The sequence below is a fragment of the Bufo bufo genome, chromosome 3, assembly GCF_905171765.1.
Source record: "Bufo bufo chromosome 3, aBufBuf1.1, whole genome shotgun sequence".
NCBI classification, from domain to species: domain Eukaryota; kingdom Metazoa; phylum Chordata; class Amphibia; order Anura; family Bufonidae; genus Bufo; species Bufo bufo.
In genome coordinates, this window is record NC_053391.1 from 558,111,862 (window position 1) to 558,183,950 (window position 72,089).

Genomic DNA, 72,089 nt, shown 5'->3' on the forward strand with positions numbered 1-72,089 from the left:
CTTTGCAGTTCGGGTTCGCTCAACCCTACTGATGACCTATCCAAATAATAGGTCATCAGTAAAAAAGTCTCGGAAAACCCCTTTAAGTACACTGTGATTAATGTGTCCCTTACTCGTGTATTGACCAAAACACTATTAGTGTACTACCTACTCAGCCAATCCCTGGCTGGAGGCTGGTCAATGCTGCAGCCAGTGATTGGCTGAGCAAGATGTCCAAGCAATTTGCTATGGGTTGAGCCCAGGAGAAGAAAGTATGGAGCAGCAGGAACCTAAGCAGTGTCAGAAGAGCAGCAACTGGGGATCGGCGAGTAGAGTGATGAGTGTCTTGTTTTTTTTCATTTTCAATAAAATTATTCCTCTGGAAAAACCCTTTAAAAAGTTACCAACAAAGCTAGACAAAAGAAAAGAAACAACTCTGTGTCTTGCTTCCAGTGGTTTAATTCTTGTCTTTTTTAAACACATACAGCTTACATTCCAAAATGTACAAACAAAAAGAGTATAACCAGCTGAAACCATACGTTCCACTATACACCACACAGACCAGAGGTAAAAGAGTAGAGATAGAATATCGTCGAAAAAGTCTACGGCAACAGCATCAACTAAGTTATGAGGAGAAAGGAAACACGTGAAAAATAACCTGATAACAACCAAACAATATCAATAAATATCAAATCAAACATCACTGGAGAAAACAAAATGGTCCCTCATGTAGAAAGTGCACTACTACAACTCAGATTTATTGATCTCGATTCTTCCCAACACAGATATATAGTCAAAAGCAACTAAAATTTTTAACGGTAGTCTGCCACAAGGCAATGTTAAGCCAGGCACAATGGGGGAGATTTTATCAAACTGGTTGTTAAGTAGAACTGGCTTAGTTGCCCATAGCAACCAATAAGCTTTCACCATTCATTTTTCACAGCTCCTGAAATGAAAGGTGGATTATGATTAGTTGCTATGGGTAACTGAGCCAGTTCTACATTAAACCAGTTTGATAAATCTCCCCCAATGTCTTGTAGATGTATCCCAGCTGCATGTAATGATACCTTTCACCATTGTGGCAAAAAATCACTTTTAATCAACATGCTAATAGGCAGTTAAGTGCACCAAGGGCGGACCCAAGATACACGGTGCACTCTTGTTTCTCCTGCTCCCTCTGCCAGGCCTGCCCTCTCCTTCTTGATTGACAGGGCCAGGTTCATGCAAAGTCATCTTGCCTGGACTGTGAATCAAAGAGATGGAGGTGCTGGCAGAGGAAGTAGGAAGGGCAAGGGAGCACAGAGTGGCTAGGGCCTTCCTGAGGGCCCCGGACTGCTCATTTGCATATAGATTACAAGTACCTTTTCTTCAGAATGAAGAGACAGATCGCTAAGTGAAAGGTATCATTACATTCAGCAGAGCTAGCCCTGCAAGGCAGTGTGTGTGGTTAAGGCTCCATTCACACGTCCGCAAATGGGTCCGCATCCGTTCTGCAATTTTGCGGAATGGGTGCGGACCCATTCATTCTCTATGGGGCCGGAAGAGATGTGGCGAGCACACTATGTGCTCTCCGCATCCACATTTCCGGAGCGCGCCCCCGATCTTCCGGTCCGCAGCTCCGCTAGAAAATCGAGCATGTCCTATTCTTGTCCGCAATTGCAGACAAAAATAGGCATTTCTATGGGGGTGCCGGCCGGGAGTATTGTGGATCCGCAATGCACTACGGACGTGTGAATAGACGCTTAACAGTGAATTCCCTGGAAACAGATTCCCATTAAGTACCAGCAGCAACTTAGAGTAATTGATTCATCTTCAGATACCGTCAACAATGGTAGTACTCTTTAAATTCATCTGGATTTTCCTTTTTCATTGCAGCACTTAAAGGGGTTAGCCAGCTTCCTATATTGATGACTTATCCTCAGGATAGGTCATAAATATCAGATCAGCAGGGGTCCGACATCCGGCACCCCAAATGATCAGCTGTTTGAAGAGAACACTCCGTCTGCTCCGTCACATTGAAGTGAATGGGGAGGGAGGAGCTGCAGTTACACCTGCTGGCCACTGTGATGTCGACAGAGCGCTGCATTCTCTTCAAACAGCTGATTGGTGGGGGTGCTGGGAGCAGGACCACCGCCAATCTATTGATGACCTATCCCAGTGATGGCTAACCTCCGGCACTCCAGCTCTGGTGAAACTATGACTCCCAGCATGCTCCAGTCATTTCTATGGAGTTCTGAGAACAGCCAAGCAAGGGGGCAGCTTGGAAGTCGTAGTTTTACCACTGCTGGAGGTTAGCCATCACAGACCTATCCTAAGGATAGGTCAACAATATAGGAAACTGGCCAACCCCTTTAAGGGTTAAAGTAAACAGCACTAGTACAATAAAGCAAAACCTATACAACTACATCTCTTTAATTCAGCAATATGCTTTCTCTCCTTGATGATTCCACATATCTTTCAGGATCTGCTGTCTCATATTCAAACCACCAGGGTAGAGGGTATTTCACTATAGATAAATCACAGTAAATGACTTTATAATTTCATTTATAATGAAATCATACCTGTATATGTGGTAGATATGCTGAAATGTAGTCTTTGCCTTTATCTAAAGGACTGTAGAGCATTGTACTACCCATAACATCCACATTAAAGGCAATAGGACGGCAGCACAGGCCATTCCTTTTTACTGGTCATCTTTGGCTCTACAACAGGTCATGATTTTATTCATTTCAAAATGAAGAAATAACATAGAAATAAAAAGAAATATCCTTTTATACTGGAGGGTGTGGCTCTTTTACTCTTCTCGTGAAATAATTTCCTGGGGAGCTTGTCATCCTCATCCTGAATACTGAAGCATGGTGTTGTCCCGATCATCTTTGGGACATGCCAACAGCAACCAGTTATTGTCACTCTTTATAATGAAATTGTAAACATTGTACAATAGATAGGCACAACTCTATGGAGCGCTTGGTGGTCAATCCGACCAACTGGTGGGGCTGCTGCTCTTCAAAGCCTTGTGGTAGGTATAGGAAACCCTCCAGATCTACAGAAAACCTTGAAGAAATTAATCCAAAGAGCATAAAAACAACTTTTAGTGGTGCTGCTCTGGTGTCTCAAAACAAAAGGTCTGCCAGATACCAAGTTACGTCAAATTTTGATACCAAGTTACGTCACCTGTCATGGTATACCCAAACAAAATCAATATTATATGCATTTTATTACTGTTTATGGTTTTTTCTTCTAAGCCAATGGGAGGTCATCTCCCCTAGTCCACTTCTCTTTGTTTTACAGCTACCATTTGTACCTGATGAAGACTCAAAACCAGGGCCAAAATGTATTACACAGTGTGGATAATAAAGATATTCAGCACCTTCATCTGGGTATCTGAACACCGTCTAGAAGTTTTTATTTTTCTCTTAGGAATAAGATCTCTACCTAGAAATGGTTCTGACAGAAGTCCTACTAAGTTCACCACAGCACTATTAGGGGTTTTCCGAGTCTTTTATACTGATGACCTTATACTCTGGATAGGGCATCAGTATCTGATTGGTGGGGTCCGACACCCAGGACCCTCTCTGATTAGCTGTTTGAGAAGGCACCAGCACTCCTGTGAGCACCGCTGCCTTCTCACAGCTCACCAAGCACAGAGCCATACATTGTATAGCGGCTGTGCTTAGTATCACAGCTCAGCCCCATTCACTTCAATGGGGCTGAGCTGTGCTTATGCCATGGCCTAGGCAAAAGCTGTGTGAAGACTGCAGCACTGCTTCGAGCACCGAGCCTTCTCAAACAGCTGATTGGTGGGAGTCCCGGATGTCGGACCCCCCACCGATCAGATACTCGGAAAAAGGAAAACCCCTTACACTGAAGTTTGGTATCTGTGTTAAAGGATAACTGTCATATTTTCACTCAAAATTAAATTTTTATATATGTTGTTGCTGCTGTGGTGATAATCCATAATCACCAATTATTGTGTTCACATACCACTTGTTTAATAAGATTACGTCCATAGCAACCGCTCCTCACAAGACTTCTTTCTGACTCAAGATGGCTGCCGATGCCCTTACCCTGAGGCTAAGACCTCCCTCCCTAACTACCCAGAATTCATTCGGCTCATCTCGGGAACGCGCAGCCTCACCCCAACCAATCGGCTTTCTCCAGACTTAAACACGCCCTCTTCCTCCTGAGTAGTTGATTGCGAATTTTTATCGCGAATATCAGCACTATCCCGGTCTGACGGGAGTGCGCACGCAGTGTTCGGGACTGCCCACTACTACGTCCTCCGTCTTCTGTATATAGAAGATGGAGGACACCTAGCAACGCTCTTTTAGCCGCACCACTGGGGGAGGAAAGAACAAGCTGCAATTACTAGATAATTCAATACCTATACAAAAGTATTAACTAGGGAACTAAGGTAAACTTAGTCAGACCAATCCAATTACATAAAAAAAAAGGACAGTTACCCTTTAAATTAAATAATCAAGAGGCGTGTGTGATGGCCATAGTACAGTACTATTGGCTTTACAATTCATTAGCACTTTAGCAAAGAGGGTAATTTTACCAAAATTGACCACAATGTGACAGCTTCATGTTAATTTCCCCAAATCCTGCAGTAGCAGAAGTTCTCTCAGAGAAGACATGGGATAGGAACACATGAAATATTTTCCCCAAGAAAAAGAAAAGAACAGCAGCGAGGGAAGACAACAGTCTCCGAATTCCATCTCCCATGATGCTTTCCTGCCAAGGGCCAAAAGTGACCCATTCGGAGTCCACACAAACCCAATCTCTCTAAATCTCAAATTTCTGCAGGAACAGGAAAATAAAAAGATATCAGTAGTGATTTTGGTATCTGACACTCCTGTCATTTCCATCGTGGAGATTATTCCATCTGAAAACATTTTGCAGACAGAAAAAGGTCACTTGGAAAATCTGTTTTAAATCTATGACGTAAAGATGAATCACCTTAACACTAAATCCCTGTCATGCTGTTTGCTGCACACGTATTCAGCCTAAATCCAGGAGTGCTGCGGTCCGTTTTCTTTTATTTAGCAGAATTATCATGATAAAACATATTAAAACCACAGAGAAAATAAAATATTTAGCAACGACTAAAAGTTGTAGTAGAAGTTGTCAGTGTCGGTTATAGAAAAATCTACGTTTTATTGAAACCTCTCAATGCAAATACGAAGCTATTGGAATTTCATCAGCTGGCCGGCCTCCCAGTGATGTAACTGACAGCAGTAGTGTAGATGGCCACAATGACTTCACTGGGAGCTGCTCCAGTCATTAGAAATAAGGGTGGTGAGACGAGAGCACAATGTGCTCAAATAACCTCTTATTTCATTACAGCAGGTGTCTAGAAATTAAAAGCACAACCCACATGCACGGCTCATAGACGCTAAACTTTCCCACTGGCTTAATACAGTTGCAACGGAAATAATACTATGGCTTTTGTGGTCAGTTTTGACCACCGGAGGACACAGGAGTCATTTTTGCTAGCAACCATTGAATCTTCATTGCACAACACTTCAAACACAGTAAAGAACCAGCTCTTGTGTGTATCGGACATGAATGAAGCATAAGAGCGGAGGAGTCCGATTTCAGCAGCACCCCGTAAGCTCTATGCTGATATATACCACAGTATACGATACTGAATGAGATCCTTATTGAATACAGAATAAATACGACTTGAAATGTATATATGAAATGTTAATAAATAACAAAAGTAATACGAATCAATAATTTAAAAAGGACCCAAACATGGCGTACCCTTCCTCTGAAAAAAACTAAAAGTTCACTCGGTCGGTGTACTAATTTTTCTTGTATGAAGCACTGGAGACCACCTGCCTTAAAAACAAACACAAGAAGCCAAATACATCTCTCAATCTTCAGCAGAGGGAGCTTCCACAGAACATACAGACACAAAACAGCACAGCTCCCAAATCCTTTCTTTACCAACCCTGTCTACAGGGGGTAGATTGCTATGGCATATTCTGCCAAATCTCACAAGTCCTCCCCCACCCAAAATCTCCAAAAGGACAAATAAAGAGCAAGTAACAGCAGCTGGATGAGTCAGAAGAAACACGGCACCCGATAAAAACACCCCAAACCAAAACGGCAAAGTAAGCGAGTGTGGAGCCAGGAGAAGCAGGTGGGATAGGGTGGTCTGCGTCGGTCGCCAACCCCAACCTGCCCTGGCTAAAGAGGGAATTTTGGATGGAGGGGATGGGGAGGAAGAGTCAGGCGCACGCTGGGGAGGCTGAGGTAGGGCCAGGCATCGTTACTTCTTGTTCTTTAGTTGGTTGGCTAGCCAGTCCAGGCCCTCGTAGAGACCATCTCCACTGGTGGCACAGGTGGACTGGATGTACCAGTTGCGATGACGAAGAGAATGAAGGCCCAGTTTGTCTGTGATTTCTGCAGCGTTCATGGCGTTGGGGAGGTCCTGGAAAGAGATTATTTAGAAAGTGATTTAATTAGGGAAATAAAATGGACACGACAGACTCCACATAGAGAGAACTGCACATCAACCAACCTGTTTATTTGCAAAAACAAGCAGTACAGCATCCCGAAGCTCATCTTCTGCTAGCATCCTCATTAACTCTTCCCGTGCCTCATTAACTCGTTCTCTGTCATTACTGTCAACCACAAATATTAACCCTGAAAAAATAGAATGGAAACACATGAATCATGTTTAATTGTCCTAATATAAGTCAGACAATAATTCTTTAATAACCTGGAAATTTTCCATTATTTCTTTTTTACTCCCAGCTCTCCCAAAGCCATAACTTTTTTTTTTTTTTTTCATTCACATAGCTGTATGGGGCTTGTTTTTTGCGGGACAAGAAGCACTTTCTAATGGCCCCATATACGGTTGCATAAAATGTGGTGGGAAGCGGGGAAAAATTCCAAATGGGGTAGAATTATATTTTTTTTAAAAACACAACACCATTCCACCAGAGATTTATGGGGATTTTTTTTACACCATTTCCTATGTGGTAAAACTGACCTGTTACCTTTATTTTCCAGGTCAGTACGATTACAGCTATACCACATATGTATAGTTTTTCTTGCAGTTTAATACTGAAGAAAAAAATTAAAACTCTGAAAAAAAAAAACTAAAACTTTTTTTCTTCATCACCATATTCTGACCCCTGGAACTTTTTTGTAGTTATATGTACGGAGCTGTGTGAGGGCTCATTTTTTGCAGGACGAGCAGTATTTTTCAATGATATAATTTTGTGTATGACTTTCTGATGAAGCGACCAAAAGCAGCAAATTGGGCATCTTGACTGTTTTTCCGCTTTGGAATTTTTAAAAAATATTTTAATAGTATGGACGTTTTCACAGGTGGCGATGCCCATTATGTGTATTTTTTGTTGTTTACATATTTTTATTTACATTTTGGGGAAAGGGGGTAATTAGAATTTTTTTATTTGGGTTTTTTATCTGGGTTTTAGGGCATCCACATGCCGTGGTCACATTTGACCACGGCATCTGAAGGGTTAAAAGTCCATTAGTGCCGGGTGTCTGCTGTATGATCAAAAAGTCATACGTGCCCCAAAATGGTATCAATAAAAACTACAGATCTCTCCACATAAATAGAAATACACAAGAGTTATGGGCGTCAGAATATGGTGATGCACAGAATTTTTTTTGAAAAGCATTAAAACATAGATTTTTGAATTGCTGTAATTGCACTGACCCACAGAAAGAGCTATTGTGTCATTTTACCATGCAGTAAACGTCATATATACGAAACTCTTAAAACAATGGAAGGATAGCATTTTTTTTCCAATTTGAAAATTTTTTATTGGGTAAAAGAAAAGCCCTAATGCTACAGATTTTCTAAATTAAAGTCATTCCCCAACAATGATCATCGCTTACACCTCGTGAAGTCATGAAAAACTGTACACTCTATGTATACAGAATATAACAGCTCACCCTGAGTATTCTGGAAATAATGTCTCCACAGTGGCCGGATCTTGTCTTGGCCACCGACGTCCCACACCGTGAAGCTGATATTCTTGTATTCTACCGTTTCTACATTGAAGCCTGTGAAGAAGAAAATATTACAAGTGTTTGAGATTGATGGTGTAAAGGCAAGTATAAACATTAGAAAACATAAAAGAAATATCACATAAGCAAGAACATGTCTAACAGGTCACCACAGTCTAAGGTGCAGAATAAAGTTTAGCTCCTAAGAAACGGAACATCTAAATATACATCCTGCTTGGTTCTACCTGGAATGGTTGTGGACATGCGTGATACAGATCTACAATATGGCCCTATTACGGTTCATATTGTATCAGTGTTGCATCTGTTTTATGGATCTCTGATATGAATGGACTGGCTTCTAAGGAGAAACAGGAAACACAAAAGATGGGCCCCTTTCACATACGGGTGGGTGGCAGTATGCATGATATATGTAATTTAAACACCTTCCATACACTTCAATTGATGTTTTACATCTGCAAAACGGATAAGAATAGTACATGCTATGTATTTCAAATTGTATATGTTAGAAGTCCGTGTGAATAGTTCCATAGATTAACATTGCATTTTGTTCACATAAAAATTGTAATTAATAAAAAATAATACTGAAGTAAGCAATATTTAAAGGGTATGTACAGTTTTAGTCATAGTTTGACATGTTATTGAGGCACTAGGCATAGTTCTTGAGCTGGGATCGCCTCCTGATTGCTAAAATGAAGGAGCCTCTGCCTGCTCAGCTTAAAATTTCAGGTAGTGCTGTCAGCCTAACCCAAGTTGGTGCTTAGTAGAGCTCATCCTCTTGGATTAAAGGGGTTATCCGATATCTAAAATATCCCCTCCAATGCCCAGGCCCCTTGTATGGATTATACTTACCTGCTCCTCTGCACAGCCGCCACTGCATCTCCCCATCACTTGGATCAAAACATTCGGCGATGGGGGGGAGCAACCAATAGCAGGTGCAGCGGCAACCGTGAAGGAATCAGGAGCGAAGCGGGTGCCGGGGAGCAGGCAAGTATAATCCATACAAGGGGCCCGGGCATTGGGGGTATATTTTAGATATCGGATAACCCCTTTAAAGTCTAGAGACATTTTGGAGACTTTGTTATTGCATCTATTTTATGAAATAAAATATAATTGCAACTGGTTTTATTATTACAAAGTTTTGAACCGTTTGTCTTCTACAGCTTAGAATTGTTGCGATACCAAATTTTTGATTCGGTTTCGATACCATGAAAAAGTATTGCGATACTCGATACCATTCGATACCACGCAAAAAAAAATAAACCCAAAAAGTCACGTGCATTCCGCATTTAAAAAAATGGCGAATCGCGCAGTTTTTATTTATTTTTTCTGTTCCGACGTTCACCGCATAGATTTTTTTAATATTTTAATAGTTTGGACTTTTCTGACGTGGCGATATGTAATATGTTTATTACTTATACATTTTATATGTGAAATTGGGAAAGGGGGTGATTCATACCTAATATTTTGTTGTTTTTTTTTTTTACTTTTTTTTTACACTTTTTATTTAATAACTATTTCCCCCCTTAGGGGCTAGAACCTGGGATTTTTTTCATCCCTTGTCCAATTCACCCTGATAGAGCTCTATTAGGGTGAATAGGACCTCACACTGTCCCTGCTGCCCTGTGCACACAGCATCAGGGATGTTACCATGGCAGCCAGGACTTCAGTAGCGTCCTGGCTGCCATGGTAACCGATCGGAGCCCCAGGATTACACAGCTGGGGCTCCGATCGGAAGCTGCCACTGCACCACCAATGAGGGGGAGGGGAGGGACCCTGTGGCCACTGCCACCAATGATTTTAATACTGGGGGGGTTGAGAGGGGCGGGCGCACTGTGCCACCAATGATTTTAATGGGGTGGGGGGTTGAGGGGGCGCACTGCGCCACCAATGATAATTACCCCTTAATACAGGAGGTGGGTACTGGCAGATCAGCGGCAGTTAACCCCTCAGGTGCCGCACCTGAGGGGTTAACTGCCGCTGATCGCAGCTCCCTGTCAGGGGAAGGGTGCCGGCAATGTGATTCTGCTGCCGGCACCCGCCTCCTGTATTATGTGTTAAAGACTACTTTTCCTGGGTCCAGACTTTAAGTATTAGGCTACACAGAGCGGCGCCCAGCGATGTCCCAGCACTTACTATTAGTCCTGGGCGCTGCTCCGTTCGCCGCAGTGCCCCATTACTGTCTCCTCTCCTGCTCCATATGCTAATTACTATCGGAGCAATGGGGAGGAGACATCAGCTTCTCTAGTGGGCGTTCCTTCTCCCTGGCTGTAGCGCTGTCCAATCGCAGCGCAGGGAGAAGGAACGCCCACTAGAGAAGCTGATGTCTCCTCCCCATTGCTCTGATAATAATTAGCATATGGAGCAGGAGAGGAGACAGTAATGGGGCACAGCGGGTGAACAGAGCGGCGCCTAGTAATAATGGTAAGTGCTGGGACATCGCTGGGCGCGCGCTCTGTGTAGGAAAAGTCATATCATTGGTGGCCCAGTGCACCCGCCCCTCCTCCGCCCCTCCCTCCGTTCATTGGTGGCAGCGGCAGCAGCAGCACAGGGGGGAGGGAGACACTGCTTTCTTCTCCCCTGTGCTGCTGAGAGAACATGAGCGCGCTGACAGCAGCGCGCTAAAGTTCAGAGATACTAGACTGCGCAGCAGCGCAGCCCAGTATCGAAAAAATTGAAATCCCGGTATTGTATCGATACCGGGACAAAAGTATCGATTGGGTATCGAAATTTCGATACCCGCAACAACCCTACTACAGCTTGCATGTTCTTTAATACAATACAAGCTGCTGGATTTGCTCTCTGGCTGTCTTTTCTGTAGCTCTTCTATGTGGTCTCCTGAATGCTCATAAAGCAGACATACGTTTGGATTTAAAGAAGTTCTCCGGGATATACATGCTGATGGCCTAACAGGATAGGTAATCAATATGAGATTGGCAGGGGTCCGACTGCACTGTACGAAGAGGCCGCGGCACTCTGTGAGCCTCTTCCTAGGCCATGTGAAATCACGTTCATCAGTCAAATGGCCAAGGCGCAGCTCAGCTCAGTGAAGTGAAGTGAAAGGGGCTGAGCTGCAATACCAAGCACGAACAAGAGGTCGCAGAGCTCATGGGAGCTCCTGAGGATAGGTCATGAATATGTAAATCCTGGAGAATCCCTTTAAGTTTACGTTATTTAACTGCAAAGAGGTCAGCTTAGATTTGTGTTCAGGAGACCAGAGGGGCTACAGAGTGAGCCGTGAAAGAGCCTAACAGAGAAAATGAGCACTGAATGGCATCCAGCAGCTTGCATATTTAAAACATGCAAGCTGCAGAACACAAACGGTCCAAAATGTTTGCTTAAAGCCAACTGCAAATAGGTTTTCTTTTACGTACAATTAATAAATGTCTGCAAGCGTGTCTGTTTCCTTTACTGTAATTATCTGTTATACAATAACATACATATTATAGTTACATAGTAATTACATAGTTGTTAAGGTTGTCAAAAGACAAAGTCCATCAAGTCCAACCTGTAATCCTGCCATCTTGATCCACAGAACAAATCCCTGGATCAATGTCCATAATATACAGGGTGGGCCATTTATATGGATACACCTTAATAAAATGGGAATGGTTGGTGATATTAACTTTCTGTTTGTGGCACATTAGTATATGTGAGGGGGGAAACTTTTCAAGATGGGTGGTGACCATGGCGGCCATTTTGAAGTCGGCCATTTTGAATCCAACTTTTGTTTTTTCAATAGGAAGAGGGTCATGTGACACATCAAACTTATTGGGAATTTCACAAGAAAAACAATGGTGTGCTTGGTTTTAACGTAACTTTATTCTTTCATGAGTTATTTACAAGTTTCTGACCACTTACAAAATGTGTTCAATGTAGAGTTGTTGCGATACCAAATTTTTGATTCGGTTTCGATACCATGAAAAAGTATTGCGATACTCGATACCATTCGATACCACGCGAAAAAAATAAACAAAAAAAGCCACATGCATTCCTCATTTTTAAAAATGGCGAATCGCGCAGTTTTTATTTTATTTTTTCTGTTCCGGCATTCACCACCTAGATTTTTTTTTTATATTTTAATAGTTTGGACTTTTCTGACGTGGCGATGTAATATGTTTATTTATATATTTTATATGTGAAATTGGGAAAAGGGGGGTGATTTATACTTCATATTTTAGTGTTTTTTTTTTTTTCACTTTTTATTTAATAACTATTTCCCCCCTTAGGGGCTAGAACCTGGGATCTTTCATCCCTTTTCCTATTCACCCTGATAGATCTCTATCAGGGTGAATAGGACTCCACACTGTCCCTGCTGCTCTGTGCTTTGTGCACACAGCATCAGGGATGTTACCATGGCAACCAGGGCTTCTGTAGCGTCCTGGCTGCCATGGTAACCGATCGGAGCCCCAGGCTTACACAGCTGGGGCTCCGATCAGAAGCTGCCACTGCACCACCAATGAGGGGGAGTGGAGAGGTCCCTGTGGCCACTGCCACCAATGATTTTAATACTGGAGGGTTGAGAGGGGCCGGCGCACTGTGCCACCAATGATTTTAATGGGATGGGGGGATTGAGGGGGGGGGCACACTGCACCACCAATGATTTTACCCCTTTATACAGGAGGCGGGTACTAGCAGATCAGCGGCAGTTAACTGCCGCTGATCGCAGCTCCCTGTCAGGGGCAGGGTGCCGGCAATGCGATTCTGCTGCCGGCACCCGCCTCCTGTATGTGTTAAAGACTGACTACTGTATATGAGTCCAGACTTTCACTATTAGGCCACACAGAGCGGCGCCCAGCGATGTCTCAGCACTCACCATTTAGTCCTGGGCGCCGCTCCGTTCGCCCGCAGTGCCCCATTACTGTCTCCTCTCCTGCTCCACATGCTGCTGATTACTATCGGAGCGATGGGAGGAGACATCAGCTTCACTAGTGGGCGTTCCTTCTCCCTGGCTGTAGCGCTGTCCAATCGCAGCGCAGGGAAAAGGAACGCCCACTAGTGAAGCTGATGTCTCCTCCCATCGCTCCGATAGTAATCCTATCATTGGGGGCGCAGTGCGCCCGCCCCTCCTCCGCCCCTCTCTTCTCATTGCCGCCCCTCCTCCACCCCCTCTCTTCTCATTGCCGCCCCTCCTCCGCCCCTCTCTTCTCATTGCCGCCCCTCCTCCGCCCCTCTCTTCTCATTGCCGCCCCTCCTCCGCCCCTCTCTTCTCATTGGTGGCAGCGGCAGCAGCACAGGGGGAGGGAGGACAGCTTCCTTCTCCCCGTGCTGCTGAGAGAGAACATGAGCGCGCCGACAGCAGCGCGCTCATGTTCAGAGATACTAGACTGCGCAGAAGCGCAGCCCAGTATCGAAAAAACGGAAATCCCGGTATCGTATCGATACCGGGACAAAAGTATCGATTGGGTATCGAAATTTCGATACCCGCAACAACCCTAGTTCAATGTGCTGCCCATTGTGTTGGATTGTCAATGCAACCCTTTTATCCCACTCTTCACACACTGATAGCAACACCGCAGGAGAAATGCTAGCACAGGCTTCCAGTATCCGTAGTTTCAGGTGCTGCACATCTCGTATCATCTGAAGGCAATCGCCTATGCTGTGAAGATACGAGATGTGCAGCACCTGAAACTAAGGACACTGGAAGCCTGTGCTAGCATTTCTTCTGCGGTGTTGCTATCAGTGTGTGAAGAGTGGGAGAAGAGGGTTGCATTGACAATCCAACACAATGGGCAGCACATTGAACACATTTTGTAAGTGGTCAGAAACTTGTAAATAACTCATGAAAGAATAAAGTTACGTTAAAACCAAGCACACCATTGTTTTTCATGTGAAATTCCCAATAAGTTTGATGTGTCAAATGACCCTCTTCCTATTGAAAAAACAAAAGTTGGATTCAAAATGGCCGACTTCAAAATGGCCGCCATGGTCACCACCCATCTTGAAAAGTTTCCCCCCTCACATATACTAATGTGCCACAAACAGGAAGTTAATATCACCAACCATTCCCATTTTATTAAGGTGTATCCATATAAATGGCCCACCCTGTAGAATATTATTATATATCAATATTAGAATATATTCTAAATGGTGTATTCAATTGAGGCCAACGTTAGCCCACCGTGCAGCCGGAAGTCTGCTCCGGCCCCATTTACTATAATGGGGTGGGCTGGAGGTCCGGCCGCAGCACGGCAAACATGCCAAGAGTCGGCCGGAATAAAACTACAGGATGCTGCGGTTTTTGTCCAGCAGCCTATCAGCTTGTTTGCCGAGCTGCGGCCGGACTTCTGGCCCACCTCTATTATAGTAAATGGGGCAGGAGCAGACTGCCGGTGGCATGGTGGGCTAGCGTTAGCACGGATCCGGCAGGTGTGAAAGTAGCCTGAATTAGTCTTTTAAGTCTGGAGTTGTAGCGATGGCTTTGACATGGTAATTTGATGGGGCAATCGACTGTCAGCTTATAGAACTAGCTAAAAATATATATATATATATATATATATATATATACACACATACTGTATATATTTTTTTTGGGGGGGTAAATGTATTATTTGTCATGTAGAAAAGTTGAAAATGTTGGCACAAGTCCTGTTTTACATAAAAATTTGCAACTTTTCTCCCGTTTTAATGACTTCCACAAAAAGTGAGAGGATTAGGCCTCATGCACACGACCGTTGTGTGCATCTGCGGCCGTTGTTCCGTTTTCCGTTTTTTTTTCGCGGACCCATTGACTTTCAATGGGTCCGTGGAAAAATCGGAGAATGCACCGTTTGGCTTCCGCGTCCGTGATCCGTTTTTCCAGTCCGTGAAAAAAATAGGACCTGTCCTATTTTTTTCACGGACAACGGTTCACGGACCCATTCAAGTCAATGGGTCCGTGAAAAATCACGGATGCACACAAGATAGTCATCCGCGTCCGTGATCTGTTTTTCCTATCATTTTCAACTTGACTTTTTTTTTCACTTTTCATGTCCGTGGATCCTCCAAAAATCAAGGAAGACCCACAGAAGAAAAAACGGTCACGGAACAACGGAAATCCGTTTTGCGGACCGGAAAAAAAAACGGTCGTGTGCATGAGGCCTTATGGGAAACCTGCATGTGGGAACTCGGAAGCCTGGCATATTCAACAATACACACACCACAAAACTGATGTACATTACACCTGAAAACCACACCAGCTACTTGCTGGTATAGATTTCACTTCCTGGCGCACAAACCTCCTGAGGATGCACCACAGTTACTAAGAGGCATGCCTCTTAATCATTTCGGCACATCATACACCAGTGAGATTTCATATTTTCGGTTCAGTTTTTCCGTATGGCATATACAGTATACAGTAATTACATAAAACAAATTGGGCTGGGCATAACATTTTCAATAGATGGTTTCGCAAAAAACGGAACGGATACGGAAGACATACGGATGTATTTCCGTATGCATTCCTTTTTTTTTGCGGACCCATTGACTTTAATGGAGCCACGGAACGTGATTTGCGGCCAAATATAGGACATGTTCTATCTTTCAACTGAACGGAAAAACGGAAATACAGAAACGGAATGCATACGGAGTACATTCTGTTTTTTTTTTTTGCGGACCTATTGAAATGAATGGTTCCGTATATGGCCCGCAAAACGGAACGAAAAAAAAAACGGTAGTGTGAAAGAGGCCTAAGACTATCAAAAACACTAGCCCTAATAAACCCCCCCCCCCACCCATGTTTTTTAAATTAGTAGAAGCCCTTCATGATCTTTGTGATCAGCCAATTTTATTAGGAAGCACACAAGAAAGTCAGGATCAGTATCGTTATATGAAGACAAAAAGCTTTTCATAGCGCAGAATGGATTTATTACCTCATACTGATTTGTGCAAAACCAAATAAATATTATGTTGACCTTCAGGACCCTGCCATTTTTCACCTTAAGGACCAGGCCATTTTTTGCAAATCTGACATGTGTCACTTTATGTGGTGATAACCTTAACCCCTTAAGGACTTAGGACGTACCGGTACGGCATGGTTCCCGAATCCTTAAGGACCCATGACGTACCGGTACGTCATGGCTTTAATTTGCTATTCCGGCGCCGCGGGGGTTAATCGGAACGGGATTTCGGCTGAAATCATTCAGCCGGCATCCCGTAACAATGCAGGGGGGGGTCATTTGACCCCCCCATATCGACGATCGCAGAAAACCGCAGGTCAATTCAGACCTGCGGTTTTCTGCGTTTCCGGTCCATTCGGGTGTCCTGTGACCCGATGAACCGGAAAAAGACTGCGATCGGTGGCGTAATTATACACCACCTATCGCAGTCCGAGGATTTGGAGAGGCGGCACTGGCCCTGGTGCTGAACGCTGCTGTCCAGGGTGCTGATTGGTGCAGGGGAGAGAGGCGCGAGATTCAAACTTCCTGCGCTCCTCTCTCGCCTCCTCTTCCTGTCCAGCACCCTGACCGTGCAGCACCGTCCAGCGTCCAGCTCCTGAGTCCCCCTAATCGTAGTCCATCACCCTCCTGCACCCATCGCCACCCAGGTAGGTTAGGGTCAGTGAGGGAGAGGCACCGTTAGGAAGGGAAAGAAGGGAAAAGTTAGGAAAAAAAAAAAAACTTTTACTAAACTTTCTTTTCTTTCTTTCTGATCCATCTATCAGACCCCAGACCCCCCCCTGCCACTTGCCCCCCCCACCAGCCCCCCACCACCACCAGCCCCCCCACCCCCCACCCTTCCCCCCACCAGCCCCCACCTCACCACCCCGGATTTTGCTGGCAATCCTGGAATCCAGATTCCCACAGTGGGGTTTACTGAAATTGACTATTTTAGTTTTTTTTTCAGTAACCCACTGGTGAATCTGATGGTGGAGCAGACGAATCTGTATGCCCAACAGTTCGTCGCTCAAAACCCAGGCTCATTTTTGGCTAGACCCGGTGGCTGGACGCCGGTCAGTGCAGCCGAGATGAGGACATTTTGGGGCCTCGTGCTGCATATGGGTCTAGTCCAAAAACCCAGTGTCAGACAATACTGGAGTGGGGACGTCCTATACCAGACCCCACTGTACAGTATGGTTATGACACGTCCCCGGTTTGAGGCCATCCGGAAATGTCTGCATTATTCCGATAATGCAGCATGTCCACCCCGAGGTGATCCTGCCTATGACCGGCTGTATAAGATACGGCCGGTCATCGATCACTTTGGGGCCACATTTCAGCAGGCCTACGTACCTGGAAGGGAGGTCGCGGTTGATGAGTCTCTCGTTGCGTTCAAGGGGAGACTCAGTTTCCGCCAATATATTCCCACAAAGCGGGCGAGGTATGGCGTGAAGCTTTACAAAATTTGTGAGAGTACCTCAGGGTACACTTACAAATTTCGTGTGTACGAGGGGCGAGATTCCCGGATTCAACCCCCAGAATGTCCCCCCACTCTGGGTGTTACCGGGAAACTCGTGTGGGACCTTATGTACCCACTGCTGGATAACGGTTACCACTTGTACGTGGACAACTTTTATACCAGCATTCCCTTGTTCAGGTCCCTTGCCGCCAGATCCACGTTCGCTTGTGGGACCGTGCGGAAAAATCAACGCGGCCTCCCTGCCCACCCCCTCCAGGTACCTATCCCCAGGGGTGAGACCCGTGCACTTACCAGTGGAAACCTGTTGCTGGTCAGATATAAGGACAAGAGGGATGTCCTTATGCTGTCCACAATCCACGGTAACAGCACCACCCCAGTCCCTGTGCGAGGTACCGCGGCAACGGTCCTCAAGCCCGATTGTATCGTCGACTACAATCGGTATATGGGAGGAGTTGATCTCTCTGATCAAGTCCTCAAGCCATATAATGCCATGCGCAAAACCCGGGCATGGTACAAAAAAGTTGCGGTCTACTTGGTACAGGTTGCCATGTACAACTCTTTTGTACTATCCCGAAGCGCTGGCAGCACAGGGACATTCCTCCAATTCTATGAGGCAGTCCTCAAAGACCTGATCTTTTCGGACCGGGAAAGAGCAGGCCGGAGTACCTCGGGAATTGGAGGCGCCCGGATCGTCCCTGGCCAACCTTTTCCAGGTGTGGTCCCCCATACTGGAAAGAAGGGACGAACCCAAAAAAGATGCAGAGTGTGTCACAAGAGGGGGATACGGAAGGACACCACTACTCAATGTGACACGTGCCCCGATCATCCGGGCCTCTGCATTATCAATTGCTTCAGGGAGTATCACACTTCCATGGAGTACTACATTTTTATAATCCCCAAAAGTCCACTACAGAACATAAAAAACTATGGCTCTCAGACTTTGGAGACAGGGAAACAATTTTTTTTTCCCCAAAAAAATATTAGTTTTAGAGCAGGCATCCTCAAACTGCGGCTCTCCAGATGTTGTAAAACTATAACTCCCAGCATGCCCAGACAACCTACAGCCATCAGCAGGGCATGGTGGGAATTGTAGTTTTACAACATCTGGAGGGCCGCAGTTTTTAGGATGCCTGCTTAGTGTCTCCAAAGTCTGAGAGCCATACATATTGGGCATCGTCGCGTGCGTAAAAGTCGTCGCTATAAAAATAACTTTTGACCAAACGCCTCGGATGAACGGTGTTAAAAATATAAAATAAAAACGGTGCCAAAACACCCATTTTTGGGCAAAATTTCCATTTGAATCCTTTTTGCCGGTAATAAAGCAAGGGTTAACAGCCAAACAAAACTCAATATTTATGGCCCTGATTCTGTAGTTTGCAGAAACACCCCATATGTGGTCGTAAATGGCTATATAGCCGCACGGCAGGGCATAAAACGAAGGGAACTCCAAACGGTTTCTGGAAGGCAGATTTTGATGGACAGTTTTTTTTTTGACACCATGTTCCATTAGAAGCCCCCCCTGATGTAGCCTAGACTAGAAACTCCAAAAAAGTGACCCCATCTAAGAAACTACACCCCTCAAGGTATTCAAAAGTTACTTTACAAACTATGTTAACCCTTTAGGTGTTCCACAAAACTAAATAGCGAATGTAGAAACAATTTTTAATTTTTTTTTTTGTTACATTGCCTCAAAAAAGAGTAATGAAGAGCAACTAAAAATCATATTTACCCCTAAAATAGTCCCAAAACAACAACCACCTGATCCCGTAGTTTCCTAGATGGGGTCACTTTTATGGAGTTTCTACTCTAGGGGTGCATCAGGGGGCTTGAAAGGGTTCATGATGTAAATAAACCAGTCCAGCAAAATCTGCCTTCCAAAAACCATATGACGTTCCCCTTCTTCTATGTCCTGCCGTTTAGCCAAATAGTAGTTTACGACCACATATGGGGTGTTTCTGCAAACTACAGAATCAGGGCAACCCATTTTAAGTTTTGTTTGGCAGTTAACCCTTGTTTTACTCCTGGAATAAATTGATTATATTGGAAAATTTTCCAAAAAATAGAAATTTCTAAATTGTTTCTTCATCTGTCAATAACTCTTGTGGAACACCTAAAGGGTTAACAAAGTTTGTAAACCCAGTTTTGAATACCTTGAGGGGTGTACTTTCTTAGATGGAGTCACTTTTTTGAAATTTCTATTCTAGGGGTGCAACAGGGGGCTTCAAATGGGACATGGTAAAAACAAAACCAGTCCTGCAAAATCTGCCTTCCAAAACCCATATGGTGTTCCCCTCCTTCTATGTGCTCCCGTTTGGCCAAACAGTAGTTTACGACCACATATGGGGTGTTTTTGCAAACTACAGAATCAGGGCAACCCATTTTGAGTTTTGTTTGGCAGTTAACCCCTGTTTTACTCCTGGAAAAAATTGATTATATTGGAAAATTTTCCAAAAAATTGAAATTTCTAAATTGTTTCTCCATCTGCCAATAACTCTTGTGGAGCACCTAAAGGGTTAACAAAGTTTGTAAACCCAGTTTTGAATACCTTGAGGGGTGTACTTTCTTAGATGGAGTCACTTTTTTGAAATTTCTATTCTAGGGGTGCAACAGGGGGCTTCAAATGGGACATGGTATAAACAAAACCAGTCCTGCAAAATCTGCCTTCCAAAACCCATATGGTGTTCCCCTCCTTCTATGTGCTCCCGTTTGGCCAAACAGTAGTTTACGACCACATATGGGGTGTTTTTGCAAACTACAGAATCAGGACAACCCATTTTGAGTTTTGTTTGGCAGTTAACCCCTGTTTTACTCCTGGAAAAAATTGATTATATTAGAAAATTTTCCAAAAAATTGGAATTTCTAAATTGTTTCTCCATCTGCCAATAACTCTTGTGGAGCACCTAAAGGGTTAACAAAGTTTGTAAACCCAGTTTTGAATACCTTGAGGGGTGTACTTTCTTAGATGGAGTCACTTTTTTGAAATTTCTATTCTAGGGGTGCAACAGGGGGCTTCAAATGGGACATGGTATAAACAAAACCAGTCCTGCAAAATCTGCCTTCCAAAACCCATATGGTGTTCCCCTCCATCTATGTGCTCCCGTTTGGCCAAACAGTAGTTTACGACCACATATGGGGTGTTTTTGCAAACTACAGAATCAGGGCAACCCATTTTGAGTTTTGTTTGGCAGTTAACCCCTGTTTTACTCCTGGAAAAAATTGATTATATTGGAAAATTTTCCAAAAAATTGAAATTTCTAAATTGTTTCTCCATCTGCCAATAACTCTTGTGGAGCACCTAAAGGGTTAACAAAGTTTGTAAACCCAGTTTTGAATACCTTGAGGGGTGTACTTTCTTAGATGGAGTCACTTTTTTGAAATTTCTATTCTAGGGGTGCAACAGGGGGCTTCAAATGGGACATGGTATAAACAAAACCAGTCCTGCAAAATCTGCCTTCCAAAACCCATATGGTGTTCCCCTTCTTCTATGTGCTCCCGTTCGGCCAAACAGTAGTTTACGACCACATATGGGGTGTTTCTGCAAACTACAGAATCGGGGCAACCCATTTTGAGTTTTGTTTGGCAGTTAACCCTTGTTTTACTCCTGGAAAAAATTGATTATATTGGAAAATTTTCCAAAAAATTTAAATTTCAAAATTGTTTCTCCATCTGCCATTAACTCTTGTGGAAGACCTAAAGGGTTAATAAAGTTTGAAAAAACAGTTTTGAATACCTTGAGGGGTGTAGTTTCTAGAATGGGGTCATTTTTGGGAGGTTTCTATTATCTAAGCCTCACAATATGACTTCAAACCTGAACTGGTCCATAAAAAGTGGGATTTTGAAGATTTCTGAAAATTTCAAAATTTGCTTCTAAACTTCTAAGCCTTGTAACATCCCCAAAAAATAAAATATCATTCCCAAAATGCTGCAAACATGAAGTAGACATATGGGGAATGTAAAGTCATCACAATTTTTGGGGGTATTACTATGTATTACAGAGGTAGAGAAACTGAAACTTTGAAATTTGCTAATTTTTCAAAATTTTCGGTAAAAATTTTATTTTTTTATGCAAAAAAATTAACTTTTTTGACCCAATTTTAGCAGTGTCATGAAGTACAATATGTGACGAAAAAACAATCTCAGAACGGCCTGGGTAAGTCAAAGCGTTTTAAAGTTATGAGCACTTAAAGTGACACTGGTCAGATTTGCAAAAAATGGCCAAGTCCTTAAGGTGAAATAGGGCCGAGTCCTTAAGGGGTTAAATCGCTTTTACTTATCCAAGCCATTCTGAGATTGTTTTCTCGCCACATATTATACTTCATGACAGTGGTAAATTTGAGTCAAAATATTTCATTTTTATTTATAAAAAAAAAAAAAATACCAAATTTACCAAAAAATTGGAAAAATTCGCAATTTTCTAAATTTTTATTTCTCTGCTCTTAAAACAGATAGTGATACCTCCTAAAATAGTTACTGTATTACTTTACATTTTCCATATGTCTACTTCATGTTTGGATCATTTGTAAATTACATTTTCTTTTCTTGGGACGTTAGAAGGCTTAGAAGTTTAGAAGCAAATCTTAAAATTTTTAAGAAAATTTCCAAAACCCAATTTTTAAAGACCAGTTCAGATCTAAAGTCACTTTGTGAGACTTGCATAATAGAAACCACCCATAAATGGCCTTATTTTAGAAACTACACCCCTCAAGGTATTCAAAACTGATTTTACTAACTTTGTTAACCCTTTAGGTGTTCCACAAGAATTAAAGTAAAATGGAGATTAAATTTCAGAATTTCACTTTTTGGCAGATTTTCCATTTTAATCCATTTTTTCCAGTAACAAAGCAAGGGTTAACAGCCAAACAAAACTCAATATTTATTACCCTGATTCTGTAGTTTACAGAAACACCCCATATGTGGTTGTAAACTGCTGTACGGGCACACAGCAAAGCGCAGAAGGAAAGGAACGCCATATGGTTTTTGGAAGGCAGATTTCACTGGGATAGTTTTAAGTTGCCATGTCACATTTGAAGAACCCCTGATGCACCCCTAGAGTAGAAACTCCCCCAAAAAATGACCCTATTTTGGAAACTACGGGATAAGGTGGCAGTTTTGTTGGTACTATTTTAGGGTACATATGATTTTTGATTGCTCTATATTTTTTGTGAGGCAAGGTAACAAAAAATAGCTGTTTTGGCACCGTTTTTATTTTGTTACTTACAATGTTCATCTGACAGGTTGATACTGACGTGACAATACCAAATATGACCTTTTTTTGGTTGTTTGTTTCAGTTTCACATAATAAAGCATTTAAGGTGACAAAAAATTGCTTTTTTTTTTTTTACGGTGTTCACCTGAGGGGTTAGTTCATGTGATATTTTTATACAGCAGGTTCTTACAGATGTGGCGATACCTAATATGTATACTTTTTTTCATTTATTTAAGTTTTACACAATAACAGCATTTTTTAAACAAAAAAAATCATGTTTTAGTGTCTTCATATTCTGAGAGCCATAGTTTTTTTTTTTTTTGCCCGATTGTTTTATGTAGGGGGTGATGGTTTTATTGGTACTATTTTGGGGGGCATACGCCTTTTTGTTCGCTTGGTGTTGCACTTTTTGTGATGTAAGGTGACAAAAAAAAATATTGTTTTAGCACAGTTTTTATTTTATTTTTTCTACGGCATTCAGGTGAGGGGGTGGATCATGTGATATTTTTGTAGAGCTGGTTGTTACGGACGCCGCAATACCCAATATGTCTGTTTTGTTAGTTTTTTTCCTATTTTTTTTTTTTTTCAATTTTATGTGTTTTATTTTGGTATTTTTTATATTTTTTTTACTTAAAACTTTATTTTTTTATTATGAAAAACACTTTTTTTAACTTTTTTTTTGTTTCACTTCTGCTGTCTGATCCCCTCTGCAATGCATTACAATACAACCCAGCCTAAGGGCTGGATCTCACAGGCTTCCGTAGAAGGCAAGCTCCGAATCTGTCACCAGGAAATTCACTGTTAAACCAGACACAATGTCTTGTAGGGTCAGCTCAGCTGAATGTACAGGTGCATCTCAATTAATTAGAATATCATCGAAAAGTTAATTTATTTCAGTAATTAAATTCAAAAAGTAAAATTCATATATTCTATAGATTCAGTACACACAGAGTGATCTACTTCAAGTGTTAATTTATTTTAATGTTGATTATGGCTAACATCTAATAAAAACTCAAAAGTTAGTATCTCAGAAAATTACAATACTGTGAAAAAGTTCAGTCTCGTACACTCATGGTGTCACACTCTAATCAGCTGTAATCAATACAAAACACTTGCCGAGGTTTCCTAAGCCTTTAAATGGTCCCTAGGTCTGGTTCAGTAGGCTACACAATCATGAGGAAGACTTCTGACTTGACAGTTGTCCAGAAGACAGTCATTGACACCCTCAACAAGGAGGGTAAGCCACAAAAGGCGATGCTAAAGAAGCTGGCTGTTCACAGAGTGCTGAGTCCAAGTATATTAATGGAAAGTTGAGTGAAATTAAAAAGTATGGTAGAAAAAAGGTGCACAAGCAACAGGGATAACCGCAGCCTTGTAAGAATTGTCAAGAAAAGGTCATTCAAGAATTTGGGGGAGATTCACAAGGAGTGGGCAGTGGCTGGAGTCAGTGCTTCAAGAGCCACCACACACATACCCAAGACATGGAATACAACAGTCGCATTTCCATTCAATAGAGAATCTATGGGGTCAGTGCTCCAGACTAGAAAAAAATACCTAGTAGCCATTGGCTCCTGAACTGAAAAATTTAGGAGCCAAATCGAAACCGAATCAAAATTTTGGTATCGTGACAACGCTACAACGATCAGATTGGCGTAGAGTTGTTTAGATACCAAAATTTTGATTCGCTTTCGTCACCATAAAAAAGTATTGCGATACTCATTACCGCGCAAAAAAAAAACACACCAAAAAAAGCCGCGTGCATTTCGCATTTTATGAAACGTTCGGCCCATAATAGAACAGTCCTATCCTATTTTTTGGGGTGACAAGGTGACAAAAAAATGGCAAATGCCATTTTTTATAATTTAATAGTTTGGACTTTTCGGACGCAGCGCTATGTAATATGTTTATTTATTTATTGTTTATATATTTTATATGTAAAATTGGGAAAGGGGGGATTTAAACGTAATATTTTAGGGTACTTTCACACTAGCATTTTTCATTTTCGGCATAGAGTTCCGTCCTAGGGGCTCTATACCAGAAAAGAACTGATCAGGCATATCCCCATACATTCTGAATGGAGAGCAATCCGTTCAGGATGCATCAGGATGTCTTCAGTTCAGTCATTTTGACTGATCAGGAAGGAGATAATACCGCAGCATGCTACGGTTTCATCTCCGGCGAAAAAAACTAAAGATTTGCCTGAATGCCGGATCCAGCATTTTTCCCCATAGGAATGGATTAGTGCCAGATCCGGCATTCAAAATACCGGAATGCACCCGCACTAAATCCGGACCCATTCACTTCTATGGGGCTGTGCACATGAGCGGTGATTTTCACGCATCACTTGTGCGTTGCGTGAAAATCGCTGCATGCTCTATGTTGTGCGTTTTTCACGCAACGCAGGCCCCATAGAAGTTAATGGGGCTGCGTGAAAATCGCAAGCAGATGCAAGCAAGTGTGGATGCGGTGCGATTTTCACGCATGGTTGCTAGGATGAAAGTCTATTCACTGTATTATTTCCCCTTATAATATGGTTATAAGGGAAATAATAGCATTCTTTAATACAGAATGCTTAGTAGAAGGTCAATAATAAACATTGGTGGCGCAGTGCGCCCCCCCAACACCCCAGTATAATAAACATTGGTGGCGCAGTGCGCCCCCCCAATATAATAAACATTGGTGGCGCAGTGCGCCCCCCCCAACACCCCAGTATAATAAACATTGGTGGCGCAGTGCGCCCCCCCAACACCCCAGTATAATAAACATTGGTGGTGCAGTGCGCCCCCCCAACACCCCAGTATAATAAACATTGGTGGTGTAGTGCGCCCGCCCCCCCAACACCCCAGTATAATAAACATTGGTGGTGCAGTGCCCCCCCCCCCCGATTTAATAAACATTGGTGGTGCAGTGTGCCCCCCCCCTCAATATAATAAACATTGGTGGCGCAGTGCGCCCCCCCCCCCCCCCCGATTTAATAAACATTGGTGGTGCAGTGTGCCCCCCCCCCCTCAATATAATAAACATTGGTGGCGCAGTGGGCAGTGCCAATGAGGGTTAAAATAATAAATAAAAATTAACTCACCTCTTCCAGTTGATCGCGTAGCAGCCGGTCTCCTGTTCTTTCTTCAGGACCTGTCAAAGGACCTGTGGTGACATCACTGTGCTCATTACATGGTACATCACATGATCCATCACCATGGTAATGGACCATGTGATGAGCTCAGTGACGTCACCACAGGTCCTGAAGAAAGAACAGGAGACCGGCAGCTACGCGATCAATAGGCAAGTTAATTTTATTTTATTTTTTTAACCCTCATTGGCACTTCCCACTGCGCCACCAATATTTCTTATACTGGGGTGTTGGGGGGGGCGCACTGTGCCACCAATGTTTCTTATACTGGGGGAGCGCACTGTGCCACCAATGTTTATTATACTGGGGGGGGGGAAGGCGCACTGCGCCACCAATGTTTCTTATACTGGGGGGCGCACTGCGCCACCAATGAAGATAACTGACCTGTTAATACAAATACAGGAGGCAGGTATCGGAATCAAATAGCCGGCATCCGACCTCTATGATAGGGAGCTGCGATCCGCTGCAGTTAACTCTTCAGGTGCGGTACCTGAGGGGTTTACTGCAGCGGATCGCAGCTGCCTGTCATAGAGGTCGGGTGTCGACTATTTGATTCCGGCACCCGCCTCCTGTATTTGTATTAACAGGTCAGTTATCTTCATTGGTGGCGCAGTGGCCACAGCCCCTCCCCTCCTCCTCCCGTCTCTCTTATTATCGGCGGAGGCGGCAGCACAGGGAGGAGGGAGAGACTCTGCGCTGCTGAGAAGAACATCGGCGGCGGGGCAGAGAACTATCAGCTCCTGTGCCCCGCCGCTGTATTCAACGGCAGAGCTGCGGCGGCGGGTATAGTCGCAAATGGCGAGAAGACTAAAAAGTCTTGTCGCCATTTGTAAATTCTAAGTCGCATTGGCGACCATTTTGGTCGCCATCGGGAGCCCTGGGAGTATTGTCAAGATAAGAGACACCAGACCCAACAATGCAGATGTGCTGAAGGCCGCTATCAAAGCAACCTGGGATTCCATAACACCTCAGCAGCGCCACAGGCTGATCACCTCCATGCCATGCCACATTGATGCAGTAAATCATGCAGGAGTCCAGAACAAGTATTGAGGGCATATACCGTACATACTTTTCAGTAGGCCAACTGTATAAAACATCATTTTTTAAATTGGTCTTATATAATATTCTAATTTTCTGAGATAATGACTTTTGGATTTTCATTAGGTGTAACCCATAATCATCAACATTAAAAGAAATAAAGGCTTGAAATAGATCACTCTGTGTGTAATGAATCTACAGAATATATCAGTGCCACTTTTTAATTGAATTAGGCCTCATGCACACGACCGTTGTGTGCACCCGTGGCCGTTGTGCCGTTTTCCGTTTTTTTTCGCGGACCCATTGACTTTCAATAGGTCCGTGGAAAAATCGGAAAATGCACCGTTTTGCAGCCGCATCCGTGATCCGTGTTTCCTGGCCGTGAAAAAAATATGACCTGTCCTATTTTTTCACGGCCAACGGTTCACGGACCCATTCAAGTCAATGGGTCCGTGAAAGAACGCGGATGCACACCAGATTGGCATCCGTGTCCGTGATCCGTGGCCGTAGGTTAGTTTTTATACAGACGGATCCGAAGATCCGTCTGCATAAAAGCTTTTTCATAGCTGAGTTTTCACTTCGTGAAAACTCAGAACCGACAGTATATTCTAACACAGAGGCGTTCCCATGGTGATGGGGACGCTTCAGGTTAGAATATACTAACAGAACTGTGTACATTACTGCCCCCTGCTGCCTGGAAGGTGCTGCCAGGCAACAGACCCCCCCCTCCCTCCCCGTAGTTAACACATTGGTGGCCAATGTGGCCGGCCCCCCCCCTCCCTCCCCTGTAGTTAACTCATTGGTGGCCAGTGCGGCCGCCCCCCCCCCCCTCCCCTGTAGTTAACTCATTGTTGGCCAGTGGGCCCCCCCCTCCCCTGTAGTTAACTCGTTGGTGGCCAGTGGGCCCCCCCCCTCCCTCCCCTGTAGTTAACTCGTTGGTGGCCAGTGGGCCTTCTCCCCTCCCTCCCCCTCCTAATTAAAATCTCCCCCCTATCATTGGTGGCAGCGGAGTGTACCGATCGGAGTCCCAGTTTAATCGCTGGGGCTCCGATCGGTAACCATGGCAACCAGGACGCTACTGCAGTCCCGGTTGCCATGGTTACTTAGCAATTTGTAGAACCATTATACTTACCTGCGAGCTGCGATCTCTGCGTCCGGCCGGGAGCTCCTCCTACTGGTAAGTGACATGACCTGCAGTAGCGTCCTGGTTGCCATGGTTACCGATCGGAGCCCCAGCGATTAAACTGGGACTCCGATCGGTACACTCCACTGGCCACCAATGTGTTAACTACAGGGGGGGGGGGGGGGGGCTGCCCCCTGCTGCCTGGCAGCACCTGCCAGGCAGCAGGGGGCAGTCATGTACACAGTTCTTTTAGTATATTCTAACCTGAAGCGTCCCCATCACCATGGGAACGCCTCTGTGTTAGAATATACTGTCGGATTTGAGTTTCACGATGTAACTCAAATCCGACAGTATATTCTAACATAGAGGCGTTCCCATGGTGATGGGGACGCTTCAAGTTAAAATATACCATCGGATTGGAGAAAACTCTGATCCGATGGTATATTAACTCCTGACTTTACATTGAAAGTCAATGTGGGACGGATCCGTTTGAAATTGCACCATATTGTGTCAACCTCAAACGGATCCGTTTCCATTGACTTGCATTGTAATTCAGGACGGATCCGTTTGGCTCCGCACGGCCAGGCGGACACCAAAACGACTTTTTTTTCATGTCCGTGGATCCTCCAAAAATCAAGGAAGACCCACGGACGGAAAAACGGTCACGGATCACGGGAAAACGGAACCCCGTTTTGCGGACCGCAAAAAAATACGGTCGTGTGCATGAGGCCTTACTGAAATAAATTAACATTTTGATGATATTCAAATTTATTGAGATGCACTTGTAAAGATACTTTTCACTTAGGGATCAGTTGCTTCATTTTGTATTAAAAGTACTTTATATTCATACGCAAATGGGGAGTTAAAAGCACAGTGGGTGGCTCAAGATACTCTGCTTCCTCTGCAGCCTCTCCTTCTTGATTCACAGGGCCAGGTTCCTGCATAGTCAACTTGCCTGGACCTGTCAGTCCAGAAGGAAAGGGAGGGTCTGGCAAAAGAAGTGGGAGGAGCAAAAGTGCACAGAATTGTTTGGGCCTGCCCTCAGTGCACTTAACTGCTCATTTGCATATGAAACACTATTTCTTCAGAATGAGGCAATGGATCATTAATGGTACTTTCACACTAGCGTTATTCTTTTCTGGTATTGAGTTCCGTTCTAGGGGCTCAATACCGGAAAAAAATTATCAGTTTTATCCTAATGCATTCTGAATGGAGAGCAATCCGTTCTGGATGCATCAGTTCAGTCCCTCTTAAGTTTTTTTGGCCGGAGAAAATACCATTTCCATTGAAATACATTAATGCCGGATCCGGCCCCAAGTGTTCCAGCAAAACGGATCAGTTCTTTCCGTCCACGCATGCGCAGACCATTAAATCTGTGGAAAAAAAAAATACCGGATCCGTTTTTTCTGGATGACAACCGGAAAGACGGATCCGGTATTGCAATGCATTTGTGAGACGGATCCGCATCCGGATCCGTCTCACAAATGCATCCGTTTGCGTTCAGATTGTAGGCAGTTCCGGCGACGGAACTGCCTGCCAGAATCCTCTGCCACAAGTGTGAAAGTACCCTAAGTGAAAGATATCATTACATTCAGCTGAGATAGACCTACAAGGCAGTGTCACTGGTTTATCTGTGAATTTTCTGGTGACACTTCCTTATGGGTACATTCACATGACTGTATTTACAGGTCCGTTCTCCAAAATGCGGATCTACTTATTTCAGTGGAGCCACAAAAGATGCGGAAAGCACACAGTGTGCTTCCATTCCACGGACCCGCAAAAAAGATACAGCATGTCCTATTGTTGTGCGCAATTGCAGACGAGAATAGACATTTCTGTCATAGGGCTGGCAGTGTGCATTCCACAAAATACGGAAGGCACATGGCCGGTATCGGTGTTTTGTGGATCCGCAATTTGCGGACCGCAAAACACATACGGTCGTGTGAATGTACCCTAAAGACACATATGTTAAAGGGAATCTGTCAGCACATACACTCAGTATTAAATAAAGAGTACTGTCAGATTCCTTCTGTTCTGCGGGTTCAAACGTTTCTGACCCCGTCCAAATCTGTTATCATTTGCAAATGTGGTTACCTGTCAAGCACCAGGGCTGTACTGCGTGTGCGTCAATTCCTGAAGCGACAGAACATGAGCAGAAACACAGGGCCAGGTGGGATTTGGGCGGTGCTATCCACGATACCGGGCAGAGCTTTTGGGGTGACGAGGAGCAAGACTGCTGCCCTCGTTGCACTAAAGAGCTCGTTTGCATATCAGAATTGACATGATTTCTCAGCAACACAGCCACAGATCTGGACGGGTGCAAAAAACGTTTGTATCAGCATTCAGCAGAATAGAAGGAATCTGACAGCGCTCTTGGATTAAGGCTACATTCACACGTCAGTATTTTTCTATAATCCGATTTTCTGTCCGTTTTTTGCGGATCCGTTGTTCCTGAAAATGTTTCTGTATGTCATCCGTTTTTTGCGGATCCGCAAAAAACGGAAACATGTATAAATTTCAATAAGCAAATAAAGTTGTTTGGATTTCTTTAAAAAAAAAAATTAAAAATGTCATTTCCAGGAACGGATTCCGTATAAAACGGATGACATACGTAATGACATCCGAATGTCTTCCGTTTTTTGCGGATCCATTGACTTTGTATTGTACCAGGATCCGATTTTTCAGGAAAAGAATAGGACATGTTTTATATTTAAACGGACATGCGGAACGGAACGGAAACGGACAGCACACATTGTGCTGTCCGTTTTTTCCCAGGACCCATTGAAAATGAATGGGTCCAGATCTGGTCCAGATCTGTTCCAGAAAAAACTGAACAGATCAGGAAAGAAAAAACGGACGTGTGAATGGACCCTAATGCTGAGGTCTGTGCTGCCAGATTCACCATACAGACACTACATATTCATTGCCATTTTGCCAACATTTTTGATTTGATACAAGGCTTTATTACAAAGACAATGATTTTTCAACTTAGGACTACGCAGCCAATGAAGTGCACTTTATATCGAAACACAAAGATTTAGCGTCCAATGTGCCGTACCTATAGTTGGGATTGTGGTCACGATCTCTCCAAGCTTCAGTTTGTATAATATAGTGGTCTTTCCAGCAGCATCAAGTCCCACCATGAGTATTCGCATTTCCTTCTTTCCAATAAGGCTTTTCAGCAGATTTCCAAAGATGTTTCCCATGGCTCTGTTCTCAGGATGGTATTATCAGCTAATGGCTTGTGCTCTTCCCCTGAAACAACATAAAGCACATGAACCAAGAAGAGCAGAATACAAGAAATGGGCTGCTGCAGAAATGTCAGGACTAAGGGCAGATTCACATGGTGTGGTCAAAGTTTTTTGGCACAAAACCAATGCACAAAAGTGTGATTACACAGCAAATGGTGAAAACACCCAATGGCACCCTACAGAACGATGAGGGAAAGGGGCATTCACACGACTTTATCCGTTTTGCGGTGTGCATCCCCCACTTTTCGTGGGTCCAATTGAAAAGAATGCCTATTCTTGTCTGCAAAACAGAGAAGAATAGGACATGTTCTATAATTTGCGGTTCAGGTACACGGATGACATCTGTGTGCGTCTGCATTTTTTGCGGCCCATAGAAATTAATGGGTCCTTTTGCGATCCGCAAAAAATGCAAATCAGAAGCGGAAGGAAAATAGGGTTTGCTACATCTGCATTAGCACACACATTACTCAAAAAGCTAATTGGGGGTTTACTGTAAAGGACCCTCATCCATTATTCACAGGAAGTGGCTCCAGGATGGACTGGCCATAGACCTTTCAGGGAAATTTCCTGGTGGGCCAAAGCCCAGGGATGCCCGAGCTCTCCTCATGGAGAGCTGCCCTCATGAATTTAACTGTATCACCATCCTCAGGATAGCGATACAGTTCAGTAGTGCAAAGCAGGTGACAGTATTTTGTGCTGTACTGTGGTATTTGGTTCTGCTAGGGCAGTATGTTGTGCTGTACTGTGGTATTTGGTTCTGCTAGGGCAGTATTTTGTGCTGTACTGTGGTATTTGGTTCTGCTAGGGCAGTATTTTGTGCTGTACTGTGGTATTTGGTTCTGCTAGGGCAGTATTTTGTATTGCACTATAGTATTGCAGGTCCTGCCTACTTCTGTTGGCCCTGCCTTCTGTCAATCTGGATCGCCCTACAACATGGGGTCACTATTAGGTTTTTTTCCAGGGTGGATTTAAGTTCCCAGTCCGTCCCTGAAAGTGTCTCAGACTACAAAGAACCTGGCACATCAATGCATTACACAGGCAGCACAATAAATTCAAAAGCAACTAGGTAATGCTTAATTTTCACTGCAGTGCTGCACTGGATAGGTTATGTGTCTGATCATGGGGGTCTGATCACAAGAACGGGAGTCCCATTATCTGCTTGCCAACCACCAGTTGACTAGATATGTTTGGGCGGTCAGCACATATCTCATGGACATTTGCTAATCATGCAGCTTGGCCCCCCTCAGAGCCCCACAGAGGGCTCCCCTTCAGGGGTGGGTTTTCACCATCTTTATCTTCCCCATTACACTAGATAAAGTGCTCAACAAGAGCTGCACATAGCAATCAAAAAGTGGCAATGGTGCTTTCTGCTCTGGTTCCACTGGTCATGTGATCACCAGGGGACAGGTATCTACATGAGCTGCTGTGTCTTAGCAGACCCAGATCAGCTCTGCAGTGAGGTTGTACAGTGCTGTACAACCTCTCTGGAGACTGTATTCCTACTTGTATTCCCTTTGTAACTGAGACTACCATGTCGGCCCCAGTTCCAGGAGAAATTCAGCAATAAAGAAAAATATCCCCCAAAGGTCTTGTGTGACCCCCTGGGGAAGGGGGGGGGGGGGAGGAAGGGAGTATAAAGTGTCAAATACAAAAAAATAAAATAAAGACACAATAAAAACAATAAAAATAAATTTAAAAAAAGCCACCACATGTCACACTGCAGTTGCTAGCCCCGCCCCAGGCGACCATAACCTATACATCCGCTTGACTATTATGGAAAGGGGACATAATTATAAAAAATTGTTTAGTTTGTGCATGCACGACCAGCTGTTCCATCACAATGTGGGAAGGGGACACCCGTTCTCATGATTGGTGGAGGTCCCAGCGGTCCGACCAAAACAATCAGCTAGTTATCCCCTATCCTGTGAATAGGGTATACCTTATAGACCCGGCACAACTCCTTTAAGGCCTCTTTCAAATGTGCGTCATGTGTAAGGGCCAGATAGGATGCGGGTGCTTCGCGGGAAAATCGTGCGAGTAGGTACGCAATTGCAGTCAGTTTTGACTGCGATTGCATTCCAATGTTCAGTTTTTATCGCGCGGGTGCAATGTGTTTTGCACGCGCGTGATAAAAAAACTGACTGTGGTACCCAGACCCGAACCCGGACTTCTTTACTGAAGCTCGGGTTTGGGATCGGTGTTCTGTATATTTTATTATTTTCCATTATAACATGGTTATAATGGAAAATAATAGCATTCTTTAATTCAGAATGCTAAGTAAAAGGTCCATTGTTGGGTTAAAAATAAAAAATAAATGTAACTCACCTTATCCACTTGATAGCGCAGCCGGGCTCGTCTTCTTTCTTCTTCTTCTTGCAGGACCTGGCTGAAAAAGGACCTTCGATGACGGGATAGAAATCTTCTATCTTCATTCAGCAGGACCTGCGCTTATGTCACCGACGATTATGTCACCAAAGGTCCTTTCGCAGGTCCTGAAAGAAGGAGCAAGAAGAGGATGCCGGCTGCACTATCAATTGGAACAGGTAAGTTAATTATTATTTATTTTTTTAACACCTCAATCTACAATTTACTAAGTATTCTGTATTAAGAATGCTATTATTTTCCCTTATAACCATGTTATAAGGGAAAATAATACAGGGAATACACGTTAATGTGGTCCAGGGTTGCTTTCATCCCTATCAATTCCTAGCAACCATGCGTGAAAATCGCACCGCATCCGCATACCCATTCATTTCTATGAGGCCTGCGTTGTGTGAAAAACGCAGAATATAGAACCTTCTGCGATTTTCACGCAACGCACAAATAATGCGTGAAAATCACCGCTCATGTGCACAGCCCCATTGAAGTGAATGGGTCCGGATTCAGTGCGGGTGCAATGCGTTCACCTCACGCATTGCACCCGCGCGGAATTCTCGCCCGTGTGAAAGGGGCCTAAATGTTTCTGAAAGCCCTACCAGCCCTACTCTGCTTAAGTTAACGGGGTTATCCTGGAAAAGATAATGATGACCTATCCTCAGGATAGGTCATCATTATCACATCAATGGTGTTTGGGTCCCAGGACCCCCGCCGATCAGCTGTTTTAGGTAGCCACTGTGCTCAGCGGAGCTCTGTTGGGTGATGCATGCTACCAGCAGCTTACCATCACAGCCCCATTGCAGTGAATGTAACTAGGCCACGTGACCGATGTACGGTGACATCACTGGCCTCTTCTAACAACTGATCGGCACGGATCTGATGTTGATGACCTATCCTGAGGGCAGCACGGTGGCTCAGTGGTTAGCACTGTTGCCTTGCAGCGCTGGGGTCCTAGGTTCGAATCCGACCAAGGGCAACATCTGCATGGAGTTTGTATGTTCTCTCCGTGTTTGCGTGGGTTTCCTCCGGGTACTCTGGTTTCCTCCCACACTCCAAAGACATACTTACAGCGCATTGAGGCCCGAAGGGTAAGACTGCGTGTATACTGCGTGTATACATCATCATAGGTCAATATCTTTTTCTGAGTAACCCCTTTTAAAAGCAAAAAGCAGCTGACAGACTCCCTTTTTATAGATGAGATTTTTGTTTCTTCAGTTCTGCACGTAGATAGTTTTCGGAGGTGTTGTGTGCATCAGACTCTGCTTGGGTCAGAATTTATCTGTTCCATATATCAGGACAGCCTATATAAACATTTATTGAAGAAGGAGCCAGTGGTGTTTACAATGTGGTATCAGCGGAGTGTGCAGACTACCTCTAGTAATAACTGTATTCAGTCCTGGTAAGATGAATGGGATGCGATGGGAGGAGAGTGGCGCTTATACAGAACAAGGCCATCTACACATGGCACATGACAACTGGATCCCACACAGTTCTACAGGTGATCTCTACGTCTGGCTCAGAAGAACCTCTGCTCGCCCGGCTGCTGTGGTGTTATGTCTAATACTTATCAGAAAATATATTACAACTTGACTTTATTTCTCACTGTTAGGGCTCATGCACACGACCGTGTGCTGGCCGTTGTCGTATTGTGGCCTGCATACGGCGTATCCGCAATACACGGGCACCGACCGTGTGCATTCCGCATCACGGACCCATTTACTTGAATGGGTCCGCAATCCGGGAAATGCGGAAGGGAGGCACGGATCGGAAGCACTACAGAGTGCTCCCTTGGGTTTACTGTACGGAGACGGATCGCGGGCCCCATTCAAGTGAATGGGTCTGCGATCCACATGCGGGTGCCCGTTCATTTTTCAAGGACGGGTTACCTTTCAGTAACTTCAGTGATAAGTAATTCTTGTTTCCGCTGCTGGATTAACCCCTTAACAACCCATGACTGATATATCCGCTTGTTCCCCCACCATGATGGATATTGTGGGCACTGCCTAATTTCCTCACTAAACTGTGGTGTGAGCTGAGCTGTAATACACAGCCAGCTTCCCGCTGCAACTGCCAGGATTGGAGCAAGTGCTGACCTAGGCAGTTTAACCTCTTAGATGTCATGGTCAATAGCAACCAGTGCATCTAAAGTATATGACAGCAAGATCCCTCTGTCTGGCCATCAGTACCCTAGAAAAGTAAAAATACTCTAAAGGAGTACTTTTAGCCTAGTGAGGCATATAAAATAAGAACCTGGGTGGCTATGGGCCAAGAGTTAAAGGGTACCTGAACCTATGGTGAAAATGCGATCATGCAGCCACGCTTCTCAGAAAGTTTCACCTATTCGGCGTTCCCAGCATGCAGACTACGGATCCACGGAAGGTACACGGGATCTGTACTGAGAAGCCGAACAAAGCAGCTGAAACCAGACAATATAGGGCATCTGATAAGCACTGCTGCCCAATTGTGGTTTCACCAAAGGTTTAGGTCGCCCTTACTTAGATCCTGGAAGGGGTAAATGTACATACAGCACAGCAGCCAGGTTTAGGCAAGCGATATCGGACTTATACAGGATTATCCAGTCCAACGTGGTGTATCTGACTTTTACTATTACCTGGCTGCTGTGCATTCAACCATCCCAGGGTCTAATTAACCTCAGGCCCCCTGCCCAACATCCACTACTGTCCAACTCTTAGGGCTCATGCACACAAACATATGGGTTCCGTTTACGTATTGCGGACCACATATGCGGAACCGCAATAAACGGACACTGTTCTGTGTGCATCCCACATCACTGATGCGGACCCATTCACTTGAATGGGTCCGCAAATCCGGAGCGGTGCGGAACGGAACCCCACGGAAGAACAAGCCCTTACTCTGATCACCTTGTTAGTGACTGACCAAGAGGCATATTTACAAGAGGCTGACAGCCCCAGCAGCCGAGCAGTAAAAGGGGTTTTCCTGGATTTTCTTTTACTGATGACCTATCCTCTGGATAGGTCATAAGTATCTTATCGGTGGGGGTCCTCCGACACCCAGGACCCCTGACAATCAGTTGGTTGAGAAGGCAGTGGCGCTCCTGAAGCCGTATGTTGCTTGTTCTTTGGGGTCATGACATGTACTTTTCATTGATACCATTTTGGGGTACATGGGACTTATTAACATTTATTATTTTCTTGAGGTTGAATAGGAAAAACATTCTATTGTTGCTTTGCGTTAAAATATTTTTTTACATTGTTCACAGGATGGTTTAAATGACACGTTATCTTTATTAGCCTCCTGCACACAAATGTGTGCGCCCCGAGGTCGTACTGCGGTCCGCAATGCACAAACACCGTCGGTGGGGCAGCCGCAGCCGATCGTGGACCCATTCACTTTAATGGGTCCGCGATCCGACCGTTACACAAAAAGATAGAACGTGTCCTATCTTTTGTGGAACGGAAGTACGGGACGAAACCCCACGGAAGCACTCCGTAGTGGGTTCCGTTCCGTGCTTCCATTCCGCATCTCCGAATTTGCAGACCCATTGAAGTGAATGGGTCCCCATCCGTGATGCGGAATGCACACGGAACGGTACCTGTGTATTGCGGATCCGCAAATGCGGTCCGCAATACGGCCACGGAGCGCACACCTTTGTGTGCAGGAGGCCTTATATGGGCTGCGATGAACACGGCAACACCATATATAAGGGTATGTGGGGGGGGGGGGGGGTTTTACCACTTTAACAAAATAAACACTTTTTAAGGAAATTTTTTTATTTTTTTATAAACTCTATTAAACTTTCATTATTTTTAGTCCCACTAGGGGACATTACTCTTATAAACACACTGATATACCTTGTAAACCCATGCATTACAGCCCATCACTACAATGGTGACAGGCTATTAGGATATGTTCACACGACAGATTTATTTATTTTTATTAAATATTTATTTTCTTTTTTTTTAAAACACAGTGAAAAACAGTACATTATTGTAAGCAAGACAATCAACACAGGGTAGCCATTATAAGCAACAAATAACTACCCTATAAAGAGAGGCAGGATCCTGCCTAAATTGTAAATATCACTATAGATTCAAAATTAATATACAGAGAGTACAACTATAACCTCCCCCCCCCCCCCCCCCCGATTGGCTGTCGTCAGAACAGCTCTATCAAATATACCCACAATTACAGTATTAATTATAGCTAAACAGTCACACGTGCCGCTCTCCGTTTCCTTTCCATATCCTCAAACATTCTAATTTGTTGAAGGTACAGGATCCATTTATTTAGCGAGGGCAGGGAGACAGAGCCCCAGTGTTTAATTAGAATAACTTTTGCCGCCATCAAACCCCTCATCCAGATCTGTCTGACCCGGACCGGGATTACCATTTCTGGAGCAAAGTATCCCAATATCACTGTCAACATCCCAGGATTATATATCATAGAGGACTCCTTTTGTAGGGTTACAAAGACCTGTTCCCAGTACTTTTTTAGTTTACTACAATTCCAAAGTAGGTGGCCGTAATCCGCATTCACATATCCGCATTTAGGGCAGCAGCAATCTCGGCCTTTATTTTGGGGGAATTTTGCTTGCATTTTTGGCGTATAATACAATCAATGCAAGATCTTAAATTGAATTAATCTGTGAGCATTGGAAATTGTAGCCTTTCTTACATTTCTGTAAATGCTGGTCCACTGTAGTGGAGGGCAATGCAACTCTTGCTCCCACTTACTTGGGCTTTTAAAGAGTGTTACAGTTGCCAATGCCGTTCGGAGTTTCCCGTATAATCTAGATATCTTAACCTTCTCATCTTTCTGGGCATAACAATAATCAAAGAATAAATTCTCTCGTGGAAAAATGTAGCCTTTATTCCTAGAGGCCTCATATATGTGTTTTAAACGTAGCTATCAGTGAAATTAAATTCCAAAAACGATTTAAAATGTCCCGAAGAAAAAAAGGTGACTCACATTGACAAACCCCTTACATAACCAGTAAACAAAATCTGTGATTTTGAAGAATTCCACCAGACTCCTGTTCTCCCACAGAGGGGTGAAGGCAAAAGGAGAGGAAACTTTTAGAATCTCCTTAAAGGGACACTGACAGGCCAAATCAGCATATATAGTTAGATATATGACATTACAGGTCTTATAGAGTCTTTTAAAAGCATATAAGTATCCCCCCTGTCCACCTTATAAAGAGCGAAATATAAAGTTTTATAACCTGCTTCTCCGGTCAGCAATCTGCCCAAGGGGCGGCGTTTCATGTGAAAATGCGCCCAGCCAGCCTTCCCAACTGCCGTTCTTAAGCCCCGCCCAGCTCATCATTATTCACTTCGCTGGGCGGCGGCTAGAACTCTCCCCAGTCCCGATCCTGCGCATGGGCAATTCAATCCTCTGGGACGCACTATTAACCCCATTGACGATGTGAGTGAGCAGCGCTCTGAAGCGCTGCTCTGAACAGTGCATGGCTGAGGCTGAGGCTGCAGCTGCCTCCAAGACGCAGGCAGGCTGTGTGTGTACGCATGCGCGATCTAACCACGGCGGGGCGCAGGCGCAGAAGATTGGGCATGAACGATGCCCAGAGGATTGAATTGCCCATGCGCAGGATCGGGACTGGGGAGAGTTCTAGCCGCCGCCCAGCGAAGTGAATATTGATGAGCTGGGCGGGGCTTCAGAACGGCAGTTGGGAAGGCTGGCTGGGCGCATTTTCACATGAAACGCCGCCCCTTGGGCAGATTGCTGACCGGACAAGCAGGTTATAAAACTTTATATTTCGCTCTTTATAAGGTGGACAGGGGGGATACTTATATGCTTTTAAAAGACTCTATAAGACCTGTAATGTCATATATCTAACTATATATGCTGATTTGGCCTGTCAGTGTCCCTTTAAGCTTATTCCAAACCCTCTGTAGGGTCCAAGGGATCAGTAGGGACTTCCTCAATCCCATATACCCAGATTCCAAACATGTAAAGATATTCTTTATTGGTTTATCCATAACCTGCGACAAATATCGTGCAAGTTACAACATCGCTGAATCTGTGCACATAGATAATATCCTTGAAAAAAAGGAAATGATAACCCGCCCTCTGACTCCGACCACCATAAATATCTCTGCTTTATACGCACGCTCTTCCTTCCCCAAATCAGATCGTTAATAAGAGTCTCCAATCTATGGAAAAAGATATCATCGATCCAAACAGGGGAAGCACACATCGGGTACATCACAATAGGCAAGATAATCATTTTAACCAATGCTATTCGATCTGTCTGTGCCAATATCAATTTCTGCCAATATTTTAGACTTAACTTTATTCAAAACCGGGGCCAAATTAAGCTCATAAAACCTATTTATGGGAACCCCAATCTTAACCCCCAAATAGTCCAAAGTATCATTAGGAGCAAGAATGCGGACTCCACTCCCCTCATCTACGGCCTTATGGTTCAGGGGGAGGAGCGATGACTTAGTCCAGTTAATCAAATAACCCGATAATTTACCAAAATCCTCTATTACTGCCATCACATAAGGGAGAATTTTCTATCCCTGATCCAGGAACAGAATCACATCATCAGCATATAGGCTTATTTTATCGCTCACTCCCGCCACCCCGAAGCCGTCTATACGGTTATCTAAACGGATCTTACAGGCCAACGGTTTAATAAATAGGGCAAAAAGAAGAGGAGAAAGGGGGCATCCCTGTCTCATCCCTCGTCGCATCCTAACGGGAGAAGAACTAATACCATTGATATTAATACATGCTAACGGCTGTTCATATAGCATTTGAGTCATTTCCATAAATATGTACCCCAAACCAAATTGAGACATTGTAGCCCACAAAAAAAGACCACTCCATCCTGTCAAAAGCCTTTGCGGCATCTAAAGACAGGATGGAGTGATTTGTCACACGACAGATTTTGAAAATGCACAGATTTTCTGCGCGGTTTTGGTGGGGGGGGTTTCATTCACTTCAATAGGAGAAAAAGTGCGGATTTCACTACAAGAGAGCACGCTGCTTCTTTTTTCTATGCTGTTATTTTCAGTGTGGAAATAAAAGCAACTTCTGCCACACATTCAAATGAATGGGAGGCTTTTTATAGCTGTTTATTGGCGCAGAAAACGCATCAAAAACAGCACCAAAAGCTGTTGTGTGTGGGCCCTAAGGCTGATTCTGTGGCACGGTCTAATAGGTATCAGGGTGGATTTGATTTAAATCACTAGTCAGTAAGGCTTGATTTAAATCATAGTTTTCTACATAAAGACTAATTCTTGCTGGTATAACTTATAATATGCAAGTAGATCAGTGCTTCTCAATTATTTTCTGTCATGCCCCCCCTAGGAAGAAGAAAACATTTTGCGCCCCCCGCGCGACTGTAAATAGTATCATTTGTCTATAAAATTGTTATAAGTACACCTCTGCATAACACTGTATCCTTATTAACGTATAAGAGAATAAAAAAAGAAAGAAATGTAGATCGGACACACACTAATGGGGGGATCTGTGGACGACGGACACTTATGGGGGGATCTGTGGATGACGGACACTTATGGGGGGGGATCTGTGGCTGGTACTGTTATATATGTGCCATCCACAGACCCCCCCACCCCATAACAGTGCCATCCACAGTGCCCCCCCCAGCCCATAACAGTGCCATCCACAGACCCCCACCCCTTAACTGTGCCATCCACAGATTCCGTGTGCCCGCCGCCGCCGTTTAAAGTTATTAAACATGCCCCCCTCACTCCTAATTAGGGATCGACAGATATTGATTTTTTAGGGCCGATACCGATAATTTGTGAATTTTCAGGCCGATAGCCGATAATTTATACCGATATTCTGGGAATTTTCATTTTTGAAAAAAAAAATAAAAAATCCTACACAAATCTGCTGAAAATTAATATGTTTATTGTTAACGTGTATATGTTTTTTTTTTTGTAAATCTTTTTCATTTATACTTAATATTTTTGTGTTTTTTTGTTTTACTAACTTTTAGCCCCCTTAGGGACTAGAACCCTTGTCCTATTTACCCTGATAGATCTCTATCAGGGTGAATAGGAGCTCACACTGTCCCTGCTGCTTTGTGCACACAGCAGCATGGAGCTGAACATGGCAGCCAGGGCTTCAATAGCGTCCTGGCTGCCATGGTAACCGATCGGAGCCCCAGGCTTACACTGCTGGGGCTCCGATCAGAGGAGAGGGGATCCTGTGGCCACTGCCACCAATGAGTAAAACTGGGGGTGGGGGGGCGCACCAATGTTTTTACTATTGGGATGGGGGTGGGGGGCGCACTGCGCCACCAATGATTAATACTGGGGGGCTTGGGGGGGGGGGGGGGCGCACTGCGCCACCAATGAAGATAAGTCTCTCATTCATATACAGGAGGCGGGAGCTGGCTGCAGAATCACATAGCCGGCTCCCGAGCTCTATGAGCGGTAGCTGCGGTCCGCGGCACCTAAGGGGTTAACTACCGCGGACCGCAGCTACGGCTCATAGAGGTCGGGAGCCGGCTATGTGATTCTGCGGCCAGCTCCCGCCACCTGTATATGAATTAATGAAGACTCATCTTCATTGGTGGAGCGGTGGCCACAGCCCCTCCCCTCCTCTTGTCTTCTCTCCTCTCATTGGCGGCAGCAGCAGCACAGGGGGAGGGAGACACTGCTTCCTTCTCCCCTGTGCTGCTGAGGGAACACGGAGAGCGCTGAGAAAAGCGCGATCTGTGTTCCCCATACGTTATCGGTATATCGGCAAAATAGATGCCGATACCGATAACGTTCAAAATCCTGAATATCGGCAAAACCGATAATCGGTCGATCCCTACTTCTAATAGTACCGTATATCCGAATTTCTTCTGTATAATGCCGGCAGGCGGCCGGCGCGTCCCTCAGTGACGTCACTTGTCTGCGCCGCCTGCTTCATTCATAAAGCAGGCGGCGCAGGCACGTGACATCACTGAGGGACGCGCCGGCCTGCCGGCATTATACAGAAGAAATTCGCACACCCCAAAGGCCGGCCCTGAACGAGCCCCCCTTTACGGAGCCTGGGGGGCGCGCCCCACTATTTGAGAAGCACTGAAGTAGATGAAGATTTTTAGAATAACAACTTTTCATATTAGTTTGATTAGGTTGATTCTGTATTCATAGGTTTGTAGAAGTTAGGATTAAGGTCTTTTTCTCAACTCTGTTCATGTTATAACATTTTTGCTGTGAAGAAGAGGCATGTGATCTCTGCTGAGTCAAATTCAGTTTTGAGAACTGCAAAAGTAAACCAAGCATCTGTGTTAATATCTTGTAGGCAGAGAAACTGCCCAATAATCTTACAAAAACCTCTGGAAGAGCCTGACATTGTGAATGGATTAATGGAATTTATTTGCCCAAATAATTAAACATATACAGCCTTATTCTACATAATTATAAAAACTAATCTTTATTTCATGATGGAATAACCTTTGGATGGTAATATATTTTCCTCAAAAAGCATTTTTTTTTTTTTAAACAAATCATTGATTTTTATCCACCCTGATAGGTATACAACAATCATGGCAGACCTGAGGCATTTGTTAGGCCATGGCAATGCACTGGCACCCTGCAATTCCGTTACTGACTGTGGCATCAAGGCAGTTAAACAGCTAGGATCAGAGTCATCTGTGATCGAGGCCATTACAGTGAGAGCTTGCCTTCAATCACTGCCAGGCTCCCGCACTGATCTGGAGCGGTGTAACAGTGCAGCCTGGATTAACGAGATATTTCCCATATTGGACGCTGATGGCATATCGCTACTGGGACCACCTCCTATCTCCAGAACAGAGAGCAGCTGTGTGTTTTTTTAAATTGTTCACCATGGAAAATAAACGTATTGGGTAAAACCGCATTCACAACTAAAGCTTCTTTCACACTCGCGTTTGGTGCGGATCAGTCATGGATCTGCACAGATGGATCCGTTCAGGTAATACAACCACATCCATCTGTTCCGAACGGATCCGTTTGTATTATCTGTAACATAGCCAAAACGGATCCGTCTTGAACACTATTGAAAGTCAATGGAGGACGGATCCGTTTTCTATTGTGCCAGATTGTGTCAGTGAAAACGGAATCCGTCCCCATTGATTTAGGCTACATGCACACGACCGTATGTGTTTTGCGGTCGCAAAAAAAACCAACTAATTACATCTATATTCCATCCGTTTGTTTTTTTTGGCGGATCCATTATATCAATGCCTAAAACGGACAAGAATAGGACATGGTATATTTTTTTTGCGGGGCTATGGAACGGATATACGGATGCGGATAGCACACAGTGTGCTGTCTGCATTTTTTGTGGACCCATTGAAATGATCAGGTCCGCATTCTATCCGCAAAAAAAACGGAATGGATACGGAAACAAAATACATTCGTGTGCATGAGGCCTTACATTGTGTGTCAGGACAGATCCATTTAGCACAGTTTCGTCAGACGGACACCAAAACGCTGCAAGCAGCGTTTTGGTGTCCGCCTCCAAAGCGGAATGGAGACTGAACGGAGGCAAACTGATGCATTCTGAGCGGATCCTTTTCCATTCAGAATGCCTTAGGGCAAAACTGATCCGTTTTGGACCGCTTGTGAGAGCCCTGAACGGATCTCAGAAACGGAAAGCCAAAACGCCAGTGTGAAAGTAGCCTAAGAAAACTGGCATGGTCAGCCGGACTGTTAAGGGGTTAAAGTGTGTAGTGTAATAGTACTGATAAATATGGGACAATAGGTGCACCGCTGATAAATCCATTTACTCATCTTTTATGGTATACTACTGATAAACTGCTTTATTTTTGCTTCTTGGCTTCAGTGAGCAGCAGACTGAGCTGTAAAATATACATCCTGGTCAGGCTCTAAATTATGCATCTAAGATCTGGCACAGATGGTGTGAATGGTGCCCTGATCCAGCAAGATCCAGGCAGGTAGTCAATTATTTATAGACCTGGATGTAGCGAGGGTATTATGTTCAAATGCTGAATTAATTTAACAATGCCAGACGTGGTGTTATGTGGCCATCGGCATCTGGCAGAATTTCTGAAAATATCCAGGTACGGGATACGGCAGGAGGCTGTGATGGGACCTCACACTTGCTTTTCATGCATATACAAGGAAGAAAAAAAAAGAAAAAAAGAGAGATCAGCTGCCAGATCCTATCTATTTCTATGGGACTCAAGCTGATGCCAAAGGCCCCCATATCCATTACTGTACTGCTGGCCGAATCCACCGAGCGGCAGGATGCCAGCAAGGCTACGCAGTGGATGGAGCGGCCTGCTTCCGGCTCAGTCCATTGACTTATTTTTTTAGATTCCCCCCTGAAGCGCAGTGAAGACGGCCAGAAAATCAGGGAGCAGGAACCAAGCAGAGGGGAGCAGGTCAGCATTCTTTCCTTCAAAGGTTCAACGGGAATAAAAAATAAATAAATGATAATAATAAGTCAATCCTGTTAAACCCCTTTAAGGATAAATTCACACAGCAAATTTGTTGCAGAAATCCAGGGACAAGCATCCGCATTCAGATGGATGGGACTCCTTTTTAGCAACAGACATTTCTATAACAAGTCTGCCACGTGCGAACACAGCCTCAGGCCTCATGCACACGCTGCATATTACCTGCAGATTTGCCATGGATAGGTATATAATGAATTCAACAGCCAAGTGGATGAGAGTCTCAGAAATCTCACCTACACGTTGAGGGAATATTTCACGCTTAAACTGACTCACGGAGCAGATTTCAGAACTCAGAGTGTCAATACTTTCTGCAGATTTCCTTTGTGGATTTCATCTTTTGGAATGGACTGGATGAAATTCAGGGCAAATCCAATACAATTTGCATGTAAAACATGCGCATTTTGCTACGGATTTGTGAGACGCAGCGAAATCTGTGAGCAAATTCAAGTGAAAAATCCACATCAAGTAAATTCAGGTGTGCACAGTCTTAAAGGGGTTCTCCAGTGCCATAATACATTTTTTTAACTGCCCAGAGCAACCCAAACAATGGATTTTTGCCCCATATGCGTGTTTCTCATGTCCCCTGTTCTTGGCATCACTGAATCCTGGCCGGATGTTTACATGAAGAACTTCCTGTTTTCATCAGCTTCCTGTTGGAGTTTCTTACCAAAGCCAGCATCCTTTGCTTGTAAAGTTTCTCAGGGCTTGCTTCACCTGCCACAAGGTTCATCTCCCCTCTCCATGTTAGCTAGGCGTAGCAAGCCCTGAGAAACATTACAGAGCAAAGCATGCTGGGTTTGTTAACAAGATCCAACAGGAAGCTGATGAAAACAGGAAGTTCTGCATGTAAACATCCGGCCAGGATGCAGTGATGCAGAGAACAGGGGCAGGAAAATGCAGACATGAATAAGGTATGCGGGGCAAAGATATGGAGGGTTGGGGACCTCTGGGCATATAAAAATTTATTTATAGGAATGGCAAACCCCTTTTTGTAGAGCTCTAAATAAATAATCACTACTGTGTAATGAAAAGCTATAGAACTTTGTGTCAATTTCTCACCTTCTAGCAGTTCAGTTTATGGGTTTACATCTGTTCACAGCTGAGGATGTGCTACAATGTATAAGGCCCCTTGCAGACGAGCGTGTCCGGATTAGGTTCCGGATGCATTGTGGCAAACCCGCGCGAGTAGGTACCCAATTTCAGTCAGTTTTGACTGCGATTGTGTTCCGTTGTTCAGTTTTTATCGCGCGGGTGCAATGTGTTTTGCACGCGCATGATAAAAAACTGAATGTGGTACCCAGACCGGAACTTCTTCACTGAAGTTCAGGTTTGGGTTCGGTGTTGTGTAGATGTAATTATTTTCCCTTATAACATGGTTATAAAGGAAAATAATAGCATTCTGAATACAGAATGCATAGTACAAGGTCAATTGTGGGTTAAAAAATAAATTAACTCACCTCCTCCAATTGATCGCATAGCTGCCGGTCTCCTTTTTTTCTTCAGGACCTGTCAAAGGACCTGTGGTGACGTCACTGAGCTAATCACATGGTCCATCACCACGGTGATGGACCATGTGATGTGACGTCACCACAGGTCCATTAGCCGGCAGCTCATGATTAAAAAAGTAAGAAGAGACCGGCTGCTAAGCGATCAACAGGAGAAGGTGAGTTAATTATTTATTTATTTATTTTTTTAACCCTCAATTGACCTACTAAGCATTCTGTATTAAAGAATGCTATTATTTTCCCTTATAACCATGTTATAAGGGAAAATACAGTGAATAGACTTTCATCCTAGCAACCATGCGTGAAAATCGCACCGCATCCGCACTTGCTTGCGGATGCTTGCGATTTTCACGCAGCCTCATTCACTTCTATGGGGCCTGCGTTGCGTGGAAAACGCACAATATAGAGCATTCCGGCGATTTTCACGCAGCCTCATTCACTTCTATGGGGCCTGCGTTGCGTGGAAAACGCACAATATAGAGCATTCCGGCGATTTTCACGCAGCCTCATTCACTTCTATGGGGCCTGCATTGCGTGGAAAACGCACAATATAGAGCATGCTGCGATTTTCACACAACGCACAAGTGATGCGTGAAAATCACCGCTCATGTGAACAGCCCCATAGAAATGAATGGGTCCGGATTCAGTGCGGGTGCAATGCGTTCACCTCACGCATTGCACCCGCGCGGAAAACTCACCCGTGTGAAAGGGGCCTAAGACTCGCAAATCCTTGGTGATACATTTCAGATTCTAGGGACAGGAGAGATATTTGTTTAACCCATAAGAGACATAGTTTCTTCATGATGTAATATGGCATAATGGAGGAACACTAACTTTACAGTTTCAGCAAAAGACGGTTATCTGTCCCCTCATTAAACATTATACTATATTTAATCTTACAATGCATCTCTGCTTGTAGTACTTCAGTAAGAACCTACCCCCGGTGGTCATGTGGTGGACACCCAGGTGCCTGGCTCGTAACACTTGCACTACAGTTATCACAGCTGAAAGAACACAATGATGGTTTCTATTCAATGATTTGATCGCAGCGAGGGACTGATACAGAAACTATATTAGGCTACTTTCACACTTGCGGCAGAGGAATCCGGCAGGCAGTTCCGTCGCCAGAACTGCCTGCCGGATCCGTCAAAACGTATGCCAACTGACGGCATTTGTAAGACTAATCAGGATCCTGATCCGTCTTACAAATGCATTGAAATGCCAGATCCGTCGAATCCGGAAAAACGGATCCAGCATTTATTTTTTTAACCTTTTTTTTTGGTCTGCGCATGGAAGGACAGATGCGGCATTTCCAGTATTTTGAATGCCGGATCTGGCACTAATACATTCCTATGGAAAAAAAATGCTGGATCGGCATTCAGGCAAGTTTTCCGTTTTTTGGGCCGGAGATAAAACCGTAGCATATGTGGTATTATCTCCGTCCTGATCAGTCAAAACGACTGAACTGAAGACACCCTGAACAGATTGCTCTCCATTCAGAATGCATGGGGATAGAACTGATCAGTTCTTTTCGGGTATAGAGCCCCTGTGACAGAACTCAGCGCCGGAAAAGAAAACCGCTAGTGTGAAAGTACCCTTAGAAAATTGTCTAATTTTTAAGAATAAGACTTTCATTTGCTGAAACAGTATGGGAGGTCTGCATACTGACGACGAGGAAAAATAAGGTAGCCCAAGCTGCGCTGCTTGGCACAATGGGGCAGGTTTATCAACCAACCTGCGCCAAAAAAGGAACTCAAAATGCACCAAAATTACATGTAAATTAGAATGGTATGTGATAAGTTTGGCGCAATGTCAGTGTTAACTCCAAAAAGGATTCGCATTAAAACAGTAACCTGCCACGAAGAGTGGACGTGGTTAATAAAGCGGCATTAGGACCGTCACATTTATGAATGTGTCATCAGAAAAGGCTCAAATACAGGCGATGTTGTAAGCATACCCCAGACAGGCGGAAACTCGGGAAAAGGCGAATGCTGGAAGTGAAATTGCAACTTTTAGCTAACAAGTCGCTTCCTGCTATTCCCCCACCAGCTGGTGTAAAAACGCCGCAACTGATGGAAAATGTCACAGCGGTCGTCAAAATGTCACATATCCGCACTACGTCTTATTTATTATGCTCTGTACGACATCTGATAAATTCCATCTCCAGCTATGTGATGGCGCAAATTACACCCACATTAATAAATCTCCCCCTACAGTAGGTTTCCAGAGATGGACTACTACTCCCTATGACAAATCGTGTGCAGACTACTTCTCCATCCGCACCTTCCAGTCAGGTGATCAGCTTTCCTTTTGCACACGTCCGTTCCGTTATATTAAACTGGAAGTTTAGCGTAGAAGCTTCTCTACCAGTGTAACTGGTTTCCTTCGGGCCCGGACGGCTCAGGCACAGGTTCATCAACTGTTCTGGTGTTCTTACTAGAACATACAATAAATAGCAGATCTTTACACAAGACATTCAAGATACTAAAGCAGTACTAGGAGCACATACACGAATGATGGTAAAGTGCCGATTACTGATAGGACCACGTCCAGGGCCTCCAGGTGACATGGACCGCCCAGGGCGGGCGCAGGTGACAGGAGGGCACAGGTCACAGGAGGGCACAGGTCACAGGAGGGCACAGCCTGGGTGCAGGTGACAGGAGGGCACAGCCTGGGCGCAGGTGACAGGAGGGCACAGCCTGGGCGCAGGTGAGAGGAGGGCACAGCCTGGGCGCAGGTGACAGGAGGGCACAGGTCACAGGAGGGCACAGCCTGGGTGCAGGTGACAGGAGGGCACAGCCTGGGCGCAGGTGACAGGAGGGCACAGCCTGGGCGCAGGTGACAGGAGGGCACAGCCTGGGCGCAGGTGACAGGAGGGCACAGCCTGGGCGCAGGTGACAGGAGGGCACAGCCTGGGCACAGGTGACAGGAGGGCACAGCCTGGGCGCAGGTGACAGGAGGGCACAGCCTGGGAGCAGGTGACAGGAGGGCACAGGTGAAAGGAGAGCACAGCCTGGGCACAGGTGACAGGAGGGCACAGGTGACAGGAGGGCACAGGTGACAGGAGGGCACAGTGATGTGGCATCTGCACTAGTCACTGGCAGGCACACCGTCACCCATGAGGCAGGCTGTGCCCTCGGTATTCCTTCACAAGGTTACGGGTGGATTACGTGTGCGGGATACGGGCTCCTGTCATGGTGGTGTTCGCGTCTTGCAGAATGGTACTAGGTGCTCATAAGATGGAGGCTACAGCCTGTGCTCCATGCGTGGGCGACACACACATCCATCCCTACTCTGAATCCATGGAAGAAACAGACACTGAACGCTGCCATATCGATGACTCGTCCCCATGTCTGTCAATTCGAGCACCTACCTTCACCTCTCCTTCTTCTCCCTCACCTACCGCAGCGACTCTTCTATCCTCTCCGACCGGAAGCACCTGCCCAAGTGTCGCGAGACTTCTCTTTAGCCTCTCCATGTTTCTCTATCGGCGCTGCGGGAAACACTCGCGAGAATTCGCGTGGTCTCCACGGCAACAGATGCAGCAGCGCTCTCTTCCATTCTGCTGCAGGAATGAGTGGGCAGGAGGCCTGGTCCTCACATGAAGCCCTGATGTCTAAAAGAAATCACCCACACATCCATTAGAGCTGTAACACAGAACACCAGTACCCGGCAGCAGGTTTCCTGCTTCATGTAGTATTGTATGAAAGACAGCAGAAGTCATTGTGACCATGTGGTCCCCTGTATAACGCCTTCACTTCATAGCTAATAATTAACAACCATCATTTCATCCTAAAAACGAGTCTTGTTGAGGAGAGAGACCTATCACCTTCCGTAAACTTTTCTCCATTCACCCCTTCAACATTATTCCTCAGAACCTGATCCCTTCATCCAACCAGGGGCAAAGTTATATTGCACCGCTAATCTCCACCCCATCAAACCGCTAATATGTGCCCACCTACACAATATTATGTCCCCCTGACACAATGATACCCCTTTATGTGCCTCCTACACAATACAGTGCCCCTTTATCTGCCCCCAACACAATGTGGTGCCCCTTTATCTGCTGTCAACATAATATGGTACCCCTTTTCTGGCACCAACACAATATGATGCCCCTTTATGTGCTTCCAACACAATGCGGTGCCCCCAACACAATATGGTGCCCTTTTATGTTCCCCCAACACAATACAGTGACCCGTTATCTGCCGCCAACGCAATATGATGCCCTTTGATGTGCCTCCAACAGAATGCAGTGTCTCCACACAATACAGTGCCCCTTTATCTGCCCCCAACACAATATGGTTTCCCTTTATGTGGCCCCAGCACAAAATAGTGCCCCTTTATCTGCCCCCAACACAATATGGTTCCCCTTTATTTGCCCCCCAACACAATATGGTGCCCCTTTATGTTCCCCCAACACAATACAGTGACCCGTTATCTGCCGCCAACGCAATATGATGCCCTTTGATGTGCCTCCAACACAATGCAGTGCCCCCAACACAATACAGTGCCCCTTTATCTGCCCCAACACAATATGGTTCCCCTTTATGTGGCCCCAGCACAAACTAGTGCCCCTTTATCTGCCCCTAACACAACATGGTGCCTCTTTATCTGCCCCCAACACAATATGGTTCCCATTATCTACCCCAAACACAATATGGTGCCCATTTATCTGCCCTCAACACAATATAGTGTCCCTTTATCTGCCCCCAGCACAGTATGGTGCCTCTTTAGCATCCAAAATGAATACATATGTAGCCCACGGACCCATGACGAAGGGCGCAGATCTGCTTCAGTCTGTCTACTGGCTAGGTGCAGCAGGCACAATAATGTCATTTAATTGCGCCTACCAGTGGCAAACCATAGGTGGCAGGTTGAATGGTGCAGGAGGGAGCTGACATCTTCCTGCTTCATCATAGTATTCAACTGTATCTGTGTAGTTGAAAGCTGCCTCCCACCACCACCACCACCATCAGTGGGGCTCCACGTGGCCTGCGTGGTGGCCAAATCTGCTCCTGTATTCAACAGTATCCATCGCACCCATGCATTCAAAAGCACTACATACGCTGGCTGGTGGCTGGCTACTGCAGATTGATGTGTTCAACGTAAGCTGGACCACTGTACAAAATAAGCACTTCTTACCTTTTGTGTCCCCCCTATTTACCCATAGATTGGATGCAGGACTTTCATTCCTATTGTCTGAATTGTTGATTAGTTTGTTATTTGTAATCTCTTTGTTTTTACATGCACTTTTAGTTGGTGCCAGGGCATTGCCAGGGTCTCAAAACATCCAGGGCCAAAGCCCCAATCATTATGGCCCACTTCTCTAAGTCTCCCCTCCCCCCACACACCGCATTTTGCTGTACTTGCTATAAAGCAGCACATACCTGTCATATCCAGGGCCTCCCAGGTGACGTCTCCTCCGATGTTGATCTTTTCTGTCATCATCTTCTCCATCTGGTCCGTACAACTTCTCTCAGCCGCCTCGTCTCTGCAGAGTGTGACACACAGACATCTTAGCGTCCTCACATTTCTATCATCATCCCCCAACCTGGAGTCCCCACAGGGTTACCCTGTTGCTCGCTGTGCCCCCCAGTACCCCGAAATACTATCCTGAAGAAATAATAGTGCCCCATAGTAATAGGGATCCTCATAGTCCTACCAATAGTAATTCCCTTCGAGAATGTCCTCATTAGTAATACTGCCCCCTACTGGACCCAACAGTGATAATGCTCCCGAAGAATGCCCCCGTTAGTAGAAGAGCCCTCCAGTATTAATAATACCCTCACAGAGCCCCCAGTAGAACTAAGGCCCCCTATTGTTCCCCCAGTGGTAATACAGCTCTCTACAGACCCTTTAGTAGTAAGTAGGACCCCCATAGTGCTCTTAGTAGAAATTAGGCAGATCTATAGGTCCCTCCTATAGAGCCCCCAGTAGTAATAAGAACGCCTATAATGTCCACTGGATTTATAATACCCCTAGTTCCCCCAGTATTTATACTGCCCCCTACTGTTATAATGCTCACCCTAAAGTGCCCCCAGTATTTATAATGCCCCCTGCAGTTATATTCCTCCCTCCACCATACAGTCCCATGTAAATAACATCACACCATCTCTCCTGCCCCGTCCAAAATACAGTTCTATGTAAATAACATCACTCTGCTCCCTCCAGCCCCTATAATATATAGTCCCATGTAAATAACACTATTTCCCTCCCTCCGCCATAGCGTCCTATGTAAATAACATCACACCATCTTTCCAGCCCCCTCCAATATACAGTCCCATGTAAATAACATCACTCTCTTTCTACAGCCCCCTCCAAAATACAGTCCTATGCAAATAGCATCACCACCTCCCCAGCCGCCTTCAACATACAGTCGCAAGTAAATAATATCACCCCCTCCCCAGCCGCCTCCAACATGCAATCCCATGTAAACATCACCCCCTCAACATTCAGTCCCATGTAAGTTACATCATTCCCCACCACCAGCCACCTTCAATATACAGTCCCATGTAGATAACATTGCCCCCTCAACATTCAGTCCCATGTAAATAACATCACTCCCTCCCTAAGACCCCTGTAACATTCAGTCCCATGTTAATAACATCACTCCCTCCCACAGCCGCCATCAACATATAGTCCCATGTAAATAACATCACTGCGTCCCCCAGCCCCTCTCCGACATACAGTCCAATGTAAATAACTTCACTCCCTCCCACAGGCGCCTCCAACATACAGTCCCATGTAAATAACATAATCCCCTCCCACAACCACCTCCAACATACAGTCCCATGTAAGGCTACTTTCACACCTGTGCTTGTATCCGTTCAGAACGGATCCGTTTGCATTATTCTTTAAAAAAAAGTCTAAGTCAAAACGGATCCGTCCTGACTTACATTGAAAGTCAATGGGGGACGGATCCGTTTTCAATTGCACCATATTGTGTCAGTGAAAATGAATCCGTCCCAATTGACTTACATTGTAAGTCAGGACGGATCAGTTTCGCTCTGCATCACCAGGCGGACACCAAAACGCTGCAAGCAGCGTTTTTGTGTCCGCATCCAGAGCGGAATGGAGGTGGAATGGAGCCAAACTGATGCATTCTGAGCGGATCCTTATCCATTCAGAATGCATTGGGGTTGAACTGATCCGTTTTGAACCGTTTGTGACAGCCCTGAAACAGATCTCACAAATGGAATTTCAAACGCCAGTGTGAAAGTAGCCTAAATAACATAATCCCCTCCCACAGCCCCCTCCAACATACAGTCCCATGTAAATATCATCACTCCCTACCACAGCCCCCTCCAACATACAGTCCCATGTAAATAACATCACTTCCTCCTACAGCCACAGTCAACGTACAGTCCCATGTAAATAACATGACCCCCTTCGCAGCTATCTCCAACACACAGTTCTATGGAAATAACATCCCTCCCTTCAGCCCTAACATACAGTGCTAGTTAAATAACCACAACTCCCAGCATTGCTCTGCCTCTCCCTTCACTTCCCTCTTCTCATGTAGCAGACCTCACCACAACTTCTTCCCCCAGTGCTTCTCCTCTTCACTGCCGTCCTCTTCTGATTTGGTCACATGATGGGGACATCATCGCAGGTCCTTCTTAACCGCTGCCTGTTTTACTGGTCACATGACCTGTGATGTCATCACAGGTCCTTCAGCTCTTCCAGTGCATTAGATTTAATTGTATTGACGTCCTGAGGACGGCAATACAGTTGTATCTAGCTCGTAGGCAGAACATTCAGGGCCTGGGACAAAACATCAGGGGCCCAGGCCCCGAATGTTTTAACCTAGCAACACCCTTGGTTGGTACTATAGAAATAAATATTATTATTATTATTATTATTATTATTATTATTATATGTCTTTGATGGTATGATACCTTTTAATGGTTAACAAAAATAGAAGTAATGTTACATAGCAAGTTTTCAAGGCCTATCCCACAGGTGACCTTGATTAGGTGGTACATATAGCTGTGCATGCTCCTCCTCTCATTGGTTGCTTGGTGCACACAGAGGTAACTAGGAGCAGCACACTATATGTGCAGGGTCTGCTCTCCTGAATATAGATGCCCAACGGCATAGGTAGGTTTAGAGTAGGACCTGCCTGACTGAGACCACCTTGGCGCGGGTAGGCGGGCACAGATGTGTTTTGATCAAAATATATTGGCTGAGAGTCTCAGATTTTATTATTAGAGTGAGGGCTTAGTCCATATATTATGTTTGCATCTACTGTTTAAGTGCATTATTCCCTGCGATTTTATAAATGTAGCCATGCACATCCGCATATTTACTATCATATCTAGAGATGAGCGAATTGAAGTTGACGAAGGAAAAATTCAATTCGCACCGAATCTGAATTTCCTCCCGCTTCGTGGTAACGAATCACATTTTTTCCTAAAATGGCTGCTGCACATGTTAGGACATGGAGCAAGGAACTCTGAGAACGCGGAATCACCCACAATGCCATGCATGCAGCCAATCAGCAGCCAGCCAGTCCTGTGATGTCACAGCCCTATAAATAGCCTCAGCCATCTTGGATTCATTCATTTTCCAGTGTACTTAGTGCAGAGAGAGAGACGTCAGTAGGCGCTAGGGACAGTGGTAGAAAAAACTTTAAAACTTTTATTTTGCTGTATAGAAGTTCAGTGAAACGATAGAGAGGAATCATTCCCCAGTATTAAAGCAAAACAGGATTCAGTAGGGGAGTTTACAGCCTGGGTAATAGGAACAATCCTATTACACCTTGCTGCACTGACTGGGGATCCAAATTGCCTACAGCTCTGTAATTGGCAGACCATTCTTGTTATTGGGGTGCAAGTGCTGTTTGATACAGCCATTAACAGCTTAATGATCCAGGACGAGAATGCTCGTCCTAAATCGCCGGCACTTAGCGCTCCAGGACGAGCATTCTCGTCCTGCGGTCCTTCCAACCCCCCCCCCCCCCCCCCCCCCCCCACGTGCGGTAGAGAACCGGCTGTTACAGACAGCCGGATCCCTGCTGCATCCACCAGCATCGGTGATGATGCCGATGCCGGTGGATTAACCTCTCATATGCCGTGGTCAGCGCTGACCGCGACATATGGGAGGTTTGCACTCCCTCACCTCATCCATCGGTCGCCGCGCTGCTGTGGCGGCGACTCGATGGTTGCCATGGCAGCCCCAAGCCAAGGCTTGGGGCCCGGCTTGTACGGAGGCCTAAGAGGGGTCTCCTAGGCAACTGTTAGCGTCTTACAGTGTAAGACACTAACAGTTCAATACAGCACAATACAGATGCATTGAAACAGGGGTCAGACCCTGTAATGTTGAAGTCCCAGAGTGGGACAAATAATAAAGTGAAAAAAAAAGTTAATAAAATTAAAGTTTAAAAAAAAAAAGTAAAAGTTTCAAGTAAAAAAAAAAAGCGTCCTTTTCCCAAAATAAAGTAAAACATTTTTTTCTTAAATTGGGAAAAAAATTAAAGTAGACATATTAGTTATTTCCGTGTCCGTATCGACCAGCTCTAAAAAAATATCACATGACCTAACCTCTCAGGTGAACACCGTCAAAAAAATTAAATAAAAACTGTGCTAAAAAAAACATCAAAAAGGCGTATGCCTGACAAAATAGTCCACATGCGGTGGGACTGCTCCCCCAATGAGAAACACGCTACAGTGTTTGGGGTTTGAGCAGTTCCCCCATATTTGCCACGATATTTCTGTGATTTTGTTTTATATGTATTGAATGTGCCTTTACCTGGCATTTAAACACTCTTTTGCACCTGGTGACCTCCATCACACGGTCTGATATGGGTGTGGCTTACAGTCTGGCTTTATTCACATTGCATTAGTTGTCCTGCTATGCGGTTGTGTGGAAGCTTGGCTGTGAGCTGGATTTCATCACCTTCAGACTGTGTTCACACCATAGTTAGCGTAGTGGTAGGACCCTTGCCATGCTGAGAGACCGTGACGTGGTGCATGATGGGCTCCGATGTGTTCCTGACAGGAATATATTGGCAAAAGTCTCAGCTTTTAATATCTGCTTGTATGACTAGCTAGTATAGTCAGTGGCATATCCGTTTGGTGCATTTTTTTCTGTGGTTCCGACAAAATAGTACCAATCTAATCATCACCTCATCCCACAAAAAATGAGCCCCTACCTATGACAATTGCCCCCCAAAAAAAATACTATGGCTCAGAATATGGAGACACTAAAACATAATTTGTGTATTGTGTAAAACTTAAGTAAATAAAAAGAAGTATACATATTAGGTATCGCCGCATCCGTAATAACCTGCTCTATAAAAATATCAAATGACCAAACCCCTCAGGTGAATACCGTAAAAATAAAATAAAAGTATAATAGCAAGCGATCAAAAAGTCATATGCACCCTATAATAGTACCAATCAAACCGTCATCTCATCCCAAAAAAATGAGCCCCTACATAACACAGTAAAAAAAACTAAAAAAAAACTACGGCTTTCAGAATGTGGAGACACTAAAAAATCATTTTCAAAAATGCTTTGTTATGTTAAACTAAAACAAACAACCAAAAGTCATATTTGGTATTGTTGCGTCCGTGACAACCTGCTCTATAAAAATACCACATGATATAACCTGTCAGATGAATGTTGTAAAAAACAAAAAATAAAAACGGTGTCAAAACAGCTATTTCTTGTTACCTTGCCTCACAAAAAGTGTAATATAGAGCAACCAAAAATCATATGTACCCTAAAATAGTAACAACAAAACTGCCACCTTATCCCGTAGTTTCCAAAATGGGGTCACTTTTTTGGAGTTTCTACTCTAGGGGTGTATCAGGGGGGCATCAAATGGGACATGGTGTCAAAAAATCAGTCCAGCAAAATCTGCCTTCCAAAAACCATATGGCATTCCTGTCCTTCTGCACCCTGCCGTGTGCCCATACAGCCGTTTACGACCACATATGGGGTGTTTCTGTAAACTACAGAATCAGGGCCATAAATATTGAGTTTTGTTTGGCTGTTAACCCTTGCTTTGTAACTGGAGAAAATTGATTAAAATGGAAAATCTGCCAAAAAAGTGAAATTCAGAAGTTTCATCTTTATTTTCCAATAATTCTTGTGGAACACCTATTGGGTTAACATAGTTTGTAAAATCAATTTTGTATACCTTGAGGGGTGTAGTTTCTAAAATGGGGTCACTTTTGGAGAGTTTCTACTCAAGGGGTGCATCAGGAGGGCTTCAAATGGGACATGGTGTCAAAAAACCAGCCCAGCAAAATCTGCCTTCCAAAAACCGTATGGCATTCCTTTCCTTCTGCGCAATGTGGTGTGTCCGTACAGCAGTTTACGACCACATATGGGGTGTTTCTGTAAACTACAGAATCAGGGCCATAAATATTGAGTTTTGTTTGGCTGTTAACCCTTGCTTTGTAACTGGAAAAAATGGATTCAAATGGGAAATCTGCCAAAAAAGTTGACATTTTATCTCTTTTTTTCCATTAATTCCATTAATTCTTGTGGAACACCTAAAGGGTTAACAAAGTTTGTAAAATCAGTTTTGAATACCTTGAGGGTGTAGTTTGTAAAATGTGGTCACTTTTTTGGAGTTTCTACTCTAGGGGTGTATCAGGGGGGCTTCAAATGGGACATGGTGTAAAAAAATCAGTCCAGCAAAATCTGCCTTCCAAAAACCATATGGCATTCCTGTCCTTCTGCGCCCTGCCGTGTGCCCATACAGCCGTTTACGACCACATATGGGGTGTTTCTGTAAACTACAGAATCAGGGCCATAAATATTGAGTTTTGTTTGGCTGTTAACCCTTGCTTTGTAACTGGTAAAAATGGATTAAAATGGAAAATCTGGCAAAAAAGTGAAATTCTGAAATTTCATCTTTATTTTCCATTAATTCTTGTGGAACACCTAATGGGTTAACATAGTTTGTAAAATCAGTTTTGTATACCTTGAGGGGTGTAGTTTCTAAAATGGGGTCACTTTTTGGGAGTTTCTACTCTAGGGGTGCATCAGGAGGGCTTCAAATGGGACATGGTGTCAAAAAACCAGTCCAGCAAAATCTGCCTTCCAAAAACCGTATGGCATTCCTTTCCTTCTGCGCAATGCCGTGTGTCCGTACAGCAGTTTTACGACCACATATGGGGTGTTTCTGTAAACTACAGAATCAGGGCCATAAATATTGAGTTTTGTTTGGCTGTTAACCCTTGCTTTGTAACTGGAAAAAATGGATTCAAATGGAAAATCTGCCAAAAAAGTTGAAATTTTATCTCTATTTTCCATTAATTCCATTAATTCTTGTGGAACACCTAAAGAGTTAACAAAGTTTGTAAAATCAGTTTTGAATACCTTGAGGGGTGTAGTTTGTAAAATGGGGTCATTTTTGGGTGGTTTCGATTATGTAAGCCTCACAAAGTGACTTCAGACCAGAAATGGTCCTGAAAAAGTAGGTTTTAGAAATTTTCTGAAAAATTTCAAGATTTGCTCCTAAAGTTCTAAGGCCCCTTTCACACGGGCGAGTATTCTGCGCGGATGCGATGCGTGAGTTGAACGCATTGCACCTGCACTGAATCCCGACCCATTCATTGCTATGGAGCTGTTCACATGAGCGGTGATTTTCACGCATCACTTGTGCGTTGCGTGAAAATCGCAGCATGCTCTATTTTGTGCGTTTTTCACGTAACGCAGTCCCCATAGAAATAAATGGGGTTGCGTGAAAATCGCAAGCATCCACAAGCAAGTGCAGATGCGGTGCGATTTTCACGCACGGTTGCTAGGAGACGATCGGGGTGGAGACCCGATCATTATTATTTTCCCCTTATAACATGGTTATAAGGGAAAATAATAGCATTCTGAATACAGAATGCATAGTAAAATAGCGCTGGAGGGGTTAAAAAAAATATATAATAATTTAACTTACCTTAATCCACTTGATCGTGCAGCCGGCATCGCTTCTGTCTTCTTTCTTTGCTGTGTGTAGGAACAGGACCTATGGTGACGTCACTCCGGTCATCACATGATCTTTTACCATGGTGATGGATCATGTGATGGACCATGTGATGACCGGAGTGACGTCACCACAGGTCCTGTTCCTGCACACAGCAAAGAAAGAAGACAGAAGAGATGCCGGCTGCGCGATCAAGTGGATTAAGGTGAGTTAAATTATTTATTTATTTATTTTAACCCCTCCAGCCCTATTGTACTATGCATTCTGTATTCAGAATGCTATTATTTTCCCTTATAACCATGTTATAAGGGAAAATAATACAATCTACAGAACACAGATCCCAAGCCCGAACTTCTGTGAAGAAGTTCGGGTTTGGGTACCAAACATGCCGATTTTTCTCACGCGCGTGCAAAACGCATTACAATGTTTTGCACTCGCGCGGAAAAATCACGCATGTTCCCGCAACGCACCCGCACGTGTGAAAGAGGCCTAAGCCTTCTAACGTCCCCAAAAAATGAAATGACATTCACAAAATGATCCAAACATGAAGTAGACATATGGGGGATGTAAAGTAATAACTATTTTTGGAGGTATTACTATCTATTATAAAAGTAGAGAAATAGAAATTTACAAATTTTTCAAAATTTAGGGTAAATTTGGATTTTTTTGGATAAATGAAAATTTCTTTTTTTGACTCAATTTTACCACTGTCATGAAGTACAATATGTGACGAGAAAACAGTCTCAGAATGGCCTGGATAAGTAAAAGCGTTTTAAAGTTATCACCACATAAAGTGACACATGTCAGATTTGCAAAAAATGCCCGGGTCCTTAAGGTGAAATATGGCAGGGTCCTTAAGGGGTTAACAGGGTTTATTACAAGGAAATATTTCTATGTCTTATTTGCCCTTGTGCGGTGCAGTTATATGTTCTGGAGCATTTTTTGGTTTATATTGGTGGGGAAAAAGGGGCTTATTAGCCGTTGTGTGGTGAAGTGAGAAAATTAAAGCCCTTTTTGGTGTGTATTAATGGCAAAACAATACACTGCTCAAAAAAATAAAGGGAACACAAAAATAACACATCCTAGATCTGAATTAATTAAATATTCTTCTGAAATACTTTGTTCTTTACATAGTTGAATGTGCTGACAACAAAATCACACAAAAATAAAAAAATGGAAATCAAAATTAAAGTGGAAAAACACACTACAGGCTGATCCAACTTTGATGTAATGTCCTTAAAACAAGTCAAAATGAGGCTCAGTAGTGTGTGTGGCCTCCACGTGCCTGTATGACCTCCCTACAACGCTCCTGATGAGGTGGCGGACGGTCTCCTGAGGGATCTCCTCCCAGACCTGGACTTAAGCATCTGCCAACTCCTGGACAGTCTGTGGTGCAACGTGACGTTGGTGGATAGAGCGAGACGTGATGTCCCAGATGTGCTCAATTGGATTCAGGTCTAGGGAACGGGCGGGCCAGTCCATAGCATCAATGCCTTCGTCTTGCAGGAACTGCTGACACACTCCAGCCACATGAGGTCTAGCTTTGTCTTGCATTAGGAGGAACCCAGGGCCAACCGCACCAGCATATGGTCTCACAAGGGGTCTGAGGATCTCATCTCGGTACCTAATGGCAGTCAGGCTACCTCTGGCGAGCACATGGAGGGCTGCGTCTCCAGACTCTGTCACGTCTGTCACATGTGCTCAGTGTGAACCTGCTTTCATCTGTGAAGAGCACAGGGCGCCAGTGGCGAATTTGCCAATCTTGGTGTTCTCTGGAAAATACCAAACGTCCTGCACGGTGTTGGGCTGTAAGCACAACCCCCACCTGTGGACGTCGGGCCCTCATATCACCCTCATGGAGTCTGTTTCTGACCGTTTGAGCAGACACATGCACATTTGTTGCCTGCTGGAGGTCATTTTGCCGGGCTCTGGCAGTGCTCCTCCTGTTCCTCCTTGCACAAAGGCGGAGGTAGCGGTCTGCTGCTGGGTTGTTGCCCTCCTACGGCCTCCTCCACGTCTCCTGATGTACTGGCCTGTCTCCTGGTAGCGCCTCCATGCTCTGGACACTATGCTGACAGACACAGCAAACCTTCTTGCCACAGCTCGCATTGATGTGCCATCCTGGATAAGCTGCACTACCTGAGCTACTTGTGTGGGTTGTAGACTCCGTCTCATGCTACCACTAGAGTGAAAGCACCGCCAGCATTTAAAAGTGACCAAAACATCAACCAGGAAGCATAGGAACTGAGAAGTGGTCTGTTGTCACCACCTGAAGAACCACTCCTTTATTGGGGGTGTCTTGCTAATTGCCTATAATTTCCACCTGTTGTCGATCCCATTTGCACAACAGCATGTGAAATTGATTGTCACTCAGTGTTGCTTCCTAAGTGGACAGTTTGATTTCACAGAAGTGTGATTGACTTGGAGTTACATTGTGTTGTTTAAGTGTTCCCTTTATTTTTTTGAGCAGTGTATATATTATTTGCCATTCAGCAGTGCAGTTATATGTTCTAAAGCCCTTTTTGTCGTGTATTAGTGGCAAAAAATATATATTTGCCGTTCAGCAGTGCATTTATATGTTCTAAAGCCCTTATTGGCGTGTATTAGGGGCAAAAAAATATATATTTGCCGTTCAGCGGTGCAGTTCTAAAGCCCTTTTTGTCGTGTATTAGTGGCAAAAAATATATATTTGCCGTTCAGCAGTGCAGTTATATGTTCTAAAGCCCTTTTTGGCGTGTATTAGGGGCAAAAAAATATATATTTGCCGTTCAGCTGTGCAGTTCTAAAGCCCTTTTTGGTGTGTATTAGTGGCAAAAAATATATATTTGCCGTTCAGCGGTGCAGTTCTATGTTCTAAAGCCCTTTTTGGCGTGTATTAGTGGCACAAAAATATATATTATTTTCTGTTCAGCGGTGCAGTTATATGTTCTAAAGCCCTTTTTGGTGTGTATTAGTGTGGGGGGGGGAAGGGCTTATTAGCCATTGTGTGGTAAAGTGAGAAAATTACAGACTTTTTTGTGTTGTTTTAATTTCCTTTTTATTTATTTATTTATTTGATCTAACAGTATGTTACACAGAAAAGTGCCAGGCCCTGCACAGGGGAGTGGCAGAGGCCTAAATGTTTCTGGCGCAGGCACAGGTCGCAGCAGAGTAAGGGGGCATGGCAGCAGGAGTCGCAGCGAGAGGCTTGAGCTCCCGGTATCATCAAGCGGTCGTGTCTTGACCATCAACCCACCGGTTCTTGAATGGTTGACTTGGTCATCAATTTCGTCCCAAGTGACATCAGACACCACTTGATGAAATGAGCCTGATGTTTGGTTTTTAAGCCCGTTTCCTAATAAAATACACACTGCGAGGTGAAGCTGGACAATCTACTTTTTTCGCTACTTCTCAGCCTTGGTTCCGGTTCTGTGTCCGTGCTCCTCGGCGGTGTATGGTGAGGTGAGCTCCAACTTGGTGTTTTTATGCTCATGCGTGACACCTGCCATTTGCTCAGGCCCTTTGAGGAGGCCACGTTATTTGTCAGTCGCCAGGACTATGGGATGAACAATGTCATTCCACTGCTTCATGTCCTGGAACAGATGCTGGTAAATCTATTTTGTCAGGCAACTGGAGACGTGGGGCCTAGATCTTACGGTCACATGAGCCCTGTGGGGACTGAACTGGAGGAGGAAGAGGACATTGGAGCACAAGCAATGTGTAGTAAAATAGGTGGTTTTTCTACACAGGTGACAGGAGAGGAGGAGCAGCCAGAGGAGCTACAGGGCGATGAGGAAGACGAGGCAGAGGACCCAGACACACCATGACAGTATGCAGTGGAGATGGAGGCAGGGTGTCCCTCCAAGTCACATGCACAAATGGCCCAATGCATGCTCACTAGCTTGCGTAGTGACAGCCGAATTGTCACCATTCGGCAGAGGGATGACTTCTGGCTCTCCACCTTATTGGACCCTCGCTACCGGTCCAAAATAGGGGCCTTTTTTACACCCGCTGAGAGGGAGGACAAACTGAACTACTATAGAGACATCCTATGTAGTCAGTTGGCCGCTGCCTATCTGCTCCATCATCCATCCTCTCGCAGGTCTGACCGGGGAGCCCTCTGTGCTAACGTTCCTCTGCCATGGCTGCTGTGGCAGGGTGGGGGGGTAGGAGCAGTTCCAGCTCCATCAGCAGCAACTTGAGTCTATAGTCGCTGATGAGCAGCTTTCTTCACCCGCTGTCACAGTTAATGGGGAGGGGAAAAAACCAGATAACACACAGAAGGAAATAGCCCAGAGTCTAGGCCTCAAAGTTAAGGGAGAGGGATGGTGAACTCCTAGGAATCCCTAGACCTCTCCCTGACTCCTGCCAATATGAGTAGACCCTGAAGGTGAAAATACTCATACACCGGAATAACAAAATAATAGCAAAGACAGGTGCACTCTGCAGTCTTACTAAACCCTCAAACTGATTTTAAAATTGAGAGATTAGTCAACATGTCCTACGGTGTAGAACATGTCTAAGCCCGAGCACCACGCCAAGGTTTCTCAAGTAGCCCGGGACCTAACACTCTCCTAACTGAGCCGTATGGGCAATACCAGGAGCCAGTGGGCAAATTACAGGAGCATGAGGCCGACTCACAAACAACTCACCAGTTACCTCCAGCATGTAGCCATGCTTGCAATGGGAGGAGGGAGGAGTCTGCGAGTCCCACTCAAGACTGGCTGATATAGCCCAGGCCTCACAGGTGCACCTAAATGTGGCCTGTAGATGGAAAACAGGCACATTTAAATTGGAGTTTATACACCTCCAGGAATCTATATATACAAACTAAAAAGACTAGCGTGGTATTAGCAGGAGGTGCTCAAACCCACATGCAGTTGTGCATATATATATAGGGGAGCAAATCCTGCACTTGTGGCCCGTTGCTAATGGCGATCCCCAGCAAAAATGCATACGGTGGAGGATGCCCGCGGCGTGCCCGCAGAGTGCACCTGTCTTTGCTATTATTTTGTTATATTGTTATATTGATTATGACATCCACACAATTGCTACCTTGTGTAGGATGTCTATTGTGGTTCTTGTGGTTCGCCGCGGGCATCCTCCACCGTATGCATTTCTGCTGGGGATCGCCATTAGCAACGGGCCACAAGTGCAGGATTTGCTCCCCTATATATATGCACGACTGCATGTGGGTTTGAGCACCACGCTAGTCTTTTTAGTTTGTATACTCATACACCGGAACCTTAGCCCTGGAGACCCTGGAAATCCCTAGGAGTGGTGGCAGGAAATTAGACTACTGGTTCCTTCCCAGATAAAGGAACCAGCTTCTCCCTGAGGCCTAGAAGACAACAAACACAAGCGAACAACAAAATGCAAAACAAAATGCACTTAGCATAAAGAAGAATGGAGGAGCAGGAGATCCAAAGGAACAACACACCAGCTCAACCAACTCGGGCAGGAAATATCAACCGCATGGTAAGCAGTGTGAGTCAGAACTAAATAGAGCCTCACTAATGACCACAAGCTGCACCTGACAAGAGGTATGGTCATTACCAAACAACAACACTGCAAGGAGAAAACAGAGAGACTGTCAGATACCCTCACGTGCCGCCAGTCTCTCAGATATTCTCACCTCTGTCATGGGAGGGACCGTGACAGTACCCCCACCCCCCTCTATGGGTGACCTCCGGACTAGTGATGGACGAACATCGGCCGGGACGTTTTGCGAACGCGCGTTTGCGATCAAATGTTCGGGAACCACGCGTTCGCGGTGGGCCCCATTCACTTTAATGGCAGGCGAACCTGAAAAACCTTCAGGTCATATTTGCAACCACCAAATACTTACTAGAAGTGCACAAATAGTCCCACAACATGGACAGTGACATACCAGAGGGGGATCAATGGCAAAACGTCCCACAAAAAATATGTATTTTAATCAGGGGCCATTTTTATGCGTCTTAGGCTACTTTCACACCTGCGTTCGGGGCTCCGCTTGTGAGCTCCGTTTGAAGGGTCTCACAAGCGGCCCCGAACGCATCCGTACTGCCCCAATGCATTCTGAGTGGATGCGGATCCGCTCAGAATGCATCAGTCTGGCAGCGTTCAGCCTCCGCTCAGCAAGCGGACACCTGAACGCTGCTTGCAGCGTTCGGGTGTCTGCCTGGCCGTGCGGAGGCAAGCGGATCCGTCCAGACTTACAATGTAAGTCAATGGGGACGGATCCGTTTGAAGTTGACACAATATGGCTCAATTTTCAAACGGATCCGTCCCCCATTAACTTTCAATGTAAAGTCTGGATGGATCCGTCTGAGCTACTTTCACACTTAGAATTTTTTTTAAACTATAATGCAGACGGATCCGTTCTGAACGGATCCAAACGTCTGCATTATAGGAGCGGATCCGTCTGTGCAGACATCAGACGGACCCGCTCTGAATGCAAGTGTGAAAGTAGCCTTAAAGGGAAACTCTCAAAAATGTGCCCTGCTGGAGCCTAGGAAAAATTTATTTTAGGCCACTGGAGTACGGGCCCCAAAATTAGGCATTCACCTGACAGAAAAGAACTTGTGATTATGTGGCTCGCGGTACATTAGGGCGGTCACTGGATAAAATTTTTACCGTAGGCCACTGGAGTAGAGGCACCAAACATTAGGCATTCACCTAAAAGAAAAGAACTTGTGATTATGTGGCTGGAGGTACATTAGCCGGTCACTGGATAAAAATTTTACTGTAGGCCAGTACAGGTCCCAAACATTAGGCATTCACCTGACAGAAAAGACCTTGTGATTATGTGGCTAGAGGTACATTAGGCGGTCACTGGATAAAAATCTTACTGTAGACCAGTACAGGCCCCAAACATTAGGCATTCACCGGACAGAAAATAACTTGTGATTATGTGGCTAGAGGTACATTAGGCAGTCACTGGATAAAAATTTTACTGTAGGCCACTGGAGTATAGGCCCCAAACATTAGGCATTCACCTGACAGAAAATAACTTGTGATTATGTGACTGGAGGCACATTAGGCGGTCACTGGATACAAATTTTACTGTAGGCCAGTACAGGCCCCAAACATTAGGCCTTCACCTGACAGAAAAGAACTTGTGATTATGTGGATAGAGGTACATTAGGCGGTCACTGGATAAACATTTTACTGTAGGCCACTGGAATAGAGGCCCCAAACATTAGGCATTCACCTGACAGAAAATAACAAGTGATTTTGTGGCTGGAGCTACATGTAGCTGGCCAGCTAAGACCTGTCCTAGGTTGCTAAGAAGTAAGTGGCAAACACCCTGAAGAAATGTCCACGTTGGTGACATAGTGTTAGTAAAAGAGAAAAATTTACCTAGAAGTCAATGGAAATTGGCCAAAGTTCTAGAAGTTCAAAATGATCAAGACAAACTACAAACCGGATTCCAAAAAAGTTGGGACACTAAACAAATTGTGAATAAAAACTGAATGCAATGATGTGGAGATGGCAAATGTCAATATTTTATTTGTAATAGAACGTAGATGACAGATCAAACGTTTAATCCAAGTAAATGTATCATTTTAAAGGAAAAATACGTTGATTCCAATTTTCACGGTGTCAACAAATCCCAAAAAAGTTGGGACAAGTAGCAATAAGAGGCTGGAAAAAGTAAATTTGAGCATAACGAAGAGCTGGAAGACCAATTAACACTAATTAGGTCAATTGGCAACATGATTGGGTATAAAAAGAGCTTTTCAGAGTGGCAGTGTCTCTCAGAAGCCAAGATGGGTAGAGGATCACCAATTCCCACAATGTTGCGCAGAAAGATAGTGGAGCAATATCAGAAAAGTGTTTCCCAGCGAAAAATTGCAAAGACTTTGCATCTATCATCATCAACTGTGCATAACATCATCCGAAGATTCTGAGAATCTGGAACAATCTCTGTGCGTAAGGGTCAAGGCTGTAAAACCATACTGGATGCCCATGATCTCCGGGCCCTTAAACGACACTGCACCACAAACAGGAATGCCACTGTAAAGGAAATCACAGAATGGGCTCAGGAATACTTCCAGAAACCATTGTCAGTGAACACAATCCACCGTGCCATCCGCCGTTGCCAGCTGAAACTCTACAGTGCAAAGAAGAAGCCATTTCTAAGCAAGATCCACAAGCTCAGGCGTTTTCACTGGACCAGGGATCATTTAAAATGGAGTGTGGCAAAATGGAAGACTGTTCTGTGGTCAAACGAGTCACGATTCAAAGTTCTTTTTGGAAATCTGGGACGCCATGTCATCCGGACCAAAGAGGACAAGGACAACCCAAGTTGTTATCAACGCTCAGTTCAGAAGCCTGCATCTCTGGTGGTATGGGGTTGCATGAGTGCGTGTGGCATGGGCAGCTTGCATGTCTGGAAAGGCACCATCAATGCAGAAAAATTTATTCAGGTTCTAGAACAACATATGCTCCCATCCAGACGTCATCTCTTTCAGACCCTGCATTTTTCAACAAGATAATGCCAGACCACATTCTGCATCAATCACAACATCATGGCTGCGTAGGAGAAGGATCCGGGTACTGAAATGGCCAGTCTGCAGTCCAGATCTTTCACCTATAGAGAACATTTGGTGCATCATAAAGAGGAAGGTGCAACAAAGAAGGCCCAAGACAATTGAACAGTTAGAGGCCTGTATTAGACAAGAATGGGAGAGCATTCCTATTTCTAAACTTGAGAAACTGGTCTCCTCGGTCCCCAGACGTCTGTTGAGTGTTGTAAGAAGAAGGGGAGATGCCACACAGTGGTGAAAATGGCCTTGTCCCAACTTTTTGGGGATTTGTTGACACCATGAAATTCTGATTCAACATATTTTTCCCTTAAAATGGTACATTTCCTCAGTTTAAACTTTTGTTCCGTGATTTATGTTCTATTCTGAATAAAATATTAGAAGTTGGCACCTCCACATCATTGCATTCAGTTTTTATTCACGATTTGTATAGTGTCCCAACTTTTTTGGATTCCGGTTTGTACTTTTATAACCCTTTCCAGCTTTATGCGAGTCAACAATTCTTAATCGTAGGTCTTCTGAGAGCTCTTTTGTGCGAGGCATCATTCACATCAGGCAATGCTTCTTGTGAAAAGCAAACCCAGAACTGGTGTGTGTTTTTTTATAGGGCAGGGCAGCTGAAACCAACACCTCCAATCTCATCTCATTGATTGGACTCCAGTTGGCTGACACCTCACTCCAATTAGCTCTTGGAGATGTCATTAGTCTAGGGGTTCACATACTTTTTCGACCTGCACTGTGAATGTTTACATGGTGTGTTCAATAAAAACATGGTAATATTTAATTCTTTGTGTGTTATTAGTTTAGGCAGACTGTGATTGTCTATTGTTGTGACTTAGATGAAGATCAGATCACATTTTATGACCAATTTGTGCAGAAATCCATATCATTTCAAAGGGTTCACATACTTTTTATTGCAACTGTAGATAGATAGATAGACAGATAGAATCTATCAAATAAAGAAAAATTGTGTTTATGATCCCCATTTATTACTAAGATGTTCCTTCCCACAGATGTAGAATAGGGAATGAATTTTCCCAGCTATCACTCTGAATAGACTGGAACATCAGCTAATAAACACAAAACCCCCTAGCTTTAATTAGAAACAGATTAGCAGATTCAGAGTAGCTCTTTTCAGTGACAAGCATTGGAGGGGGGTAAAATTAAACCTGAGCCGGAAAGATGTTTTTTAAGACTCCCGCCCATTCTTTATTTCAGCCCATGTCTGGATGACTGCACAATCCTGTTACAGTAATCTGCTATAAGTTGAATTTATTCAAGGACAAGGATCATCCTCTTAATAGAAGTCAGTGTCTGTTTTTCCTATTTTGGGAATGAGATGTGCCCAGGCTCCAGAACAATCCTTATTAATTTATCTTATTAAGCCTGGGTCTTTGTTGTTAAGAGTGAGAAGCAGTGAGTCCTCCAGCCTATGAATCATTGGGACCAAACTAGTACTAGGATCACTCCAATAATTGTGGGTGCAATGCCCCAAGAAGGAGAGTGTCTTATAATGGACATCTTACATCACAATCCTTTACATAGCTATTAGTAAATCCAAAAAGTGAACATATGTACATATTGGGTTGGTTTTTTAGCATTTTAGAGTTTCATACAATTATGATGCCAATGCCAGCCTTCTGATGCCCATATGGCTACAAAATAATAACCTTAGATGGTACCTGTCATGAGGCGCTCTTTGAATAGAGGCATGCATAGTGTCCCCACAAACCTGGATAAGGGGACTGTAAACTGCATCTTCAGGCCAGAATAGTTTGACTCACTGAAAAAGAGCTGGTAAAAGACTGGACCTCCCTTACAATGTGCTGCTCAGCTATCCCAACTCTTAGGCTTTATGCAACTCAAGACATCCTGTATTGTATGATTCAAAAGGTGAAAACATTTTGTTTCTTCAACATCCACTGTTTAAAACTATAAAATGTACATCCTGAGATAAAACATTTACGCATGTCAAACCTATGCTGGGTTCTTATTCAAAGCTTATTCATCAGCTATGGATAAGAACCCAGCATAGATTTGAAATATGAGATTTATCCCAGAATGTACATTTTATGCTTTTAAACAATGTGAAATAAAGATTTCTTAACAAATACAGTGTCTGTTGGAGAAAAACTATTCCACCTTATGGATCATTTATGGACTTGATGACCAGGTCGGCCAGTGCCTCCATGCACCACATTCAACTACCCAACCACACCTGTCCTTCAGTGGAGCAGTGAGCTGAATTCCACATCATATTGGTGTGATTTTGCATATGTATTTACCAGCTTCAGTATTATTTGCCGCATTATAGAGGTACCATACGGATAATACCACGGCACTCAAATTAGCTTATACAAGCGTAAGTTCTATTGTTGCATATAATCTCGTAAAGTCCTCCTACTCTTGGGTTTCTGTCAAATTAACAGCTTTTCCATGTTTACTTACCTCACTTGAATACATATTCACCTACTGAACACATATACCGGTTGTTACCTTTGTCATGCAGAGTATACTTATTGTGATCCAATGATTATGTCACTATTATTTCCTTTTTATGTTTTTTTATGTTTGTTTTTCAGTATTTTTATTTTCTTTCTTTATTTTGTCTGTTTCTATATAGGCTCATATTGCTGAGGAAGGTCTTTTAGACCGAAATATCTTGTATATATATATAATATATATACACTCACCTAAAGAATTATTAGGAACACCTGTTCTATTTCTCATTAATGCAATTATCTAGTTAACCAATCACATGGCAGTTGCTTCAATGCATTTAGGGGTGTTATCCTGGTCAAGACAATCTCCTGAACTCCAAACTGAATGTCAGAATGAGAAAGAAAGGTGATTTAAGCTATTTTGAGCGTGGCATGGTTGTTGGTGCCAGACGGGCCAGTCTGAGTATTTCACAATCTGCTCAGTTACTGGGATTTTCACGCACAACTATTTCTAGGGTTTACAAAGAATGGTGTGAAAAGGGAAAAACATCCAGTATGCGGCAGTCCTGTGGGCAAAAATGCCTTGTGGATGCTAGAGGTCAGAGGAGAATGGGCCGACTGATACAAGCTGATAGAAGAGCAAGGTTGACTGAAATAACCACTCGTTACAACCGAGGTATACAGCAAAGCATTTGTGAAGCCACAACACGCACAACCTTGAGGCGGATGGGCTACAACAGCAGAAGACCCCACCGGGTACCACTCATCTCCACTACAAATAGGAAAAAGAGGCTACAATTTGCACGAGCTCACCAAAATTGGACTGTTGAAGACTGGAAAAATGTTGCCTGGTCTGATGAGTCTCGATTTCTGTTGAGACATTCAAATGGTAGATTCCGAATTTGGCGTAAACAGAATGAGAACATGTATCCATCATGCCTTGTTACCACTGTGCAGGCTGGTGGTGGTGGTGTAATGGTGTGGGGGATGTTTTCTGGGCACACTTTAGGCCCCTTAGTGCCAATTGGGCATCGTTTAAATGCCACGGGCTACCTGAGCATTGTTTCTGACCATGTCCATCCCTTCATGACCACCATGTACCCATCCTCTGATGGCTACTTCCAGCAGGATAATGCACCATGTCACAAAGCTCGAATCATTTCAAATTGGTTTCTTGAACATGACAATGAGTTCACTGTACTAAAATGGCCCCCACAGTCACCAGATCTCAACCCAATAGAGCATCTTTGGGATATGGTGGAACGGGAGCGTCGTGGCCTGGATGTTCATCCCTCAAATCTCCATCAACTGCAAGATGCTATCCTATCAATATGGGCCAACATTTCTAAAGAATGCTATCAGCACCTTGTTGAATCAATGCCACGTAGAATTAAGGCAGTTCTGAAGGCAAAAGGGGGTCCAACACCGTATTAGTATGGTGTTCCTAATAATTCTTTAGGTGAGTGTATATACAGTACAGACCAAAAGTTTGGACACACCTTCTCATTCAAAGAGTTTTCTTTATTTTCATGACTATGAAGGCATCAAAACTATGAATTAACACATGTGGAATTATATACATAACAAACAAGTGTGAAACAACTGAAAATATGTCATATTATAGGTTCTTCAAAGTAGCCACCTTTTGCTTTGATTACTGTTTTGCACACTCTTAGCATTCTCTTGATGAGCTTCAAGAGGTAGTCCCCTGAAATGGTCTTCCAACAGTCTTGAAGGAGTTCCCAGAGATGCTTAGCACTTGTTGGCCCTTTTGCCTTCACTCTGCGGTCCAGCTCACCCCAAACCATCTCGAT

General features: G+C 44.3%; 1 protein-coding gene across 1 annotated transcript; it reads right to left on the bottom strand.

Moving 5' to 3' along the window:
- Window positions 1-4,312: 4,312 nt before the first annotated feature.
- ARF3 (ADP ribosylation factor 3) lies at window positions 4,313-49,835 on the bottom strand. Its single transcript, XM_040425523.1, has 5 exons — window positions 49,762-49,835; window positions 30,884-31,080; window positions 7,921-8,031; window positions 6,512-6,636; window positions 4,313-6,421 (listed from the first exon to the last, which is right to left on the bottom strand). Exons 2-5 carry the CDS (start codon window positions 31,029-31,031, stop codon window positions 6,260-6,262), a joined length of 546 nt encoding a protein of 181 aa, XP_040281457.1. The 5' UTR covers window positions 31,032-31,080; window positions 49,762-49,835; the 3' UTR covers window positions 4,313-6,259.
- Between the last annotated feature and the right edge of the window lie 22,254 nt (window positions 49,836-72,089).

Excerpts from the sequence above, each read along its gene's own strand:
- ARF3 (XM_040425523.1), bottom strand. The coding sequence starts at position 31,031 with ATGGGAAACATCTTTGGAAATCTGCTGAAAAGCCTTATTGGAAAGAAG. Across the intron at positions 8,032-30,883 it reads GACCACAATCCCAACTATAG|GCTTCAATGTAGAAACGGTA; the intron begins GTACGGCACATT and ends TCTTCTTCACAG. Across the intron at positions 6,422-6,511 it reads TTGTTTTTGCAAATAAACAG|GACCTCCCCAACGCCATGAA; the intron begins GTTGGTTGATGT and ends ATCTCTTTCCAG.